The 71,082-nt window shown below is 48.4% G+C and overlaps 1 protein-coding gene across 2 annotated transcripts; it reads left to right on the top strand.

Moving 5' to 3' along the window:
- The first annotated feature begins 20,993 nt into the window (after positions 1–20,993).
- On the top strand, positions 20,994–47,426 carry DCTD (dCMP deaminase). Of its 2 annotated transcripts, XM_019422338.2 has the most exons (6): positions 20,995–21,112; positions 22,586–22,700; positions 23,084–23,219; positions 42,991–43,107; positions 44,389–44,485; positions 46,044–47,426. In XM_019422338.2, exons 2-6 carry the CDS (start codon positions 22,593–22,595, stop codon positions 46,120–46,122), a joined length of 537 nt encoding a protein of 178 aa, XP_019277883.1. In that variant the 5' UTR covers positions 20,995–21,112; positions 22,586–22,592; the 3' UTR covers positions 46,123–47,426. The 2 variants fall into 2 exon arrangements, with proteins under 2 accessions (XP_053756805.1, XP_019277883.1); XM_053900830.1 differs by lacking the exon at positions 44,389–44,485 and having other exon boundaries at positions 20,994–21,112.
- The last annotated feature ends 23,656 nt before the right edge of the window (positions 47,427–71,082 follow it).

The following is a 71,082-nucleotide window of genomic DNA, read 5'->3' as shown; positions in this document are numbered from 1 at the left end:
TGATGGTCTGGAGTGGCAACAATCCCCTGGGGCATAGGAGCTCAAGGTCAGCTCAAGGTTTCAGTGACAGGAAATGGGGTGAACCTTCAAGAAGAGGCTTATGATGGAAGGAGAGGTTGGCTTATTACAGGGTGGGGGTTCCAGAGAGCTCAATGCATCATACGCAAATAACACACTCATTGTATATTGTTAGTAATGTTTTCACCAATTAACATAAATTCTCATTAAAGAAAAATTTAAAAAAATACAAACGGATAACAAAGACAGTGAAAATCATCAATAATCTGACCCTTGCTGACAATCACTTTTAAATATTTTGTGTATATCCTTCCAGTCTTTTTTCTTTCCTACACGTGTGCACACATGTATGTGTGCACATGTCTCCATTACCCAAACGGACACTATATACTGTGTATGATTTTGTGTCCTAAAATCAATAGGCATAGTGGGCTATAAATACGTGGGCTTAAATACGTGGGCTCTGGAGTGAATCAATCTAAGTTCAAATGCAGGCTCTGCCATTTATTACCTGTGTGATCTTGGCCAAGATTCTTAAATCTCTGATCAGTTTCCATACTCTTAAAATAGAGATAATAGTAAAAATTAAATATGCCACCAGTGCAGATAACGATTAAGTGAGATCGTGTATGTATGTATATATATATATATAACAACTTACCACAATGTCAGACGCAGTGCGAGTGTTCAAGAAATTTTTCTATTTTCTTTAAGATATGATGAAAATTTCTCATTCTATTAAACATTCTTCAAATACATTATATTTATGTACTCTATGTCCATTCGTTTTTTTTGTTTGTTTGTTTGTTTTTTTTTTTTAATTTTTTTTTCAACGTTTTTTATTTATTTTTGGGACAGAGAGAGACAGAGCATGAACGGGGGAGGGGCAGAGAGAGAGGGAGACACAGAATCGGAAACAGGCTCCAGGCTCCGAGCCATCAGCCCAGAGCCTGATGCGGGGCTCGAACTCACGGACTGCGAGATCGTGACCTGGCTGAAGTCGGACGCTTAACCGACTGCGCCACCCAGGCGCCCCAATGTCCATTCGTTTTTGATCATAGCATAATGTAGAAACTAAGGCAACATAGCAAGATGGCAGGTTCCAGCATCAAAACGCCTGGGTCTAACTTCTGACTCCACTGCTTACTATCTATATGACTTGGGTTGAGTTACTGGGTTTCTATAACCTCAATTTCCCAACGGAAATGGGTAGATTTCTCCTGAGTTCTTATGATATTTAACTGATACAATACATGTGAAGTACTCAGAAAATCTTAGCGATGATGATGACGGTGCTGGTGGTGTGGTGGTGTTTCCAAATATTTAAGATGTTTCCAATGTATGTCAATTGCATAACTCATTTTATAATTTCTAGAGTTTAAGGTTAACTGAAAAGTGTAGAGCTTATGAGGGAGCTCCGGCTGGCCATTGGACAAAATATGTTTCAAGATTCTAAATGGTGCAAATAAAATAAAACTTGGGGTCTCCCGGGTGGTTCAGTCAGTTAAGCATCCAAATCTTTAATTTCAGCTCAGGTCATGATCTCACTGTTCGTGAGTTCAAGCCCCGCAAGGGGCTCCATGCTGACAGTGCAGAGCCTGCTTGGGATTCTCTTTCTCTCTCTCCTTCTCTTTTTGCCCCTCCCCTGCTCATGCTCTTTCTCTCTCTCTCTCTCTCTCTCAAAATAAATAAACTTAAAAAAAAAAAATAAAACTTGTATGGTAGCAACTAACGTGACAGATTTTTTTTTAGTAAGACAGTTGAATCAAAGACAAAGGTCGACCAATTCAAGAGGCTGTAATTCGATTATAAAGTAACAAGACAGACTCCACAACAATCAGTCAATTTTATTATTTTTGAGTCACACCTAGAGTGTCTCCCCTCTTCCGGAAATAGGGAGCTTTGGTGAGCCCAATGATTACGTCACTGAATGTCACTTTATGATGAATAAAAGTACACATACATCTATTAATGTCCTCTTTGCCTTCAAGCCTTGATACTAAAAATAGGACCCGGCATATGTCACCCTGGTTTTCATATGATCACTAAACTCATTATTTTCCCCGATATAATCTTCTATTTGAGGACTCCAGCACTAATGGATTCAACACAATATCTGTCATTGTCAGAGAAAAACCCTGGTAGAATCTCAGTTATTTTCTCCGTTGATGATGCAGGTCTGAATTCAAAGATGTAATGCAAATTCTTCTGAAGCTGTGTGAGATCTGTCCAACGCATGAAGCAATTAGCTTTGGTTATATTAATACCATTCTTTCCCATAGTAGTATATGCAAATTTTGGAAGAACTACTACTCCAACCTTTTCAAACAAACTTGTAAAAATATTAAAACCAGAGACCCGAGAGTATCAAACAGAGCAGAAGGCAGAATCTGGGCAAGACCAATATGACAGAGATATTTAAAATTGCTACTGTCGGTCAATTAATTAGTGCTCAGTTGGGTGCGGGGGGGGGGGGTACATTACGCTCTCTCTCGACGGAAAGGGTTTGCGCCCCTTGATGAAGGCTGTGTCTACACGAGGTGAGGAATTAGCATGGATTTTTCACATTATGTAGACCATGGTTTATAATAATCTAGACTAGTCAAGACATCAAAGACCCATTGCTTTAGCTGAAGTAAGAGGATGTTTCCAGGTGGAGGGGGCAGGAAACAAAGACAGGAAAGTAGACCGGAGACACACAGGGCAGAGCCCAAAGAGTTCAAAGTCCCCGGACCAGGGTTCCTGAGGGCGTGCTGACAGAGCTTTCTCTGCAGAACCCTGTGGCGAGTATAAAAATGCCCTCACGAAGGTGGTTACTGTGAATTTTGTTGACCTTCAGTTCTATGATTTTTATCTGTGAGGTTTTTTCCCTTCTCTCCCTTAAAAAAAAACAAACTCAATTGTCCCGTATTTTTTGGTTTCATCTATTTCTTGTATTGTCACATCTTGAGGCCACCCACCCCTGTCCATGGACTATGGATAGTGCCTTGTATTTGTATAACTATTTGACAACTGTTTGCACACAGAACCCGCATCACGTGTTGAGTAAATGTATGCGATGCTTACACTTTGCAAAACGCATAGGCTTTTCCACATCTTGTCTGAGCCTTGGAACAGCTCTGTGAAGAAAGCGGGACAAATATCAATGCTATTTTTCAAGAGAAGACATTGGAACAGAAATTAAGAAATGGGAACAGGTTCCTTCCTACAGTCGTTAGAAGTGGAACTAGAATTTGACCCTTGCTGACTTCTCTTTTGCCAGCTTCTCCACATTCCGAGGCATCCAAAACAGACCAGCAAAGAATTCGGGGTGGTGGGCTTTGAGTCTCTACCGCAGAAGTTCTTAACGGCGAGTCTATGGGTCCCTATGAGGCTCACAGCTGGGCTTCTGAGAACAATCCACCCTGTAGGCGAACTGTGCTTCCGCACCTATTTCCACAGCTGCCAGCAGATTCTCAAAGGGCCCATCAAATCACCCATCATCTGGGTCAATCTTATACCTAGATCTCCTGAAAGTTTCTAGACTTCCAGTCTTTTGGTCAGCAGAGGATGCAGGTTATTAGCGAAGTCCCATTATTTCAAATATATGAGATGTTTCTCTACACTGCAACATTATTAAAATAAATACACGAGAAACTCCTCGTCAACAGGAATTTGGAGATAAATAGAGTCAACGCTGGGCTTCATAGAGTTTTAGCAGGAGTTACTGGGTCTGATAGGAAGAGGCTCGGGTCAGCCAGGAATAGCACTCCTCCAACCTTGGCATGTGTGTGAGATGCTCCTAGGGAGCCCGAGCAAGCTTTGGATTCTGAGGGGCGTCCCAGACCTGCTGACTTAGAACCTCTGAGGTTCTGTCACCTGCATTTCAAATGTCGACCCCGTTTAATCCTGACTGCTGCCAGTGGTCCACACAAGGAGAAGAAAATGTCACAGAGGCTGTCACTTTCCCATTTCAGGAATCTCCTCTTACACTTAAAGAAGTTTAATTTAAAAAAAAAGAAAGGGGCACCTGGGTGGCTCAGTCGGTTGAGCGTCCGACTTCAGCTCAGGTCACGATCTCGCGGTCCGTGAGTTCGAGCCCCGCGTCGGGCTCTGTGTCGACAGTTCAGAGCCTGGAGCCTGCTTCCGTTTCTGTGTCTCCCTCTCTCTCTGCCCCTCTCCCGTTCATGCTCTGTCTCTCTCTGTCTCAAAAAATAAATAAATGTTAAAAAAAAAAAAAAAGTGTAAAAAAAAAAAATTGGGGGCGGGGCGCCTGGGTGGCTCTGTTGGTTAAGCATCCAACCCTTGATTTCTGCTCAGGTCGTGATCTCACAGTTCCTGAGTTCGAGCCGGAGTCTGGCTCTGCACTGACCGTGTGGAGCTTGCTTGGGCTTCTCTCTCCCTCCCCCTCTCTCCACCCCTCCCCTGCCCAAGCTCTTTCAATAAATAACTAAATAAACTTAAAAAATAAAAATAAGAAAATAATAGGAAAATGTTACTGAAGCAGAAGCCACACACAGAAAGGTACAAAACAGAAATTAATCAATCGCCCAGGGATTTACGAGGCAGGAACACACTCGTGTGAGCACCGTCCAGGTCAACAGACGCAACACTGCCCCCTACCCTGGAAACACCCCTCCTCCGGGCCCCGCCCTCCTGCCTCTACAAAGGTGCCTCTAGTTTTTGCCTGTTTTTGCACATTGAATCATAGACTATTATTTTGTGTTTGGTGGCGTCCGATTACAGAAACCACACCGGCTATATCAACAGGGGTAATTTCGTTTCATCTAAGATTTGCTGGCGTTGGGGGACTGAGAAGGCAAAAAGGCACCCCAGGATGGCAGGGAGGCGGCAACCTCGGGATGTGATTGCCACCTCTAGGACTAGGGGAGCAGAGAAAGCAAGTCGGAATTGATATCATTTGGCAGACCAAGAGGCGGGGTGCGGGGGACCGAAGCTCCCACGTCCGAGGCAATGCAGCGATGCTTCTTCTGCGACCATTTAAAACCAAAAAGTGGAAACACTTGACGCAGCAGCGGGGAGCAGGTCCATTTTCCTCTTTGAGCCTTGTGGCCTGCCTCTAGCGCCCCCTTGTGGCGGGACCTGGCTCGCTGAGCAGAGCTGTGCTTCTGGGTCCCAGCCCCAGCCCTGGAAACCCAGAGTGGAAGGAGGGGCTTGAAGCTGTTAGACAACCGCCAAACAACCTGCGGAGGCCCTCCAGCTCAACATGCTCTTCGCGTGATCCGTCCATGTGATGGGCATCAATGGCTCGTCCACGGCTCGGGGGTTTTTATTTGGCTGCGTGAATAGATCACACCATGTATTTACCATCTTCTTGTTGATGGATGTCTGGGTTCTATATTTTGACTACTACAAATGAGACTGAGAATGAACATTGTAGACCTGTTTCTTGGGGGCACATGTGTACCGGCTTCTGTGAGTGTATGCCTGCAAGTGGGATTGCCCGGTCGCAGCGGATGCATATATTGCGCTTTAGTGGATAAGTCTACACAGTCGTCTAAAGTGATTCTACCAGCAGACAGTCCCACCACCCAGTGGAGGAGAGCTGCCAGTTCCTGCACATTCAGGGCAACTCCCTATGTGGTCTAAATTTCCCTGATAACTGATGAGGTTGCCTACATTATGTACGGATTTACCAGCCATTTTGATATAACCTTCTGTGAAATGTCTGTTCAGTTGTCTCGTACATTTTTGTTTTGGACTATCTTTTTCTCGTAGATTCATAGGAATTCTTTTTATATACCGATTATAAGTCTTCTATCCACTATATACTTTGCTTTTCCTTGACTTTAATTTACCTTTCCCACTCTGTTAATGAAGACCAAAAGTCCTTCTTCTTCTTCTTCTTCTTCTTCTTCTTCTTCTTCTTCTTCTTCTCCTCCTCCTCCTCCTCCTCCTCCTCCTCCTCCTTCTTCTTCTTCTTCTTTACCATGGTAAAAACCACATACCATTAAATGTACCGTCATGGGCCACCTGAGTGGCTCAGTTGGTTTAGTGTCCAACTCTCAATTTCAGCTCAGGTCATTCATGATCTCACAGTTTGTGAGATCGAGCCCCGCATCAGGCTTTGCACTGACGGCATGGAGCCTGCTTAGGATTTTCTCTCTTCCTCTCTGCTCTCCCTCCTCAAAATAAATAAATAAACTTAAAAAAAATAAATTTACCATCTTCAGCATGTTTAAGTGTCCAGTTCATTATTATTAAGTATATTCACATTGTTATGCAATAGAATGCTTTCATCTTGTAACACTGAAACTCTATATCCACTAAATACTACCCCCCTCCCCTTTCCACCCAGCTCTTGGCAACCACCTTTCTCCTGTTTCTGTGGTTTTGAGACTTTAGATTCTTCATATGAATGGAATCATACAGTATGTGTCCTTTTGTGACTGACTCATCTCACTTAGCCAGACATCCCAGAAGTTCTTAATTTGAATTAAGTACAATGTATCATTTTCTCTTTATGGTTGGTACTCTTCATGTCTTATTTAAGACATTGTTTTTCCTAACACAGGGTTATGAAGTGGTATCTAGTTATCTTCTAGATCTCTGCTAATATAGCAGCCGCTGACCGTATATGACTATTTCATCAAATTAAATAAAAAATACAGTTTCTCAGTTGCACTAGTCACATTGCAAGTGTTCAACAGCCACGTGTGGCTAGTGGCTGATGTATTGCACAGTATAGAAAGTTCCATTGGACAGCACCGATCCAGAAATTGTATTGTTTCCTTTTCACATTTGGTTCTGCAATCCACCTGGAATTAATCTTTGTGTATGTGTTTGGTAGTGTTAAGTTTTAATTTTTTCCACATGGACCTCCAGTGAATCCAGCATTATTTATTTCCCCGCTGCTGCTCTGCGGTGGCTAACTTGGTAACTTATGAAGTCTCTATTTATCAGTGAGCCTGTTTACAGATTCTCTATTCTGTTCCGTTAGCCCATTTATCTACCCTGGTGCTGATCAGTACCACGTGATCTTAATTACCATACTTAAATATATCTTGACATCTGGTAAAGCAACTTCTCTCACCTTGTTCTTCTTCAGCAACGTCTTGGCTATTCCTGAACTTTTATATTTCCAGGCTTACTTTTATTTTATTATTTTTTTTTAATTTAAATTAATCTTGGGGCTCCTGGGGGGCTCAGTTGGTTGAGCATCCGACTTTTGATTTCAGCTCAGGTCAGGATCCCAGGGATGTGAGATGGAGCCCCATATTGGCTCCATGCTGACAGCGTGGAGCCTGCTTAGGATCCTCTCTCTGTCTCTCTCTGCCTCTCTCTAAATAAATAAACTTTAATCTCAAACTCATAGAATAGTTTCAAGCACAGAACAAAGAACTTTTATAAACCATTCGAGAGTAGGTCACCCCATCACCCCTGAACACTTCAGTGGCTTCCTACAAAGATATTCCTCTGCAAAATCAACCATCAAAATCAGGAAGTTAACACTGACACAGTATTACCATTTAAACTTTAGACTCCATTCTAGCTGTCCCAAAGATTTAGTCTAGAAGCACATACTGCATTCAGCATATGTGTCTTTAGTCGCTCTCAATTTAGGACAGTTCTCAGTCTTTCCTTGAAAGTTTTGCCCTTGACACTTTCTGAAGATTATAGGCCATTTACTTTGTAGAAAGTCCCCCGGTCCGCGTTTGTTCATGTTCGATCGCTTTTAGACCCAGGTCGTATGTCTTTGGCAGAACTATCACAGTGGTAATGCTGTGTTCTCCTTGAATCTTCTCAAGTGGTACATGAATTTGATTTGTGCCGTTATGGGTCATATTAACTTTGAACCCTTGATTAAGGTGGCATCTACCAGGCTTCTTCACTGTAAAGTTACATTTTTTTCCCTTGGATTAAATATTCTTGGAGAAGATACTTTGAAATTATATGAATACCTTCTATCTCTATAAGCTTTCAACGAACGAATGAATGAATTTGGATCAGTATGGACTGATAGTATTCTGTTGCACTCAATGGTCTGTACTATGTTACTATTGTTACTTATTTTGCTGGTCAAATTATCCCTGATTTGATTGGATGTAGAAATTAATATAGCATGTCTGTGTGTGTGTGTATTCTCAAGCTTTGTCATCTGGGAGGTTCTGGGAGCAGGGACACCTCAATAGCACAACCCTGGGCTCTATTTGTGCTAATCTCTATATCTGTATATTTAAAATGATATCTTTACTTAAAAGTAAAGTGATATCTTTACTTAAAAAATGATTTTTAGTGTTTATTTTTTTGAGAGACAGAGGGAGCGCGAGCAGGGGAGAGGCAGAGAGAGAGAGGGAGACACAGAATCAGAAGCAGGCTCTAGGCTGAGTTGTCAGCACAGAGCTCAACTCGGGGCTTGAACTCATGAACCGCAAGATCGTGACTTGAGCCGAAGTTGAACACGTAACCGACTGAGCCACCCAGGCGCCCCTCACAGTGGTATCTTTAATTGCTATTCAGTACCCTAGAGTTCATCCAGTTTCCCCTCTCATGTTTGTAATCCTTTGTCTCACGGTGAAAAACCAGGCTCCTAGTATTTCTAACATATTTACTTATTTGATCAGTCCTTCTGTAAAGAACAAGTCTCCTGGTGTCACTCTCAGTTCCCTTTCGCCTCCTCATGGGTGCATTCCTCACCGCACCTGGGTTTCAACACCTATGCTGGGCCATGCACACACCTCCCCTCCCCTGGGCTGACCCTCAACGCCAGGTGCCCCCTTCTCCACGGTGGTGGCTCTCCTTCCCTCTGACAACCTGCCCTGAGGCCGCCCTTCCTCTCGACCTGCACCCACCGCGCTTGCCACCCTCCTCAGCCTGCTTGGACTTTGGCACCTATGCTGGGCCCCTCCCTCGGAGTGGATGCCCTCCTCACCACACGCTTGTTACAAATTGCTCTTGGCAATATGTCCCATAATTTGTACATTCTTCCTTCCCTTATTTGCATCTTTCTACCTGCGAAGCATGTTGGTGAAGCCCTCCCTTTCCACTCAGCAACTCCCTCTGTGGGCACCTTACTCACCCGTCACCTTTTGGCTTGTTCAGAGCGGACCCATGCTTGTTCGGCGCCCGGAGGTTTCTACCGCTCCTACTGTGACAAGTGCAGAGTAGCGGCCCTGGGCAGCGTGGGGCAGGCGGAGAGTGCTCTTCTGGAATCTCCTCTCCATGTCTTGGTGGCATCTCAAAGGCCACACTCCCCGACGACCACCACTCTCATGCCTCAGCCAGTTTCCCTGTCTCAGAAGATGATGACTTCATCCCACCAAGTTGCCCCAGCCAGAAATCTGGGAGTCATTCTTAATTCCTCATCCTCCTAACCTCTGTACCCAGTTCTTTACTTTTCCCCACAAAGTCCAAGATCTGTCCCTTCACCTCCACATGCACCGCTGTCTAGCCCACGCCATCCTGTCACATCCTGTCGGACTCCAGTGATGGCCACCTGTCTGCTCCCCCTCTACCCTGTTCTCTGTGCAGCAGGGGAGTTCTCTTGTGCTCTTAGGTTTCCATTCTTTTGTTGGGTTCCCACCACATTCAGAATAATCAGATCCCACCGCAGCGATCTGAGTACTCCCCCTATTCTCCAATGTCACCGCCTTTATTGTATTTCTCCCCTGGTCACCCGGGCTTCGGCCGCGCTGGGCACCCTTTTGTTTCATTCCGAATATATATCAAGCTCTCTCCAGTCTCTGGGTTTTTAGAAGGCGTTTCCCCTGATGGATGGGGACACTCTCCCCACACTTCACAGTTCTTCTCTTGGGTCGTGGTGATGCATGAACTTACTTTCTTGTCCCATCATCTCCCACCCCCACTCCCACCAGGATGGATGTCCTTATGGGCAGAGACGGTCCTTTTTCCTAACCAGATGCTGAGTACATAATAGACGCTTAATAAGTACTTTTTAGATGGTGTGGTAGAACGGTACTGTGAAATGTTCCTTTGCGCCTCTTCTTGTAATTCCCTTCCCCCCCACCCAAACATACACCTTTTTAAAAAGTTACATTCCTCTTCCCCAGTTAAACGGAGACACTGAGCTTCAGATTGTCAGGGCAGGGCTCCTGGCAATGCAGAGAGGGGAAGAAAGGAAATTTAAAGCTTCCGGAGCTAAGATCTTGACCTTGACAATAGATAGGGAAGACTTCTGATGAGTGAATTGAAGTTATCCTGGGTGGGGGGGGGGGGCGGTGTGGATGCTGGGGGGGAGGTTACAAAGAGCTCCATGTTGAGCGCTGGAGGGGAAGTGAGTGACCCGGGTGCTGTGAGTCAGTCTCCTGCACCTTATGCCAGCTGTGTGCTTATGCGTAAGTTTGGGGGTCTGGGGACAGCGGGGTCTGTGCCTGTGTCCCGGTGCAGTGAAGGAAGGAGAGCGGGGTCCTGGGTCGTGCAGCACAGGGCCGGCACGGCGGCATGGCGGGGTTGGGCCGCAGGGAGGAAGGGGGGCTGCATGGCACGGCTGGGCAGGGAAGCCTGAGCAGTGCTGGCAGGGTGGGGGGCTGGTGGCCACCCAGGAAGAGCCTCTGCTCTGGCATAAAGAATTCACAGGGTTCCTGGAGGCCATCACCGTGGAGACCAGTGGGGATCTATGCCCACCACTGGAGACGGGAGGGGGCCACGGAACGCCCACCGAGGGCCACCCACCTTCCCTCTGAGGCTACAAAGGTTCCTTCCACCGAACACTTAGAGGGCAGTGTCGCCTCCTAGACAGGAGGAGAGGGTGCAGGAAATGCCGATCTGATTTTAAACCTGCAGTGACCAAGTCCGCATTTCTTTCACTAGACGGCGTTAGAGCTCAGGACAGAATTTACTCTAAATTCTGGAAAAATCAGAAAGTGTACCTTTTGGTTTTATTCACCTGGGTTTTGTGGCTTGAAATTGTTGTTCAGACTACAAATGAGTTAATGCCTGACACCTTTGTAAACAGGAGACCTGTGCTCCCCAAGGTCCCTCTCCTAGAAGCAACTCTTGATTTATTGATGGATTGATTTAATGTTTTATTTATTTTTGAGACAGAAAGTGACAGAGTGTGAACGGGGGAAGGGCAGAGAGAGAGGGAGACACAGAATCCGAAGCAGGCTCCAGGCTCTGAGCCATCAGCCCAGAGCCCGACACGGGGCTCGAACTCACGGACTGTGAGATCATGACCTGAGCTGAAGTCGGACGCTTAACCGACTGAGCCACCCAGGCGCCCCTAGAAACAACTCTTGTTACATGTCCTTGACCAGTAAAGGTGATTAGATATACACCTGCAAGTTTTTATTTATGTTCCCGTGAATTTCTTATGTGGTCCCTATATGCTATCAAGTCTTTTGAATTCGAGAACTGTGCCTTCTGTGTGAGTCAGAAATGTCCATAAAGTCTTATTTTTTTAGGTGTCTCCATTATTTCAATCTCGCTTTGTTAAGATTATGTCCATATGCAGGTTCTCATCTGAATCGACTTCACAGTGAGAGATTACACTCCCTGACTTCATCAGAGTTATTAAATTTATAAAGCGGTCTTCCTGAAAGGGCACTGTCCCTGTTTCTTAATGCCTAATCGGCTTCCCTTACTGGTTTTATTCGTCCTTTTTTTGTCTCTGTCTTGGCATTTCCTGGAGACGTTTTCTTTTGGTTCTTCTCTTTCTCAACACACACAGACACACACACACACACACACACATACACACACACACACAGTTTTACTCTGGTGTCGTTGGCAGGGAGAGGTCTGATACAGTAGAAATGGAGACACAACCGCTGATCCCCGGTTCAGCACAAGACCGCAGACAGGCTGGCTTGGCTGCTGATGCCGCCATTTACACACTTGTGGGTTGAGACTCAATTTCCCTATCGCAGGGCTCAGCATCTTCTGGCCGGTGCACAACGCAGCTCACTACCCGTTTTATCGTATGGCCGCCAGTTTTTACATTTTCAAACGGCTAAAACGAACCCCCCCCAACAAAAAGACACCCAATATTTTAAGACTTGTGAGAATGATATGAAATTCACATTTCAGTGCTCGTAAATACAGTTCTGCTGGAGCACGGCCACCCTCATTTGTCTGCATACTGTCCGTGACCGCTTCTGCGACAGCAGAGTTGTGCAGGGAACACAGATGGGATTTCCTCTCTGGCGCTTTATAAAAAAGTTTGTCCACCTCTGCCTCACCTGGGGGGGAAAAAAAGGATAATGATTCCTACATCAGAGGGTTATATTTGTGTGTGAGGATTACATGGGCACTAGAAATAAAAAAACGGGTCTGCGCCTGGAATACGCAGGTGCTTGAGAAGTAATTCCCTGCAACCAACCTGTTCCTTTAATCTCATCTCACCCCCCCGCCCCCAAAACAGTGACTCCTCCACTCAGGGTGGGTTTGAAGCCCGGTACAGAGCATTTGCAGAGCCAGACGCACGGACAGACAAAATGTACTTCGTATTCCGTGTAGAAATAAATACCTTTCATTAATGAAGCTCCCAGAAGCGCACAAGGGTTCATCCAAACCTAAAGGCTTCCCCATTAATTTGATCAGCCTCTAACACACGGTACACAAATGACACAGCGGAGTTTAATAATTTATAAGTGTTGTACGGGTGGCAACACAACAGTGGGAAAAGGCACGTTTGCTTGTAAAACGTTCCCACGGGTCCAGGAGATGCCATTTGCTCCGGAAGGGGTCTGCCTGGCCTTTCCAAGACAATCGTGTGCTTCTGAATCCTCTCCCAAAGTACCTCCTGTGCGCCGGGGGTTTTATGTCCCTCTGGCCACTAGAGAGCACTTTGAGACTAACAAACCTTGGTCTGGGCACCCAGGCCTCCCTTTGAACCCCAGGCTCCCCGCTGCGTTCAGTCACCGCGCCTTCTAGCTACAGCAGTGGCTTACAAATGGCTATCAAGGCTGATGGATGCATTTTGTGAAGCTTAGTGACCTGTGGTAGTGATAATGAAGTATTCTGAAGCCCAGCTAACATTTTATTCTGTCACTTTGGTTTTCTGCCTCTGGTGACATCACCTAATTTGTACTGCTTTGCCGCGTGTTTCTAAGGCGAGCATTTTAGCCAGGGTCCCGGTCTCCTTATTGTTCCGTCTCTTTTCTGTCAGATTGAATTTCTCTCAAAGAGAGAATATTGCTTGATATTGATTCCAGTGCACGAGATAATTTCAGGTTCTCCCTCTGCGGTTCATCCGACGCCCTGTTTAAAATCTCGAAGAGGTTTTCCAAGGCTGAGAGGCGCAGTTCAAAAGAACAGTTCTTAAATGTGTTTAAAAGACCCTTGGCTACATTTTCTGAGGTTTCATCAGCAGTTTGCACCGATACACTTTCCATTGTTATTACAACTGAACCATATCATAGGGAGTTATACCAGCAAGACCGTCAAGGTTTCTAAAAAGCTATAAAGCTTTGATGTTTTCTGGCCTATTTCTTACTGTGCTCTTAAAAACGCGTAGCTTCCGCTGAGCCAAATGTGTACCTCTAAAGGCATATGCAGTGAAAAACTCTTTAAGCATCTCAGTTACTACTGCAGTATCTGTCTCTACAGCAAAAGGAGGAGATTCTGTTTGGGGAAGCGAGGGCGGGGAGGGAGTACTTTGTGGTGCGCATTGTGAATGAATAATACAGACTTTTCGGCCTGTTGGCGCTGGGGTCTGGCCGCGGAGATAGAAGAATCTACCTTCCTGACCACTGCTTCTGAGCGTTTCGCAAAGCCATTTCATTCTGGTATTATTGTTTGCATCAAAGAGAAATCAAAGGCCTCGGTTCTAGCCCTGTTCCCTCAGCCCACGGAGGTGTTTATAAGGAGAGATTTGCGGGGGACTTCTTTGATGTTTTCAAAATTCCAAATAATGTCTCCCTCTTTTGAATGACACTTGACTTTCAAGTGATGAATATTTCTGCATGTGAAATGTCAGTTCTGTCTAATAATAACCTGCTTATAATGTGCCGCTGAAATCGCTAATAGAATTTGCCACCGTTTTTTTTTTTTTTTTTTTTTTTTTTTTACAAGAAGGGGTGCTTTGCTCCCCGATCCGGGTGCCTGGCTCATAGAATCTGGCTACAACTGTGGCAGGCTGTTACCAACAAATGGATGGCTTCGGAAGGAGATGGCCCCCTAAAATGTAAACATCCTATCTCACCCTTTGCCAATGCGTACCATTTGAATGGGCTATTAACAAAGACTTTCAAGAAATAGACTCCTGTGGGTTTCACGGGGAGCCATGAATATGAAAGGAGCCATGCAAATATAAAGGAGTGGAAGGCAAAGATAAGGAGTTTACATGGGGGTGTGAGCCTTATTGCGGAGATACTGTTGGCCTTCAGCAGCCAGACTTAGTGTTGAGCTATCAGTCTCTTCGCCAGGTCCGGGCGCCTCGCTCTGCAAATCCTAGAGGGTCTTCTTCCCGCACACACTTATTTATTTATTTCATGCGATGCTTTTTGTGTGGGTGGAAGATAGTAGAAGTCTATCTAAGAGGTAATGTTATCCCTGGGATGTCAACAAGGATTGAATTACATGGGACAAAGCAGAGAGAGCCCAGTCTTGCGTGTACGTATATATTTTCATTTGCCTGAAACTCCTTGGTTCTCGGGGGCTCTGATCACACTGGGGACGTATTACCATGGAATATTTAGTGAATGCAAAGAGAAGACGCTCGCTGTTCCTTCTGTGGGCCGAGCCACAGGTCTAGAAAGAAACCCACGCTTCTCCAGATGGGATCCTTTCCCTCGGTGGTGCGGGACTATAGTTAGGGCAAACGCTTCTGCTCAAGGGTGAGATGTGACCGCTTCTCTACGTCCACGCAGGCTCTCAACGGATCCTGCACTTCTGAAAAGGAGACTGGGCTCCACACAGGGTATCGTACGCAATGGAAGCCACGACGAAGGGAGCAGGGGTGCCCCAGGGTCCATCACCTATTTCTCCAGTGGGAAGAAGGGGCTTTTTCGAGGGAGAAGACGCACTCAACAAATCATGCTCTGCTTGGGGACAGCTCTTGGTCGATGTACGTCTCTCACTGCTGCTTGACCACTGAATGCTGCTTAACCTCTTACGTGGCTTTGCCTTCTCCCTGCCCACGTTGGTTGGGCTTTTTCTTAGGCTTCCTGAAGGCTTAGCAGAGTGCCTTCCACAGAGGCTGTTAGTAAACATTTGTGGTTTGATTCTGAGGCTCCAAGGCTGGGCCCAAACAGTGTGGCAGGGAGGAAACCTCAGCAGATCAACTGTGTGAATGAGAGCAGGCCACATCGCCTTCCTGGGCCATTATTTCTTTCCCCGTAAAAAGAAGGGGCTGGACTCCTGATTGCTGAGGTCACTTCCAGCTCTGTAAATTCCATGTGTTTAAAAAATAGAACATCTTCTTGCGTTTCCGGACAAAAGAGCCCAGGGTGTGTTTGTGTCTGACCTTCAGCCACATCCCGACTTTCTAGTTTAACGAATCTGGGTTTATTCTTCAGTGAAATGGCTCGGCTCCAGGAGTGCTTGGTGTGATTCTAACACAGTGTAGGTATTGATTTTTCGTGCAGGGTAGCAGTTACGGTAACCACCAAACTATTAAATCTCTCTCCCTCTCCGAAGGATGACTTCACGAGGGTCGTTCTACTCCCTTCGTTTGATATTTAACTCGGTCCAGGGCTAATTTGAAGATAGCATTGCCATCTAACTATCTCAAAAATGCTTCGTGGCTGGCAGCTCTCCACCCTTCCTTGCCTCCGGGTTGTCGATCAAATCCTGTCGCAGACGGGTTGAGAAAAAAATGAGACTTTTGGAAGCCTCTGACCTTGTTCCTGCCATGTTGCTCCCCATCACCTCCCGCGCCGAATCGTAAAATCTCTCACTGTGAACAGTGTCAATACTTATGCAGGTAAGATAGGCTTGCTTCTTTATTTTGTTTGTTCGTGCTCTGTAGAAGACAAACGTTTCACCTGACGGCATCGACTGGTGTCATGGCAGGACCACAGATGTTACCTTTCATACACACGTACACGGGGAACCACGTTGCTAAAATATCCATTTAATTCTTGCTTTCTCATTTTAGAAGTTTACCCCCTGTGAGCTCGCCAGGTAGCTTGAGGGAAGACACAACATGTCAAGCAGGTTATGATAGCCATCAACTTCTGAAAACAGTTTCACACGGGCTTTCATTTACAATGATTCTCGTAGTTCGAATACACATTGTGAAAGGAGCAGGGGCTTTGACGTCGATAAAGAATTCTATATCCAGGGCCCTAATGCCTTGCTGATTACCTTTCAGTAGATTCCGCGGTGACCCCCCCCCAGTAGAGGGACAACTTAATGAGGTCGTTAATATTTCTATAAAACCAGTAATCTGATAAATTCTCTTTTGGCAGGCACTTTTGCAGAACTAGCCTAAGTGACTGTTCCACACGAGGCATTATCTTTTCTTGTACAACACTGAAAGCTTACAGGCTGCTTGACAAATTTGAATTTTAAAAAGTAAGAATGATTGGCACTTGGTAACTTACACAGAAATATAAAGTGGTACAAGAAAATTGCCCATTTCTTTCAGATTTACATTTTCTGTTATTTTTTTTTTCTTTTCAGAAGTGATAAGACATGTAATTTCCATCAACTTCAACCAGTTATGTATGAAAGAGGCTACAAGTTCAGCTTTGTAGAGGAAAAGCAAGTCGTGGGGAGAACCGTCGGAACCGGGAAAAAGCCGACGGCCTTTCCGGGCCGCCTTTCGTTCTGATTCTAGAGATGGTTCTTTGCAGGCCAAGACCAAAATCCTAATCCTGAGATATGACGTGTCTTGGAAACAATTATGTTCACGCTTCGTTCCTGATCCCCCAGCCTCAAGGCTTCACTTATCCAATGTCTTTCCAGGTCCATTAAATGCAAGGAGAAAAAGGCAGCAGATAGAGAGGTATGAGTAGGGTTTACAGATGAAGACTTCTCCTTACGTGTTGGATGCTCTGAAATTTTTGGCATAAAGCAATTATTGTCTATTCCTTCATTTGGTCAGCTAACATTTACTGACCTACAATATAGCAAAGCACCCAGCTCTGGGCATAGGCCAAGTTAACATTTCCTCATTGATCTTCATTATAATTTTGAAGCTGTGTGATGATAAAGCTAATTGGGTGCATTAACTCATAACAAAAATCCTATTTGGGAATCCTGACTTTTTTTTATATTAATATTCTAGCAGTTTGCAGTCTGTGTCTTCCGTTGAACATGAACGACTGACCTCATGTTCTTTTTGGTTGTTTGTTTTTGAGAGAGTACAAGCAGGAGAAGGGCAGAGAGAGGGGACAGAGGATCCAAAGTGGGCTCTGTGCTGACAGCCACGAGCCCGATGTGGGGTCCAAACTCACGAACCGCGAGATCATGCCCTCAACCCGTGAGATCATGTCTGAACTGACTGAGCCACCCAGGTGCCCCTGACCTCATGTGCCAACACACATATAAAAATGTGTATATTGACAAGAACACACATTTAATTCTTTTCTAGAATTTTCATTGACTCCCTTTCTGGTTTAGCAGATATTCCAGTCATTCCCCTACATAAGGTTTAAACAGTTCTCTCTAGTTTGGACTGCTTCATGGAAATATAAACAATTATTCCTCTGAAAAACAGGAACCGTGGTACTTTGCATCTAAGCTGATGAGCTATGAAAAACAATTTTTGACCCTCAGGACTATTGGATTAAGAACCAAGATATCCCAAAGGAAACTTCCATGAGAACATTAAAAGAAATTTTTTTTAATGTTTATTTATTTTGGAGAGGGAGAGAGACACAACGTGAGTGGGAGAGGGGAAGAGACAGAGGGAGACACAGAATCCTAAGCAGACTCCAGGCGCTGAGCTGTCAGCCCAGAGCCCAACAGGGGGCTTGAACTCACAGACTGCGAGATCATGACCTGAGCCGAAGTCAGACGCTCAGCCGACTGAGCCACCCAGCTGCCCCTCATCAGAACACTTATTGTGTTAACTGAGCCAGCAACGACATTCTGAGACATTCTAAGCCCCGTGAGGGCAAGGACTGGCTGATCCGGCTTATTGTTGGTGTTCGCAACAACAATAAAATGTTGTTTTAGTAAAAAAAAAAAAAAAAAAAGATTGAATGATCGAATGTTACCGAATTTGCAGATGAGGAAAGAAAGACTCCGAGAACAGGAGTCCCTTCTGAAAGTCATTTGGGTAATAAGAAATGGAACTACAGTTCAGACTCTGGTCTGAGTCCAAGGCCTGTGCCCTTCTCCCATGATAACCCTGATGCACACACTGGCAGCTTTCCAGACTCTCTATTTCTGGGTTGCAAGCCACATCCTTTCTCGGGCAAGAAGAGGTGGGGGGGGCGGGGGGAAGTGGTAAGCAGTATCTTGATAGAGCAGACATTCATGAATGTCATCAAAGCCCCATCTGAGGCAGCCCCCCAAGAATCTCGCCTTTGCTTCTATCTTTTCTTCTTCCTTTTTTTTTTTTTTTTTTGAATGTTTACTTATTTTTGAGAGGGAAGGAGCATGAGCGGGGCAGGAAGCGAGAGAGAGGGGACAGAGGATCCGAAGCGGGCTCTGCGTTGACGGTGGTGAATCAGAACTCATGATTATTACAGTCTCTACTAATTATGGAGTGTTGACAATATCCTCGAGTCCTCAAACCCACGAATCATGAGATCATGACCTGAGCCGAAGTCGGGGACTCCACCAACCGAGCCACCCAGGTGCCCTGAATTCTATCTTTTTAATCTGGATCCCCCACCTTTGAGGTACTGAAATATATTCCAGCTTACACTATAGATCAGGCATAGATAACCCACAGTCCCGTAAACAGAGGAGCCACACCAAGCCTGAGACAGGAGTCCTTAACAAACGTCTGTGTTCACCCCTATGGGAAGCCCCCTCTCCTCGCTCTTGATGTGGCTGAAAACAGAGTGAGCCTCTGGGTCTGTGGTAGGTGGGGAAAGATCCTCAATTATAGACCAAAACACAAGGTATTAGCAAGAGAGATTTAACACTTACAGTCACGCTTGGAGTTACAAGGTGTTAATGAGCAAGATAAACCAAGGAATGCATTTTTCTTCCTCCTTGGCTGCCTGGGTTGGCTGTTGGTGCAGAATAATTGAAACTTCAAGTTCTGAGACTATGAATCAGGAGGGTTTCCTGTATTATGAATGATGTCATCTTGGAAGGCCAGAGACTTGCTGTGAAATGCAGGAACATTCACGGTAATGTGTTTGCAGCAAGCAGGATCCTGAATTTATTGCAGAGGGGAGTGTGTGAGCTGACCAAAATGGAGAATGATGAGAAGTAACTAAATTATGTATGACAGTCTTTACAGAGCAGAGGAAGGAAGAAAGCTTAATGATATTGTGGTTGAAGGCCCAGCAGCAATTGGTGATGTATTGGCTGGAGATTGCTAAGAAGAGAAATGAATCCACGAAGACTCGAAGACTATAGATGAGCCTGACAAAGACCAAGCAGTGGATTTGGGAGGGGGGAGGGGAACCAAGGGCTCCGTATAGAATGCATTTTAGTGGCAACAAGCCAGCCAAGTAAAGTTAACTTGACATTAAAAAGCATCATCTTAATCTGTGTAGCTGTTTCAAGCCTGACTCTTATCAAAGCAAAAAAAAAAAAAAAAAAAAAATCTATAGTTAACCATGAAGTATTTTTCTCTTTGCTTTCCCCGCATCCACCAAAACCCGTACATAATTTAATTATTGAATCTACAGGCTGGCCCATGATGATGAACGGTATGTCTGCGGGAGTGAGAAATTAGGTAGAACCAACTGTTTATTCTCATCATTCTTGCCCCGTTAGGGTAAATTAATAAAGTTAACAAGCTTTTTGTTTGGATTAGTGGCTCAGATCTGGGATGTGCCGATCAGAACTCATGATTATTACAGTCGCTATTATTTATGGAGTGCTGACAACATCCTCAGGTTCTGTGTGTAAAACAGAAAGGGTCCTTTTGTCATTCTCTGTGCTGGAACCCATGTTCCTCCAGGATTAGAGGCTACACGTTTGAATAGAATAATGAAGTTCAAGAAAATCAGATTTACTTCCTTGGGGCGTGGAGCTTCATAAATGCCACTGATCGTCTTTCCTGTTGACCCATGCTCTGTATCTCTGAACTTTTTTAACAGCTGTAACGCAGTGTGCACAGTTATACTGGGCCAACCCGGTGGGGGAAGGCGGAGATGTGCGTGCACCGCGGTGGGGCGGGAAGGGCTAACAGGCTTCAGCGCACTTGGCCCTTCCACACCGTTTGAGAGGAAACCCTAAGCTGGCCAAGCAAAGCACAAATGCAAATGTAACCTGGAGGCATTTGTGCCTCGAGGCATAGCGTCCCGCCCTACCCCTCCCGTAGGAAACTGTGAAGCTCTACCTTTTTTCCCCGGGACTCGGCGACACAGCAGGCCCACTCCAGAGACCAAAACCAGGTCTCCTTACTCCCTGCCCATTTCAGTTTCGTTGCACTTCCGTGCTCTTTCGGGGCGTCTTTGATTTACAAACAATATATAGTTACAGCGAGAGCTTTTAAGTTGACGGTAGAGCCCGGTGAGTAAAAACAAACTCACCATCGACAACGAAAACGACCCAACCCCGCAGCATCAGAGATCTGAAAAAATGCAGAGATTAGGCAGTCGGAGCCCCGGGAGCAGCCGGCACCTCGCGGGGCCCAAGCCGGGGCCCACGAACGCGGGCAGAGAGGCTCCGGGAGCACGGGGCGCGGGTCGGCGGGGCGACCCCGCGGGTCCCCCAGCCCAGCGGCCTCGGGGCGGCTTCTCGGGCATCCCGGAGCCGGCGCCAAGTCAGGGGCAAACCCCAAAGCATCCACTTCGACGAAGGGAGGCAGCCGGCCCCGGGAGGAGTGTTTAGGGCGCGGGGGTCCCGAAGGTCGCACGGCCAGACCGTGGGCCGGGACAGGGAAGCGGAGGCGATCCCGCCGTGGAGCACCCCGCCAGGTGCGCGCCCGCCAGGCCCCCTCCCCGGAGCGCGTGACCGCCCGGCCGCTGTCACCTTCCGGCCCCGCGGCGGCCCCGCCTCTTCTCCCGACTTCCTTTCCCGGGGCGCGCGGCTGGGCGGTGGCGGCGGCGGCGGCGGCGGTGGCCTGCGTTCGCGGACCCGGAGCGAAGGACCGGCGGGGGCAGCCCTGCGAGTACGCGGCCTGCGCGCCACGCGGCGCGGCCTGGGCGCGGGGGTGGGGGACTCGCGGCCGGGGCTCGGGGCGGGGAGCCCTGAGGTTATCCCGGCTCCCGGGTGAACCTCATGCGGGTGCGGGCCGGGAGGGCTCGACAGCTTTCTCCTTCCAGGAAACCGAGGGAGGGTGGTACTGGGAGGCCGAGACTGGCAGTCACTTCCTGCGCCCACATGGCGAGGGGGTGGGGGGCGCCTGCTTTCCGTCCGGGAACGGAATCTGGGAGTGGTGGTGCGCGGGGGAGCGGGAGTTCCTCCCGGCCCTGGAGTGGCGTCCCTCGTGTTTCCGCAGCTGGGTGCCGGGGCAACAGTGAGCGTCACAGCCGACCCGGGGCAAGCGCCCGGGGCTACTACGTCCCCGTCCCTCGCCTCTGCTGCCCCTCCCACCTCCTGTTAGGCTGGCACCGATCTGGTACCCACCCTGCAGCGATTATGGATGCTGACCCTTAAGGCCGGCGGTAAACCGGCGCGGTCCAGCATCGCTCGGTGTCGAGAGGGTTTACAGCCTTCTCGGAATTTGGGCGACATCATCGGGATAATCATGGTTCCCAGTCTTAGGCACTGCCGCGCCGCCCCGCCCCGCCCAGATACGGGGAAATTCCCCGCTTCCTTCAGCCCAGACGCCTAGGCTTGCTCGAGACTTCTCAGTTCTTGAGTTGCCCTCCTTCCTTGCCCTGTTTGGTCTCCCTTGAAAGCACCCACCCCTTACTGGAAGTTTTAGGCCCCCTGTTGGAGGCCTGTTGGAGAACAGCTTGTGCCTGGCCCGGATTGAGTAGAGCCCCTGTTACTAAAACTTTGCCTTAGTCATAGGGCTCGACACTTGTCAGTTTCTCCTCATTTGATTCGGTACTCAGGGTTGATAACTTCTGTTTCAGCTGGGGAAACCAAGGGGAAAGAAAAGGGACGAATTAATCCGGTTAATATCAGAGCTGGGATTTGACAGGCATGGAAAATAATCCTGTGTGATTTAGGATAAGTTCTCTTGTGTGTCTGTAACATGGGATGTTACTACCTTTGCTAGAATGAGGCGTGAGTAAGATGACGTGTCTGACTTTCACAGTGTTTGAAATATATTAGATGATCAATAAATGTTCTCCTTTCTCCCTCCCATTCTCTTGTGCTGGCTCTGTTTCATCGGGAGAGAGAACAAGTTGTGGGGCAGGCGTTTGTACTAAGTGGAAAACAATCCTATGAGAAAGCAGTGACTAGGTGTAATATTTGGGAATGTGAAACTAGGCGTGAATCCAAACTTCCCAAACAGTAACCTAATTTATTTTTTTCCTAAGGCCCGACACTGTCTGCGGTCCCATGATCCGTGATTTCTGATTGTAACTGAAACTGTCTAACTTTGCAGACCCAAAGTTTAAATGTGGTTGCGCTGAACTGGAAAGCAGATTTGCCAAAATGCTCTTCTCAACTGTTGTTTTCCGTGTAGATCCAGCATGAGTGAAGCTCCCTGCAGGAAACGTGATGACTACCTGGAATGGCCTGAGTATTTCATGGCAGTGGCCTTCTTATCGGCACAGAGAAGCAAAGATCCAAATTCGCAGGTAAGTGAGTGTTCTGGGAGAATGTTTGGACCCTCTCAGGCACAGAGATCCTGCAATCGAACACATTACGAAAGGAAAAGACTCCACGGATGCCTGTCGCCAGAAAGGCAGAGGAAGTCTGTCTTCTGTGCTGCCTCCCTGTGTGCGTTCATGTTTCACATTCCATCATTCACTGCCTCTTGCGCCCGCCCTGGGGTTAGGGGGTGCTTCCTTGGGCTTATGGGAGCTGCCAGGGAAAGCGAGCAAGGAGATAGAGAGAGCTCTTACCACACTGCCAGAAGCCGCATGCTTGCTTTGGAGCTCTGCAAGCTTGTGGTTTCATTTACTGCCCGTCCAGGGGCCGACGGGCCACTTGACCAGTGTTTGGACACGTTTCCCTGTAGGTCGGAGCCTGCATCGTGAACGCAGAGAACAAGATTGTCGGCATCGGGTATAATGGGATGCCAAATGGGTGCAGCGATGACGTGTTGCCTTGGAGAAGGACGGCAGAGAGAAAGCTGGATACCAAGTACCCTTACGGTAAGGCCTGCTTTGTGTTTCCTTCTGTTTGGTGCCATAGCCTTGGTGGTGCTCAGCTAAGATAGTTGGTCAGAAAGTATCATCTCTTTTCAGTCATCAGCAGCTGGACGGAAGAAGAATCCTGTTGAACCACCTCCGTTTCCTGCCCCCGACCCTTACGTTCCAAAGAGTCAGTGAATGGGGGCCTGTTAGTGGTCTGTACACGGCCTGGCCCTGAGGTCCGGGGATCTGTTGTCTGTGGCCGGCCTGGTATGTTTCGCCGGCAGCCCGCAAGGCTGGGCGACACCCGAGCGTGGATGGTGGGCTTCTGCAGAGGGCCACAGCCCCCGGGAGAGGTAGCTGAGGGATGTGCACGCTGGCCCTGCCCATGCTTTCCTGGCTGCTTGGAAGCAAAGCCACCTAACCAAGGTCTGGCGAGGGCTTTGCTCTGAGGAGAAGCAGGCTTCGTTCAGCCCCTCTGCCTGTGGAGGAAATCTCAAGTTCGTCTCTGGGAAGTAGGAAATGACTGTGACTGTGTTTCATCAGGAAATGGATGATGCCGTCTCTTCGTCCTGTTCTGGGGGCTTTGTATTCCCAGGGTGGACCACAAGCCAGACGTGTGGAACCACATGGCCTGGCCAGCTCTGGTTTTCATCTTTCAATTAGGGAAGGGTGCTTCTTGTAATTTGTTGCATATCTGAGCCCCAAGGAGAACCACTTTCGAGATTGGGGGGGCGGGGGCGGGAACAGGCCACAGCCTCACTTGCTTTTCCTTTCATTCCCCGGACACCCAATGCTGTAAGAGAGGCGAATCGGGCTGCGAACGCTGGTTGCTGATTTTTCGTAATATGAGGACCTGTGTTTATGTCTGGAAGGGAACCCACCACCTCGGTTGGGAGGAAAGTAGACTCAGGCCATTCAAATGGGAAAGCTCGTGCCTGTAGGAAACCCGCGTCAAGGAATAATGTAAGACCTTTCTGCTTTGTTGATTTGTCCATAGTAGGCTGTCCTCTGGGGTTTTCTCATGAAGAATTCTAAGTCTACATTAGCCTCATTTATATATTTTTACGAATATTCCTGGACCTTAATCACGTTAAATAAGCCCCCTGAGTTTCTTTTTAAATTGCTTCAGGGCAACTGTTCTGTTTTCCAAAGAAAAAGAAAGAATGTGACTGGAGGTGGGGAAGGGACAGAGGAATGAGGGTAGGGTGGGGGTGGGGGGCTGCAAAGCAGTCAGGGTTTTCCAGGAATGAAACACAGTTGAGTGATTCGGGGGATTTATAGTCAGTCTGTCCTTCTCACTCCAGCCCTGGAGGAGAGGAGGGTCCCGGACCCAGGAAGGTAGTAAACCTGTTTTCTCAGCCTTAGTTCTGTAGCTGAGTGGAGCTCTAGTGAAAAGATAAATGTGCTAACGTATTTGAGACACTTTTTGTTATTCTGATTTTGGTTCTGTAACCTTCGAGGGTAAGAGAGAAGGCAAGTGATCAGCTGTTTGTCGGTAACACGTGACGGTAATTTTTCAGAGTACGGTTCAACGTCCCACGTAAAAACCGCAAAACTGTGGGGCGCTGGGGTGGCTCAGTCGGTTAAGCGTCTGACTTCGGCTCAGGTCATGATCTCACAGTCTGTGGGTTCGAGCCCCGCGTCGGGTTCTGTGCTGACACCTCAGAGCCTGGAGCTGCTTTGGATGCTGTGTCTCCGTCTCTCTCTGCCCCTTCCCCGCTCACACTCTGTCTCTCATTCTCAAAAAAATGAATAAAGAAAAACATTTAAAAAAACTGCAAAAGTGAAAAAGGTCTGTGTTCAAGGTCTGCGCTGAAACATGACAAGCACAGTGACTATGTCACCCGGTCCACACAGTGAAGCCTCGGTCCTCCTGCCGGATGGGGGAATTCTTTTTTAAATTTTTTTTTTTTAACGTTTATTTATTTTTGAGACACAGAGAGACAGAGCATGAACGGGGGAGGGTCAGAGAGAGAGGGAGACACAGAATCCGAAGCAGGCTCCAGGCTCTGAGCGGTCATTACAGAGCCCGACGCGGGGCTCGAACCCACGGACCGCGAGATCATGACCTGAGCCGAAGTCGGACGCTTAACCGACTGAGCCACCCAGGCGCCCCAGAATGGGGGAATTCTTAGGTGTCAGTCTGTCGCAGGGAGGTGGCTTGTAGAAAGGTGGGTAGGCGTACGCGGGTCCTGCTTGGTTCCTGAGCAGCTGCTCTCCCTCAGGACCTGTGCCTTCTTGAGTCCCTGTGAGCCCCGGCAGATTTGTGGCAGTGACCCAGAAGCCCAAAGCTTTGCCTACGTTTGCAGCCCCTCACTTCCCAGTGGTCAGAAACCTCTCAAGTAGCCGATTGTATTTGTTCTTAGACGCTCGCTGCCTTTTGTCTAACTTGGAGACCGTACCTTTCAGAGCTCCTTTCTAGAAGGAATGAAAAAAAAAAATCTACATAGGGATTTGTCCAACTTCACTGATTTTTTTTTTTTTTAATTTTTATTGAATAGTTGCTGAATTTCAGGGCGGAGATCGTCTGTCTGTCTGCATTATTTTTTTTTACTACCCATATGATACCTCTAGGTTTTCAAAGCTCTTTGCCCTTGTTTCTCAATTATTCATTTGACACGTGGTTATGCGAGGATGTAGACAGTTTCCTTTCACAAGAGTAGGCTTGTAATTTGATGTACCATAAAAGTCGTAGAAGGTATTAAATGGTTTTTAAAAGGCATTTAGTGTTACTACCATCATAATACACGGAAAGATGGGCTTTAAGTCTAAATAGTGATGGCTGGCTATGAACTGTATGCTCAGACTTGTTTTTTTTTTTTCAAGAGGTTTCAGGCCTCAGAGAAATACATGTTTGGATAGCCTTGGATGTGACAGAAACGTTTGGTGATAATTGACCAAAACACAAGTTCTTTTGTTTTTCCTTCTGTTTTAAGACTTCAATTAATTTTGAAATTGACAATGTCTGGAATTAGTAGGCTTAACCCTTTCTTTCCTCACCACTATTAATAGTGGCTGACCTGCTCTCTGAGAAAGATAGATTATGTGCTAATCCCTGTAAAGGAGCTTTAGAGATCATCCAGAGTTCTAGACCAGTGATTTCCTAATTCTTTTCAATATATGAGGACCCTCTTTTACATGTCAACAGAACTTCCAGGACCCCTGTATAATGCTAGTTAAACTATCCCTATCTTTCTTTGTTACCGAGGCATATTTGACGCATAACGTTATAGTAGAGTTCAGGTGCACGATACAATGATTTGTTGATAATTGTGTGCACGGCTGAGCAATTCCCACAATAAGTCCCGTTAACATCCATCGCCTTACGTCGTTACAGAAAATTTGTGTGTGCGATGAGAACTTTTAAGATCTTTCTAGCAACCTTCAAATATGAAGCACACTGTTACTGTAGTCACCATGCTATACATTACATTCTCCAGGGCTTGCTTATTTTATAATTGGAAGTTTGTACCTTTTGACCACGCCCCCTTCACCTGTTTCATCCAGTCCTACCTTTGGCAACCACCAATCTGTTCTCTGCATCGGTGAGCTTTTTTTTTTTTTTTTTTTTTTTTTTAAGATTCCACACATAAGTGAGATCATTAACGTCTTTTGGGTAAGAAAATCCACGGATAACAAAAGCTACTCGATACCAGTAACGCTTTGCCTTACTCTGTACTTTATTAAACAGTGTTTGTGTTCGTTTGGAAAAAGCGTATGTGTGTGCTACGTGTGATGTTTCTGCTGTCTGTGGAACATACTTGGACCCTTTGCAGAAGCTGGGGGGTGCTTCGGACGCCTGTGCCCACAGAGTCCAAGCCTAATGTCTTGTGTGGATTGGAAAAGAAAGGCCCAGAAATGTAAATCACCTCTGTAATGCCACACAGACAGGGAGACATCCTGAGGTCAATGCTCTTTGCTGCCCAGCTGTCTCTTCTGTGGGGCCCAGGAATTCAGCTCTTCTGAAATGTTGCTTCGGTCAGAACACAGCGGATCACCCGTTCTCTCCTTTTCACTATGCACTTGAGTGCGCGGAGGCTTAGGCAAGTAACTCCGCGGAGGTCAGGAGCTCAGGTGGTGGCGGCCTGCGCTTAGCACGAGGCAGAAGGTACGTGGTTTGCTTTAACATTTCTCCGAAGGGGAGCTTGGGTTGACCGAGAACGTATACAACTTAATTGTCCTTATTAATTCTGGGAGTTTAGAAGCCGTTAGTCTCGATTGACCCTTTGTGGAAAGGAGGGAAGCGCAGAATGCTTGTAACAGAGAAGGACGGAGCGTTTTCCGGGCTGTGTCTCCGGAGAGGCATTTTTAAGGGGCGTTCTTGTTCTTCCAACCTCGGGATCAAAACGTCACGAAACTATTTGATTATAATGTAGTGTTAATATGGAAAATGAAGATTCCCCCTGCCACGGAAACTGCTTTTATCTCATTCTTTTCCTGAAAAATCCAAAAGGTAGTGTGATGTCAGTAACATTAAGCGGCAGGAAGAAGTCGGCGTGAAAAGTGACACCTTTTCGCACGAGTGACAATTAAAAAAACCGGGAAGCAGCAGATTTATCTAATTTAACCATATAAAAAAGCTTTGGAAGATTTTTATTTTTAGGAGGGGGTGGTTGCTAAACCTAGGATGAAGTATTCAGCTGACATTTTTAGTTCCTTTCTCTTTGTGAAATTCATTAGAACCAAGCACGTTTGATCAAAATACTAATTTTATAAAATGGAGGTAAAATGACCCATGGTAATGCAGATAGCACACTTTCCTTGGGATTTCATAGTGGATTTTGACGACAGTTTACAGACCAGAGAGGTGGAGTGGAATCAACATCTTTCATCCTTGAGAGCCGTTGTTAAAAACTTCCCGTTTGGGGGGCGCCCGGGTGGCTCAGTTGGTTGAGGGTCGACTCCTGGTCTCGGCTCAGGTCGTGCTTTCATGGTTCGTGAGATTGAGCCCCACATCGGGCTCTGTGTTGACGGTGCAGAGCCTACTTGGGATTCTCTGTCTCTCTCTCTCTCTGCCCCTTCCCCGCTTGCTCACTCTGGGTTTCTCTCTCTCAAAATAAATAAATAAACAGTTCAAAGAAAAACCAGGCTTCCCATTTTCAATAGTAGTTCCAGTGCTCATCCAGCTCGCCTGTGTTTTACTGTTATGTCGTTTCCTGTTGGTAAGGGATGTGCGGGTAAGATGGCCTCTCTGCCTGGCCGCCTCTTCTGTCCCAATCGATCGAGAAGCCAGGATCGCTCTGCCTGCCGCATCCCACTTGCTCATCATGGAGGCGACCATGGTTCCGATGTGCCCAGAGTGGGTGGTGGCCACACTCGAGATGCATCAGGCAGAAATGGAGACGTGGGGCTCCTTCCAGGGTCTGTTCATATTTCCGTAGGAAAACTCAGAAGAGGATATCGTGCTGGGGAGGAGTTAATTAAAGGCATTGTTCAGCACGGCAACTTTGATCGGTTTTGCCAGTGCATGGTGGAGCTTCTTTAAATTTTATATTTAAATTTAGTCTTTACTTTTCAGGTTTAGCATATTGTTAAGCATGCAGAGATGTCATTTCAGTGATTACTTAGCCATTTACCTTACCCCCTTGAACACTGACATTTTCCTGACTGCCACGCGTGTGATGTATTTCTTCGGCATCCAAAAGGTTAGTCCTGAGAAACTAATTTATCAAGAAGTTAGGCGGCTGATCCTTCTTAAGCTGTGACTTCCTCAAAACTTGTAAGAGCTTCTTCGTAATTAAGATCAAATTTGTTCCTTCAGCCGGCTGAAATTGAACGCCCTCCGGTTTTGTTAGGCAGATCCGTGGGTTTGATGAGTTGCTGTTTCTTTTCCTACAGAATTCTAATTTCACGTCGCGGCTTTCCACCGCCCCTCCCTTGCTCGGCCTTTTCGCAGCCGTGGCCCTGACCGTGGGCCCCGGGAGGACCTTTTGTACCAAATAACGAATAGTCAACGGGAAACCTTTGAGCGACTGTACCCCAGAAAGAAATAAAGTAGATTATTTTTATGAATCAAGGGGCCAACTCAGGTTTCATTGTGTGATGCTTGAGACAAATCGTAGAAATATAACGGCCTATGTCAGAGGCTCCCCCTGGAAATTAATCAGCTTGATGGAAGCGTATTTCACGTTCAGGTGTAGCTGTTTATAAATGGTCTTAAGAATAAATCATGATTTTGGGGGGTTAGTTTATTAGATTTTTATCTATGTATTTTATTTATTTATTTTTTAAAGTAATCTCTACGCCCAATGTGGGGCTCCCGCTCACGACTCCTAGATCGAGTTGTGTGGTCCACCAACTGAGCCAGCCGGGAGCCCATTTATCTGCGTGTTTTAATCTATAGATTCAGGGCTAATTGTTTTTGAAGAGCTAGAGATTACTATTTCACTAGGAATATCTACAAAGCATGTATAGATAGGAACAGGTTAAGTCCTGAGAAGCATATGCAAGAAAAGCTAAAATGCTCATCTCTGGGCATCCGACCTTCTCATAAAAATACACGGCATTTGTCTTTCGTTTTACAAAGAACCAGTTTACCTCATGGAAATTTGTATGCAAACCTTAAATAATCCAAGGGTAGTGATTTCCAAGTTAACGAACGGGAAGTGGGCTGAAGTTTGATCTTTGCACCATCTCTCAAAATAAACGGTTTGTCGGGAAATTTAACAGTACCAATAAAATTTCAGGGTCACCTTCAATCTGTTTTAGATTTTTACGTATGTGAGCACATTAATTGAGTGCAAGTGGATATTCCTGTTTTTTGCTGTTTTTAATTTTCTTTTAATGTTTATTTATTTTTGAGAGAGCAACGAGCACGAATGGCGGGGTGGGGGGAACCGAGAGAGAGGGAGACACAGAATCTGATGCTCAACCGACTGAGCCACCCAGGCGCCCCCCCACCCCCCCCGCCGTTATTCCTCGTGATAAATATAACTTTTTCAAATTTTTTAATTCCGATAAGTCTTTGTCTAGAACTTTGGGCCACCACGCAGTGGGGTTCCAGGGGGGACCTGACAATGATGAGCTGCCTTAGTCTTTATTCTCTTGATCTGTTCTTTATCTGTTTTGCTGATTTGGGCTGATCTTCTCTGAAATCGGTCTGAATTACTAAGGTTTTATTTTATTTTGAATTTTTTTCATCAAGAATCTCTCCTTCCTACACCCTGTTGATACTGGTACCAAAATGGAATATGTGTATATTGTTTGTCCTGGAAATATGCGGTGAAACCTGGTTCCTAGAGATTTTTTGCGGATATTTGTATCGCTTTTTACATTTACTTCATAGGACTTTTGTTTTATATTTAGATGAGATTATATATGTCTTTACAATTTTTTTTTAATGTTTATTTTTGAGAGAGAGAGACAGCGGGGGAGGGGCAGAGAGAGAGGGAGGCACAGAATCCGAAGCAGGCTCCAGGCTCCGAGCTGCCAGCACAGGGCCCGACGCGGGGCTCAAACCCATGAATGGTGAGATCCTGACCTGAGCTGAAGTTGGATGCTTAACCGACTGAGCCACCCAGGCGTCCCAATTATATTTGTCTTTAATATACATGTTAGCTGAGAAAGTCCCCACAGTGCTTAAAGCAGCGGTTGTCACATTCAAGGGGAAGGATCCTGGACAGGGCTTCTGGAACTTACGTTCTAGGTGTGGTATGTTTATACCCAGTGATTGTGGGGATGTTACTATATTACTTGCTGTTTATTTCTCAGTATCTTTATGAAACAAGTGATCACTGAGGACCCCTTCAGTGCTAGAATTCTGAGGAAAAATTCAACAATACAGCTTGGATCACATTGGATTAGAGTGCCATTTCTCTGCTCACGGGGTCCCAGGGGGTTCTGAAGCCATACTGGGGGAAACCTGCAGATTTGTAAAACGCTGCTGGTGGCCATGACATGGAGAGAGTATACATCATGTGTGGGGACAAATCAATAAGGAGAGAAACAGGTTTTATTCACTCTCTCCCTCCAGCGATTGGAAATCTGCTGCAGTCCTAAGATGAATCGACATGGGACAAGACAGGACGCACAAGCAGGAGGGGGCAGTCGAAGAGTATAGGTTACCCCACAAACCTGGAGATTCAAAGACATTGGACGAAGAAAGGTTGGAAGATAAGCACTGAAGAAAAGGACCCCACATCGAAGTGCAGGAAAATAGATGAGGAGAGGAGGCAGGTACAGAACTGTATGAGAGAAGAGGTTAGTCTTAGACCAGATGGAAGGGAAGGACTTCAGAAGTCCTTCTGTGAGTCTGTGCGACCACGTTTACTGAAACGTGGGTGCTTGCCTGGCATCGGGAAAGCCCGTGATAAATGCAGAGTCTTGGTGAGAGCAAGGCAGTGGAGACGGGAGGGCGCACACACTCTCCCCTCAGCTCGCGCTCTGGAGGGTCGTCCCGGCCACTTAGCGGAGGTGTGAATTTTGTCTCTGTGCTTCTTCCAAATGATAGATGCCACAGTAAATTTAAAATATTGAATATGATAACTGAGCATGAATTTTTTAATTCTGCAATTAAAAGACTTTGTTCAGAATGCCATTAATTTTGGGTTTAGGTGGAAAAGGGAAGCAGAATCTCTCACTGTCCTTCTTCCTTATGCGAGCGAGTTACAACTTTCTAGCAACTGAAATAAATACTAAGGAATCATCCATTCTTCTATTGGTTTGAGTTGTCTGTTGGTGACGGGGGAGTTCTCAAGTCACTTGTTTCCGTCTTAAAAATCATGACTATATTTTATTTATTTTTCTAAACATCTATTTTTGATAGAGAGTGCACGAGCAGGGAAGGGGCAGAAAGAGAGGGGGACAGAGGATCTGTGCTGACAGCAGCGAGCTCCATGTGGGGCTCGAACCCACAAACCGTGAGATCATGAACCTGAGACGAAGTCGGACGCTCAGTCGACCGAGCCACCCAGGCGCCCAAAAGTCACGACTATATTTTATATCACAGTACATTTTTCGGAGGACGTTGACCCGTGGCCCGGCATCCTCTCCGCACATGCCATGCCAGCACCCCGCGCTAGCAAATAAAAACGTTACCAGGTCTGTTTTCAAGGACTTGGCAGACTAACAGTGATGGAGGTAGACGTTAATGAAATAAACAGATGCTGTTGTTTATTCCTTTCTGAGGAAGTGACCTTTAGGCTGAGAGCTGAAGGATTCGATGGGTTCCCGGAGGTCAGGGTTGGCTGGTCAGTGTTTGGGGCTGGGAAGGACATTCGCTGCGAGAGGGCAGGAGGGCGCTTGGAACTTTCTGTGGGAGGGAAAGAATTTGGGCCACACGGAGTACAGAGGCGAGGTTGGGGGCCGGCAGGGGGCGGAAGTAAGGAGTTTGGACTTACAAGATGAAGCTGGTGTGGGGGGGACCTGTGGGTGGTCCGGGGGATAGGAGACGGAGAGGAATGGAGGCAGCATGGAGAGGGCTGGGTGACACGGGGCTCAGAGAGGGAGTCTGACTCCCCCGGGCAGTCCTAGCCTGAGTGCCTAGGTTTGGGGGAAGCTTTGGTCCCTGAAGTTTGAGGTGTCTGTGAGACCTCCCAGTAGAAGTGTCAGTTGGGGGTGTGAGTGGGGACAGAGGTCTCGGTCTGAGACGTCAGTGTGGGCATGTGTGGCATTCGGGTGACACTGTGCCATGGAAATGCGCGAGCGCACGTAGGGAGCATGTGCAGAGGCAGGACCCGGGGCTGGTCTCAGAACTGCAACACTAAGAGGGTGGGTGGAGGAGGGGGGGAAGGAGCCTGCTCGCAGGGATCGCTCGGAGCCCCCGCTAAGGAGGAGGGAGCTGTGCCTTGAAGACTAACAAACGTCCTCAGGGGTCAGCGACACACAGGTCTTATTGGAGAGAGCAGTGCTGACGGAGTGGTGGGGATGGGAGGTGACAGCCCGTTGAAGGAAGAAAAGCAGGCAAGGAAAGCAGGTATGGAGAGGGGGTTGGGATGGTTGTTAAGAAAGCAGGCTGTTTGGGACGCCTGCGTGGCTCAGTGGTCAGTTAAGCATCCGACTCTTGGTTTCAGCTCAGGTCATGATCTCACGGTTCGTGGGATCGAGCCCCGTGTCGGGCTCCGCTCTGTCAGTGCAGGATTCTCTCTCTCCATCTCTCTCTGCCCCTCCTTGCCTCTCTCTCTCTCACAATAAATAAATAAGAACATAAAAAAAAGACGTTAGAGTGGCAGCCGCATGAGAGATGGGGCCAAGAGAAGGGTTTCTACGAGGGGAGGGCCTGGGTCTTGTTAGTTCTTGCAGCACGGACGTGGGCTGGTTCAGCAGAGAGAGATTGCGGGCACACTGATGAGCGATAGAAGAGGGACACCGAGCGGGGCAGCTGACAGAGGTCCGTGGGTGGCAGGTGACAGTGTGATCAGCCCCAGCTCCGTGAAGGATGCGGCAAGGTTATCAGCCGCAAGGAGGGAGGAGAGGGGTGAGCGGGTTCGGGCTTGGACGCTGCGGGGAGAGGGAAAAGAATGCGGTGCGGAGCGCAGAGTAGGGAAAGTAGGGCAGGGTCTCCAGCTCGCGTCTCATCTCAGAAGCCTGAGTCAGGTCGGCTAAGCCCCATTTTCTGCACGCCGAAACAGCATCAGTGAGTTGCCTGAGGCGGGCCTTGTAGAGCTGGAATTAATTAGAACACACGCATCCTGACTCCTATTCCAGTGCTCATTGCTCAGTCCCAGTTTACCCTTTGAAAGCCATTAATGCAAGAGGGAGGCTTTGGATCTTTGTGGCGCATATTTGCATTACAAAGCTGTCAAGCAGCGATTAGCGTTCTGTTCCTATTCATGTTTCTTCAGTAGCTTTTAGGCCTCAAACATGTATTTCGCGTGAACGGCAGGAAGGGAGCTGGCCTGGCTTACCCATCGATGGACTGCAGCATTTCCACACCCTCCTCCCTCTGACCCGATTGTGTGCCCTTAGCACATGGGGAAGCGATGTAATTAGAGTTCTGGGGGCTTTATTGTCAATAATGGAAACACCACAGTCAGAACTCTCTTTAGCCCTAAGCACTACCATTGGGGCTAAGTGGCTCCCCTGGGTGCCATGAGTTGCTGCCAGCAGCCTTGGCGAGAGGCAGCGAGGACGGAGGCAGGGGATGGGGATCAGAGTAGGAGAGACCGGGAGGGAGGAACGTCCGTTCTCCGTCTCCGAGCTGAGCAGCCCGGGGACGGAGAGGTTCTGTGCTGTGCTCTTCACGGACGTTCGTCCTTGTGATGCCGGGTCTTTTGCTGTCCATTTCACAGGCCGGCAGGCTGAGGCTCCACAAGAGGTGTAGGGACCTAGAACGAGCAGGTGGGGGAGGCAGCGTGTGAGGAGTGGCCGAGGGGACGTGCAGGGAGGAGGCAAGGGGACGGCAGAGGCGGGCCCTCTGCCGATGGCTCCAAGAACCGGGTGCCTCGGGTCCAGCCCCAGGACGTGTGCCGGCGGGGATGGGTGTGAACGCGGCTCTAGGACCGGGACGCCGGACGCCCAAGGACTTGGCCGCCTTCTAAGTGAGTGACTGACGTCCGTCTTCCCAGACCTGGCCAGAATTCCTTTCCTCTGGCCGAGACCTCCTCTGGGCACGGGCCTAGCAGAACAGACTCAGGACGTTTTCCAGGCTCGCGGTTGTCGCTGTTACCTGCCCTTTTCCCACCCTCAGACTTCACGCTGGAATAATGAACGTCTCTCTGCTCGAATCGTGTGTCCCTCAAAGCCAGAAGGTTGTGAGGCCCCGTTCCACTGCGCGGCGGGGGAGGGGGGTGCAGGGGGCAGTGGTGTTTGCGTCTAAGCACACGGAGTGGAACGGCTGGGGCGTGGTCAGGTGAGGCACGCGGGCTGTCACCTGTCACCCATCACCTGTCACCTCCGCTCCGGAAGACCCTCCTCCGGGCACCTGACGTCCACGCATCTTCATCACTGGGGACCAGCCAGGGTTGAGGCCGTCCGTCCTCAGGAAACAAGCCCAGTTCTGCCTCTGGGGCACATGGCTTCACTTGCAGCGCTCTTTTTAGTTCCCAAAGCTTTTCCCTGCCGCTCTCCTCACGTGGGTCTTGTTGTAACCCTGGGAGACAGGGAGGAGGCCACTGTTCCTCCTGTTTGTCCTTGAGCGACGCCGGGACTGGAACACCCGTGTAGGCCAGTCCCAGGGTTTAGACCCACTCTGTTCTGAAATGCCATTCGTAACCCAGCTACTTTTCCCCACGGAAGCACCGTTCCCCGCAGATTCAGTTCCCCGTCTAGCGACCAGCCCGCAGGTTTAACCCCTCGTTTCCCGGCCGTTCCCACCACTTGACCTCTTCGGTGCGCCTTCCCTGGCGCCTGCAGCCTTTTGCTGGGTGCTCGGGTATGTGTCTTGGGTGTCCCCCGCCGGGCAGGGCCTGAGCTCCGCCGGGGCCGGGGCCGGGTGCCCTGCCCTGTGGGTGCCCTGCCCGCGACCAGAACTCATCGCGACACGCATACACCACATGGCTTCAGTTTAAAACTGTTTCCTCCCGGTACAAAGGGAGGCTCCGTCGGCTGGGGTGGCCGCGCTCTGGCTGAGAGGCTGAAGAGCGAGCTGGGCTTCGGAACTCGCCAGAAAGTGGCAGATGGAAGGCTGTGGGCCAGCGGTGGGTGGGCCTGGGTGGTTGGGGCTGGCTTCAGGCACTGATGAACTGGCTTCTAACTCGCTTCTCCCTCTTCCTCACCCCACCTCTGCCCCCAGTCCGTCGGACACTCTCGTACTGAGTCCGGTCGCTACTTTTCAGGTGTGGAAACTTGACGGAGGGGAGATAAGGTAGAGAGTTGACCTTGCCTGGGCACGAAATTCTCGGGATGCTCGCTTTGGATCTCGGGGTAGCCGTAATAGTGAGCATTTGATAACGTTCGGGGGCGATATTGTAGGGGTGGTGGTGGGTTGGGGGGGTGCTTAAATGTAGAGGCTACTCTGTTGTTAAATTATTGATGTGAAGGATGGGTCCTTTGGAGGCTGGCAGTGATGTATGAGGCCCTGTCAGGGTATCTTTCAATAATTAAGAAATAAGTAGTTGAAATTCCATTTTAGCTCCAGAAGCCCCAGTTCCCTAAATGGATCTGTTAGAGGAGGATGTACATGCCACACCCCTCGGTGGACTTTTCAAAGCTGTGGGGCTTCAAGCACAGGGAAGAGGGCGCCTGAGCCCCGACAGAGAGATGTGCCGGGGTTCAGTGACTCTGATAGCTATAGGACCCCTGAAATAAAAACACTTAGACCGTCATTTCAAGAAAGGATTTAAAGAAAATTTTTTTTTAATGTTTACTCATTCCTGAGAGAGAGACAGAGCATGAATCGGGGAGGCGCAGAGAGAGAGGGAGACACAGAATCCGAAGCAGGCTCCAGGCTCCGAGCTGTCCACATAGAGCCCGACGCGGGGCTCGAACCCACAAACGGTGAAATGACCGAAGTCGGACGCTTAACCGACCGGGCCACCTGGGTGCCCCAAGAAATAACGACAGCTTCATCATCAGGATGGAAATGGAATGTCTTGTAAAAATTAACATTGAGTTATTTTTTAAAACGCATAGGTCAGCTTTGAACTCGGGTGCCCCATTTCATGTCAATGATTTTTTTTTTGATGTTTATTATTTAATTTTGAGAGCATGCTAGCGGGGGAGGTGCAGAGAACGGGGGACAGAGGATCCAAAGCGGGCCCTGTGCTGACAGCAGCGAGCCCGATGTGGGGCTCAAACTCACGAACTGCAAGATCATGACCTGAGCCAAGGTCGGACGCTCAGCCCCAGTGCCCCTATGTCAATTATTAATTGCAGGGTGAAGCCTGCCACCTTTTCAGCCTGGAAGGCCACGTGCAGATGCGTCTTGGCACTTGAGTCCTGACCCTGTGTCCTGGCAGTGAGCGAACTGCCCCATGCTCGTCGTGTGGGTGGCCGCCTCGCCCGAGCGCCCTCCCAGTCGGGTGGGAGGCGGACCCGCCCCCCACCCCGCTCCCCAGAGACTTTCTGAGGCTCGTGCAGTGCATGCTGGAGAGCGTCAGCGGAAGGCACCGCGGGGACCTGCCGAGGGGCAGCAGGTGTTCCCGGTGTGAACCTCCGACCCGCCCCTACTGGACCCCACGTTCTAGGTCAGCCTTGCCCTCATGCCAGCCTGCCCCACGTTCTAGGTCAGCCTTGGCCGCACGCCAACCTGCCCCACGTTCTAGGTCAGCCTTGCCAGAGTGCCCCTCAGGCCCGACCAAGTCATCTGCTTCAGCCTGGACCACTGACAACGAGGAGTTTTAACCAACCTGGAGACTTTTTTCAGCAGGAAGAGAACCTTGGTTTTCCCGACTCCCACCTCTGTCCAGCCCAGCCTTTCCCCTCTCACCCTGGTAGCACACGGAGAGCAGCTGAGGCCAGGGCCACGCTAGTGCTGCTAAACTGTTTGTGCAGCAGTTAGCCTTTGGTTAGTGTTATTTGTGGGTTTTTTTTTTTAAACTTATTTAAGTAACCTTAATAATACTGCCATCTAAAACAGATATTGTCTTAGTCTCACATGAGATGAAAGTCAAGTCTATAAAATGGTGAGTCTCTCACATCGAGCCAGGATAGAATATATCCTGTTAATTTGTCAAACTTCTAGAGAACCGCCTACATGAGACAGTGAGGATTAATCAAGCCCTAGGAAGAGGGAATTTGAAAAATACAGTTTTCTAATTATACAATCTCTTCTCAGTGGTCCAAGGTTAATGCAGTTCTGAATTCTGACAGTTAGTAATAGAAAAGAAAAAAAAAAAAAAAAGACCACAGCATATGAATTGTCTTATAATTACCTGAAATAGAGGTTCTCTTTCTGGCAATCAAGAACTTTATAAGCATTAATCTGATATTTTCCAGCAGTTGATTCTTTTCCTTTTCAACAATGTTGAGAATAATTGAAAGGTTGTGTGTCATCCTCTGTGCTTATGAAATATACTTGTACTTGGAGATTTCTTCTGCTTATAACTGAGTCAGAGATGAGTAATTCTAGGTAGATAGTTGGAAAATTTGTCCTTTTTTTTTTTTTTTTTTTTTTTTTGGACAATTGAGCTATAATACCTCCTAGGGCCTGTGTATGTTTGGGATACTTGGTCCTATTCCTGCTATAAGTATAAAAACTATGTTCATCTCAAGGTCACGAACAGAACATCTCCCGGTTGGTTGGTTTTTGCTCTTACCTCTCTGCAGCTCTTGACGTAGTTATTCCCGGGCAACACAATAAAAATGCTGGCACTGGGAAAAGATCGATTTATTCTTTCATTTATTGCTGTCAGATATCTGTGGAGTGTTTTATCATAGTGAGAAGAGTTACGGAGAAGCCTCAGAACACCTGAGGCAAAGGCCCGAGAGAAGGTGGGTTGGAAATGCAGATTCTAGGGTATTACCGATAGATCCGCCCTCTGAGAATCTATAAATGCATGGATTCTTAGTGACCACAGGAAAAAAAAATCCAAGAGCAGGACCGGACCTTGGGAAAGGCCCCAAAAGACAAGAGAAAAAAAAGGACCCACAGAAACATAAGAGACTCCACAGGGCCTGGTGCCCGAGAGGGTTTCGAGTGGAGAGCTGGCCGTAAGCATGGGCCTGGCGAGCAGGCCCATCCGGAGATGGCAACCGGAGGGAGACTGCATTTTGGTGAAGATAAGGCCGTCCAGGGGCGTATGTGGGAGCTGGCTCTTCCCCAGCTCATCTGAGCGCTCTATCTTCCCAACTGTCTGTCTGTCGGGAGCTTGAAATTGGCCACGTGGGAGTATTCACACCCCCAAAATCAGCAGATTCTATAAATCAGGGCCTTTCCCCCTCCCACCTCCCCCCCCCCCCCCCGCCAATGATTGTAAATGTTACTAACATATTACAGAGGTCAACAGGTTTCCATAGTTACATACTTTTTACATGGCAACCCAGCACACATAGCTCACACCTGAAATACACACACACACACACACACACACACACACACACACACCTGAAACAGTTTTTGGGAACAGCACTTAACCTCTGTCATGTGGACACATTCAGATCTCTTCTGCTTTCAAACATTTCACTAAAAAGAGGGATGAAAAAGCTGTTTGTAACTCAGTAAACTTATTTCTTGACCTACAGTTTGAAAAGGATTGACTTAGTGAAAACTCGAGCTTATGTTCATTACTGGGTGAAGAGATGATTATTTTATTTATTATTATTTATTTTGAAAGAGAGAGTGCACACGAGAGCAGGGGAAGGGCAGAGAAGGGGGGGAACAGGGGATCCAAAGCGGGCTCTGTGCTGATAGCAGAGAGCACGATGTGGGTCTTGAACTCACAAACCGCGAGATCATGACCTGAGCCGCAGTCGGATGCCTGACCGACTGAGCCACCCAGCCACCCCAAGAGATGATAATTTTAAAAATGAATTAGCCTAGCGCTTGTAGACAGGACAGTTTCATCTCGAAAGGCAAATGCTGAGAAGATGGCTCGGTCAGAGTGGAGACCGAGGCCACGGTTGTAACGGAGAGACGCGGCGTGGGGACGAGGCCGTTGGGCCTCAGGAGCGGGGCCTCGTGATTTGCCATCGAGAGCCTGTCTTGGAGAAGAACCAGCTGTTCTAGTGGATGGAAGGAGGAAACTGGACACGAGCAAACGGCTAAAAATTAGATTACCTGGTGTTGCAAAACTCGCTTTTATTTAGTTCCTCGGCAGTTCACTTTCTCAGCGTCGCTTCCTCCTGCCAGCCAAAGGCACGCCCATGCCTCGGTGAGGGTCACACAGCTTCAAGGGGCAGCTGGGCCTTGACCCTGGTGCTGACTGCAAAGCTCCCGCTTCCTCCAGCCCTGCCTGGGAGGTGGAGAGTAGAGGGAAGGTTCTCAGCCTGCAGTCGGGCTGGCCAGAGCCCTGGGGCCAGCCCTTCACAGGCCAGCCTGCTCTTTGTGGCCCGAGGCAGATTTGGGGGTCGCCTGGCATTTGGTGGTGAAAGGAGTCCTCAGACCCCACTCTGACCGGCCCACCGTAAACGAATCCGATGGACAGTCACGTGAGTCTGCCCGTTCCTCAGTGAGGACGCGGTGGGGGCCCGAGGCCTGACCAGATGGTGCCTTGTCGATGGGTCGGTCTTGCAGGGAAACGCAGGGCGCTTTTGGACGGGAGGCCAAGCGTCAGAGCCGCAGAGGTCGTGTGGAGCGCGGACCTCAGAGGCCAGTGCCAGGTCAGAAACGTCTCAGACCTCAGGATCAGACAGACAGACAGAGAGACAGACGTGAGGAGTTTGCAAATCCCCGGGCAGGGTTGGGCTGGGGTTTCCCTCCTCAGCCTGGGAACTGGTGTTCATCAGATAGGTTTGGCGGGCCAGGGGTTCTGGGGGGAAGGCTGGAGGGGGCATTTGTCAGGACCGAAGTTGAGGGGGCACAGGGATGAGCGAGAGAAGTCAAGTGTGGATGGAACACTGGAGCTTTGCGTTCGTCTCGTCCAGTTTTGGATCCGCGGGTTTGGGGACTTGGAGTGGTCCCTTTTGGAGGGCCTCCTGAGTGTCGTAGTGCCCAGTACACCTCACATCTCTCCAACAAACAAGATTTTGTAGCTGAGAGAAAGGAAGTCTGTTTGTGACCCCGTGTATTCTTTCTGTAGACCACCCTTTATACGGGGATGTCGGATGCCGCCCCCGAGAACCTGTTTCTATGGTAATTTTCATTAATGAGTCCAGACCACACGATGTTAAATTTTGTCCCCAAACTGCCTCAGATGAATTAGGGGAAGACAGTTGGAGTCACTGTGACCATTTTTAGAGATTCCAACGAAAGCAATAGAATAGTGTTTCCTAACAGACTCGGAAACTCTGTAGTTCTGAATATTAATACCAGCACCATCAAAAAATATTTATTAGATGGGAAAGCATAGTTTTGATATTTGAATTTAAGAGGACCTCCTGCATTTCCCAATGTCACCGTCAATAATTGGAATCTGCATTTCCTCCTTTATTCACTCAATAAATATTTAACACCCATTATGTTCATGGCACCGCATTGGACTCTGGGGGAGTTGCAAAGAACCTAGAAGACTGGTCTCTGCCCTCGAGGGGGAAATAAAAGAAACAATTACATCTAATTGTTTTTTACAGGGAGCCGTTGTTAATCCCAGCCTGGGAACAACCCCGTCACACCAGGGATGTAAATGGGGGCCAAAAGGGGCCTCTCTGAGGCCAGTGTCCTCACAGCCACTGAGCCTGGGAGCCTTTCTTTTCTCTCTCGTGGCATCTCGGGGATGGTGGCCCAGGTCCCTCTGTGGCCGGCGGGAATTATTCTCCAGTGGGCTGTGATCTGATTAAGCGCAGTTTATTTATTTATTTTTTTTTAGAATTTCTTACAATGCCCGGCAACTGTTCATTTCCACACATATGACCAAGACCCCCTCAGTCGTGGCATTCAGAGACTAAAAGGAGCCCTCCCAACGCTTCCTGAGAGGGCCCCAGGACAGGGGCACAGGCGGGCATCGCAATTCTACCGGTACCTGAAAAGCGGGCGGCCCCGGGGCGGAAGGTGGGCCAGGGGCTTTACCCTGGCTGAGCCAGAATAATTAATATGGCTGAGCCATATTAATACCGATTCAGGGACCGAGTGTGTCACAGCTAATATGGACAAGAGCCACGAGCTTAGGCTGCTCTTCATTTAAAGCTTCAGTACTCCCAGAAGAGGGTGTTAAATGTAGAAGGTTGGTGGGTTGGAGAAGGTGGGGGGCCCCCCATATTTATAATTCTGGCAGTTTTGTATGATTTGGACCATGGCCAGATTGTCGTTAATTTGTTCAACAGACACTTATTTTACCGCTTGTGTGCTTAGTGTGTGTTAAGTCCCTTTGGAGTTACCAGAGGATTCTGCAACGCAGTGTTTCTGAAGCGTGTCTGCACATGAGAATCATGCGGGCGATTCTCTTAGAAATCCACATCCCAGGCAGGCCACACCCCAGACAAGTGCAGACGAGTTTGCAGATTACGATACAGTTTGAGCGACGCACCCAGAAATTTGAATAACGGCAGAAGAGGACAAAGCGGCCACCTCACTGAGCGGGCAGGGGATTCTAAACAGAATCAGGGCTGGGAGTAGTGCTCCCTTGAGGAGAGGGCACCTTGAAGCTTAGGAGGTGGGAGCACCCGGCCAACGGCTGGGGAAGATGGGTGGGCTTCCAGGTGTGGGAGAGGAGAGGCGGTGCTCCTTTCACCCTTGAACTCAGGCCCATGTGGGGATCGCTGTGTGGGGATCGCTGCCGGAACGGGCCAGTGTGGCAAGAACTTGACGTTTCATTAAGTGGATGCATGTTTCCTTCTAAACGAAAAGCCGCTGGTTGTCTGCCGGCATTTTTCTTGTGTGTATGTGGGCCGAGATCCATGGGGTGAAGCGGATCCCTCGGGATAGAAATACTCGGCTTCACTTCCTGGCTCTCTTGCTCTTAAAATCGCACCCTGCCCTCGTAACGGCCACCGCGAATATCCTTGCATGTGAGTAGCAACGCACAAATGAGCCGTTTTATGCGCGCAGTTCCACACCCCAGGGTCTTGTGGAGCCATGAGCTGTTGCCGTGCTTAGGGCGGGTGGAGATACTTGACCTTGGCCCCTCCTGGCCGCGCCAGGTGCTTACAGACCCAGGGCTGCAGCCCCCCCTGAACGGTTTTACTGCTAAAAGCCAACCTGTTAGACCACGCGGCCCTCATCTGGTATTCTCAGTACTTTCCGTTTCTAATGACTTTTTTAAAAATCGAGTCTGTTCCATGCGTCTTCTTCAGAGGGGCGAGTGGAATGCTCCGGCAGCGTTGGTACGTTCCTCGTGAGTTATGCTGTTTTTCTTTTCTTTCTCTTTCGAACCCGCAGTGTGCCACGCCGAGCTGAATGCCATCATGAACAAAAACTCGGCCGACGTGAAAGGCTGTACTATGTACGTTGCCTTGTTTCCCTGTAATGAATGTGCTAAGCTCATCATCCAGGCAGGTAGGAGCTGGGCCGGTTCCATTTGTCACATTTGCATTGCTGCCCGCTCATCGGCGGCTCATTGCGAAAGTGCTTGGTCTTAAATTGTTATTGTTTGGATCGAAATTAATTGCACTATCAACTTTGCAAGGTATTTCCTGTGTTTTGGTTTTGAACGGTGCCAGGTCTTCTAAGACTAATTGTATCCTCTGCGATTCTTAGCATGTTTTTAATTTAGTTTGCAACTTGAACTGCAAGCTGCTAACAAACCACACCGGCGTTGCATATAATTACCGTCAATTTACTGTTCTCTGACATATTGTGCATAGATTAGGGGGAGGGAGAGGAATGAACTTCTGTCAGAAGCAAGGTCAGCTGGGAGGCTGCATATGCAATTTTAATTTGTATTAATATATGGTAGATGTTTTAGGACCTAAACGTATCTTCGCATATAAATGTCATAAGACTCGAACGGTACTACTTGAAGTTTTCCTTACGCTACAGTTACCATAAATCTACACCATTGTATTCTGAATAGTTCACCTTTTTCATACTGTCACATCTAAGATTCAGCCACACTTTATCTCCATAAAGCTCTCAGCTTGAGATTTAAAGACTTATCATGTTAGCCAGATGTGTGGTTTAAAGGGGCTGTTCATCATGAGCCCGGGGGTCTCTGAGGAGAAGAGGTCTGGTGATATCAGACTCAGAGGCCGGCTCCTGTTAAAGAACGTCGTGGAGTTTTCCTCCGCCAGCGTGTACCCAGCTTCCTGTGGTCCCTTCAGGGGCTGGAGGAGGAGCGGGGTGGTTGTATCAGGTGCCCTCCCGTTAGCCCTGCCCTGCGGGACAGGAAAAGAAAACAAATCTGCTGTCCATGGAGCTGGCTGGAATTGGTCTGCAGAACCATTCTGGGAACCACGATGGCACTTGCCTCTGATTTTCGCCAACATGTCCACTCCCCTGCATCAGCCTCTTGAGCCGACGGAAGTTGTCTTGCGACTAAAGAGTATTTGCCCGCAGTAAAGAAACTTTGTTAATTGGATCAAGGCTCAACTACCTGACATGTTTTTACTTTGCATGTGTTAAAAAAAAAAAATCTATAAAGACTGGAGGGCAGGTTAAAGGTAACATCGTCTGCCGTATTGGAAAGTGGGCGATACGTATTTCAGTAACTGGACACTGTGTATAAGCACACTGGGAAAAGGTGATTAATGACAGACACGACAGGGCTCGGTATATGTCTGCGTTCTGTTGCCGTATCTATTTGTGCATATACTAATGGGGCTTCTTTCGGTGTCAAAGGTATCAAAGAAGTTATTTTCATATCTGATAAGTACCACGATAGCGATGAGACCACAGCCGCGAGGCTCCTGTTTGATATGGCTGGGGTGGCCTTCAGGTAAGCAGAAGGGCTTGGGGTAAAGGTCGTCGAAGGCCTACTGAAGAAACATTTGACCTCGTTGATGTTTCATTTCTACTTGTGATGCCTGACTTCCACACTTGGAAGCCTCGTTTTACGTGTGATGGGCCAAGGATCTCAACGTTATTTTAGGGGTAGATTTTTTTTTTTTTAATTTTTTTTTTTTTATGTTTATTTATTTTTGAGACAGAGAGAGACAGAGCATGAACGGGGGAGGGGCAGAGAGAGAGGGAGACACAGAATCGGAAGCAGGCTCCAGGCTCTGAGCCATCAGCCCAGAGCCTGACGCAGGGCTCGAACTCATGGACTGCGAGATCATGACCTGAGCTGAAGTCGGATGCCCAACCGACTGAGCCGCCCAGGCGCCCCTAGGGGTAGATTTTTAAGAGCAGTGACAGAAGTATCTGAAGATGATCTGAGGAATGATCTTGCCCTTAAATATTAGTAGCTTTCTGGGGTTTGGACTAAAATTATTCTAGTAGGGAGAAAATTTAAACTCCACAAGTTTTACCATATTAACGTTAAACTTCTATAAAGTTTGCAAATGTAACAACTCCGGCATTGAAAATTTAGGATGCAAGTAACCCGCTAGGTTGAAACACCATGTAAAAATGCTTTTTACAACAACATTTTAAATGGAGATTTGAAGTTATTTCGACCTTTATGCTTATCTTTGCTAGGCAAAGATTGGGAGGTATGTTTACTTGCAGGGAAGTTCTACCACCTTCGATTCATGGTAAGAAACTTCGTTTGAGACTGAAAGCTCTCAAAGCAATTCCTTTGCAGTATTTGTGGTCAGCAGTGGGGTGCTGTAATTAGTAACATATTTCTGTTCATCACTAGGGATAGAGGTTAGATGTGACAGATCTCTTGAGTTGCTTTGCCTTATGAGACTTTACATGCAGATTGTTTGCATAATATTGATAATTAGATATTCACTGTTTACTGGTTTTTAAAAGAATACAGTCAGTCCGCAAATATTGTCCTGTTAACTGTTTTAAGAAGGTACATCAATGAGTAAAAATATATAGCGGGTTTATTTTACTTCTGCATCTTTAAAATGTGACTTTAAAAATTACTCCACACTAAAGCTGGCTGGGTTTTTTGCTGTGTACAAGAGGCAAAGGAAAATTTGCTTTTTTTTTTTTTTTTTTTTTGCTTTTGAGCGATTCCAGGTTGGCTGCAGAAATTTCCTAGGAAGGAAGATAAATCTGGTGGGAAAACTAGTGATCGTGTGTCATGTTGTGCAGCTAACTTGTTAGAAATCCTTTGACTCCCTGATAATTCATGAACTCAGCTGGCTGGAGAACACACAGACCGAGCCACCCCATGTGTTCCTTTTTTTGTCTTAGTCTTTTCTGGTTCGTGTCCCTCTCAGTAGGGTGCACTATAATTGGCTCCTATAGAGATAAGATATCAAGTGAATCCCGGGAAATTTTTTCCTCCCCACAGAAAATGTAGGTTAAGCCAAAGTAAACAAATTGCTTTAAACTACTCACTGGATAATATCTCTATATATTTTGTTTCTTATGTTTAGGAAATTCACACCAAAGTGCAGCAAGATTGTCATTGACTTTGATTCAATTAACAGCAGACCGAGCCAGAAGCTTCAGTGAGTTACATCTCATTAAATCTCCAAAAGATTGGGATTATCCTCTCCTAAGAAGCTGCTAATGCCTTTCATCCTGAAGTTACACATAACTTTTTAATGGTCAGTACAGCAAAAGTAGACATCTAAAGAATATAAAGCCTCAAATCTTCCTGTCTCTCTTGTCACGTGGAATCTGCATCTGTTTAAACTATTGATTTAGGGTTTAAAGTAAAGAAGCCTGTAGATGGCCTGTCGCATAGGGCAGGAGTGGCCTCCCACTCCGTGTCCTGGTTTGCTTAGGACGCTGGTGGCTCCCCTGCATTTCACAGCTGGTCCTCGCTGCTACAGGTGCCGGAAGGACAAATAAATAATTGTTGTCGTGTTCCTGGCAGGATGATCAGACACACTGACTTGAACATCTGGCCCCAATGAAGCAGAACATGTAGTGCCCTTGGAAAAAAAAAAGACAAAAATAGGACCCACATGACGGTAGCTAATGAGGAAGATTTGCTTCAGGGAGTTGAAACCCCCTCCACCCACCCAAAAACCCTAGGCAGGATAGCATATCTGTCCTGAGAAATGATGAGCACTCCTGAGCGGGGGACACTTCCTCCGCTTCTGCTGTCCTGCAGCCCACAGTGTAATGGCACATTCTTCTTGGGGGAGGTGGGGACCCCTGTTCTTGGTTCTTAATTTCAGTGTGCTCATCATGCAGAGCTCTTACATTAGCTTCTCTGAACAATGAGTTGTTTCTGGAGGAGACAGCCTGTCTCCCCTCTTCGCCCCCGAGTCCGCGCCTGCTGGGGCATCAGGGTTGCGGGGACCGAGGTGGTGCGCACACCAGCTTCCTCCATCGTGTGGGAAGAGTCGCTGAGCCTCCACGTGCCAACACGGTTCATGGCCAAGGCTGCTCTCCAACCGGGGAATAAATGAATTCCCACCCTGTAAGTGAGATGGGAGGAAATCCAGCCTGCCTCCAGTCGGTTTATAGTCCAGATCTGCTGGTAACGGGAGCTCCTCTGTGCTCCTGGCTCCTGGCCGCCGAGCCTCCAGCAGCACACCTCCCCAGTGTCTTCCCAGACTCGGGGGCGTGGCTGGCCTTGGGGGCGTGGCTGTGCGCCTTGTCTTTACGCTCCTTTAGATTTTATTAAACACACTTGGTAGCTTTGTTGAGAAAAATGGGTTCTTTATCCTGGAGATTATTACCGTTTTCAAGCGCTCTTGTGTTCTCATGAGTTTTTGTTGTCTCTGAGGTTTTGTACTCTGTATTCCAGGACGTCTTTGTAACTTGGCTCCTTACCAATATTATTAAAATCTTATTAAAATCCACCACACTGAAGTATGTTCGTTTTTATAGTGTAATAGTGTCTTTAGCTCTCCGTTTCTGTCATTTCTGTGTTGTCTGTGAAACACACGGCATATGTTTTCATGCTCAGAGAGCAGTTGGAGGTAAGGGTGCTGTCCCCAGGGTGGATGGGCGACCCTTCCTTATGGACCAAGTTGAAGGTGTTAAGAAAGGCTCACTTGTCTATCTCTGTGCCCTTGTCTCACGCAGGCCATCCGATGGGCCCCAGGCTTCCCCCTCCCGTGACACCTCTGTTTCCCACTCTCCTTCTCCTGCTGTCTTCTTCACCTTATTCTCTAAATCTCTCTTCTTTTCTCTCCTCCATTTTTTTCTCTTATCTCTCCCAAACCACTTGCCTTCTGCTCCAAAATGCATGAAACAAAAGGTATGTAGAAGAAAGAAATCAGTGAAGACACTTAAAGATAGAAAATGTATTAGATTTGTAGGTGGCTGTACATTATGAGTTGTGAGCCCTGTTAGCAAAAAGTGTAAGTTTTATGTCATGTCCGTAAATATGTCGGCAGACTAATAAGCCAGTAGTGCATCTAATTTATTTCGTTTCGATACTGTATCTTGTCCCCATTGGTTACATTGAATTTTAGCAGGGGAAAAAAATAATTTTTTTCCCCTGTTGGGACAGGTTTAACAAGGAAAGATCCTTGCTAAGAAGGAAGTACGTCTATCCAGTGTGGTTGGGTGGTTTATGTGGTGGTGATCCTCTCCGTGTGGGTATGTAAGGCTTCACATATAGACTGGTTGCTGACCTTGATTTTCTGGCGACTGGAGTGTAAGTATGTCTTCGTGTCTGGTATCACTATAGGAGTAGTGGGATCTTCCTGTCCAGAGAATTCTGCAGATGTCGGTGTTCCAGTTAATAGAGGTTTGCTTTGAACTGTTGCCTTTGGGAAAAGCATTCCAGAAGGAAGGAGGGTTGAGCAGTCTTCTGCCTTGCGGGCATTACTAGATAATTGTGGCAAAGGGAGACTATATCTGAGAGCAGTGTTGCTACCTGTCACGGCTAATAAATGACAATAAGGAAACCATCTTTCACTGGACTGTCGGCAGGAGAACTACATTTAAAAGGCAAAATTTGTGAGTGAAATTATAGGAACTCCATTTCCCTGACACATTTTATGCTTTTCTTCTTTTTTTTTTTTTTTAACGAGTCTGTCCTTAAAGACTTCCGAAGCCCAACAAGACCCAGCAACGAAAGTGATATAATGTATTAGCCATCTTTTCCTAAATTGCAAATGAGGAACAAGCGTATAAAGGAAAATTGAGAGGAGCTTGAATAAAAACGTAGGCTTCTACCACCAGTGATCTAAACTTCCGGTGTGCCGGCCATAATTTCTGATCTGCCGATGTCCTCACCCACCTGAGGGTCAAAAATATTTCGGTCGAAGGATAGATTGTTGCAGGAGGGCCCAAGGATGCAGAGAAGGTAGGTCTATTTGCAACACTGGTAAGAAGCTTTAATAGTCATGACTCGGTTTTTGTTTTTTAACGTAAGGCCACTGAAAAAATGGGCAGTTTTAGCAAGTTCTTAGCCAGGAGGCCTTGCCGAAGACTCAGTGGGCAGAGCCGAGCTCAAGGGCCCAGCGCCCCCTGATGGCTGGCGCCCCCCGATGGTTGGCGGAGGCAGGGCAGAATAACCCTGAGCCCAGGACTTTTGGGATCCAGGATCACATTGAGAGGAAAAAGCTTAACACGTTCCTACCCATTGAGGGGTGCCCAAGAATTCTGAAAAGACCTAAAGCTAGCCCTAGTTTTCCCTTGTAACTGCTGCAGGGGTCCAAAGCCATTTCGCCGTGAGAGTATATGCATCTCTAAGAAATTAGAGATTTCTAACCCACCTGCCAGCAGGTGGATTCTCTGGTGGCTCCTATTTACAGTTAGACATGGCCTAGATGGCTGGGTAGGACAAGAATAGAATTGCTCGCTTGATGAAGCCCAACTTCGCCAACGTTTTTTTTTTTTTTTTTCCTGGTACTAGGATTCATTGTTTACTTTCTCACTTACCAAAGTGGCTCCTCTAGAAGAAATGCTCATTTGTATTTTGAATAATAAAGTAGTTCTACACCCTGATCCACTAAAGACTATTTTGATTAGAAATTAAAAGTTGGAGGACGCCTGGGTGGCTCAGTCCGTTAAGCCTTCGACTTCCACTCAGGTCATGATCTCCAGTCCGTGGGTTCAAACCCCACGTCAGGCTCTGTGCTGACAGCTCAGAGCCTGGAGCCGGCTTCCAATTCTGTGTCTTCCTCTCTCTCTGCCCCTCCCCTGCTTGCACTCTGTCTCTTTCTCTCTCAAAAATAAATAAATGTTTTTAAACAATTTTTAAAAATTTAAAAGTTGGAGCACCTGGGTGGTTCAGTAGGTTAATCGTCCGACTCACGATTTTGGCTGAGGTCGTGATCTCAGGGTCACAAGATCGAATCCCGAGTTGGGCTCGGTGCTGAGCATGGAGACCGCTTAAGACGCTCTCTCTGTCTCTTCCCTTTACCCGCGCACGTGCGTTCCCTTTCAAAAAAATTTTTTTCCAAGTTGATATAGGAGTAAATTCCTAAGCAGTGATTTAAAGAATTTATCTCCTTAACAAGTTTTCTTACCACTGTGTCCTTAATTTCCACGGACTCTGTTACCAGATGGTAACTTCCACACCGAAATGCATCCAATAATGAGCCTCAGAGTGGACGTTTTCTACACCCCGTCACGGGACAGACAATCTGAAGAGAACAAAAATGTTTTTATTTTTTCGTGTAAAATGGTGGCCTACCTTCACATACAACCTTTCCCTGTCGTTGAACTCAACAGACTGGTGGATCCAACGGGACCGCTAATAATCACTGTATGGAGAACAGTTGGTACTTGCAAAGTTTATTCCAGCCCATTTCTTTCACGCTCTAAAACTTTTTTCAGTAGGTTGTTGGATGGGATGGAGCGACAAGGAGATGCAGGGACCCAAGGTCGGCCCACCTTTCCGCCAGCCGGGTTTGTCACGCGGTGGCTCTCAAGCACAGAACTTTGCCCTCCCTGAGGAGCCCCTCGGGGGCTGGCGGGCCAGCGCCTGAACGGGTGCGACAGTGTGGATGGCGACGTCCTGCTGGGTTGGCTCTGCCGACCTCTTTGCTAAGCCGGATAAAACGCTACCCAAATACTAAGAAAAAAAGGGGGGGGTGGGCACCTGGCAGGCTCAATCAGAAGAGTGTGTGACTCTTGACCGCGGGGTCGTGAGTTCCAGTCCCATGCTGGAGGTAGAGGTTACTTAAGTAAGTGAGTATTTAAAACAAAGAACCAAAAATGCTGTCAACGTGCCTGTGACCTGCACGTTCTCTGGGGTCGAGTTGTCTACTTTTAGGGTCCACATCCTGTGAGTAAGGCCAGTGGGGAACGGGCAGGGGGCAGAAGTGAATGCCTGCAGGTGTCTGGTTCTTACCCCCTCTCCAAGGTCAAAGCTTTAAAAAGATTTTAAAGGTCCTTAATTAAATTGAGTTCGGTGTTTCCAAAGAAAATTGGGAGAAGGGTTTTCTCTACCACCTGTTCCCCACTCAGTAGTGGAATTAGTGGGTGGGACCCAGGGCTGTCACAGCCCTTATTGCCCTTGTCCTCCAAATCTCTTCCCTCCAGCCCCATTCTCCTTGATCCCCAGAACCTACTAACACTCACCTGCTGCTACTCTCTCTCTGTATGTATGTATTAGAGAGAGAGAGAGAGAGAGAGAGAGAGAGCGTGTGCTCACGCGCGTGCAGGAGAAGGGGAGGGGCAGAGGGAGAGACAATCTTTAAAAAAATTTTTTTTTTAGTTTTTATTTTTGAGAGGGAGAGAGAGCATGAGCAGGGGAGGAGCAGAGAGAGAAGGAGACACAATTCGAAGCAGGCTCCAGGCTCTGAGCTGTCAGCATAGAGCCCGACGCGGGGCTCGAACTCACGGACCGTGAGATCGTGAGCTGAGCGGAAGTCTGATGCCCAGCTGACTGAGCCACTCAGGCACCCCGGAGAGAGAGAAAATCTTAAACAGGCGCCACGCTGAGTGTGGAGCCTGATGCAGGGCTCGATCCCACGACCCTGGGATCGTGACCCGAGCCCAAATCAAGAGTCAGACGCTCAACCAACTGAGCCACCCAAGCACCCCAACTCTCTCTCCACTTTTATTTATTTATTTATTTATTTATTTATTTATTTTAATGTTTATTTATTTTTGAGACAGAGACAGAGCATGAATGGGGGAGGGTCAGAGAGAGAGAGGGAGACACAGAATCCGAAACAGGCTCCAGGCTCTGAGCGGTCAGCACAGAGCCCGACGCGGGGCTCGAACCCACGGACCGTGAGATCATGACCTGAGCGAAGTCGGACGCTTAACCGACTGAGCCACCCAGGCGCCCCCCATCTTTGCCATTTTAAAGTGGATCGTTCAGTGGTATTAAGTACATTCGTATCGTGCAACCATTACGAGGATCTATCCCCAGAATTCTTTCCAGCTTGCAGCACTGAAGTTCTGTCCCCATTAAATAACGAAGTCTCCCTTCCCCTTTCCTCTCAGCCCCTGGCCACCCCCCCTTCTACTTTGTGTCTCTGTGAATCCGATTACTTAGGTATGTCATGTAAGTGGAATCGTACGGAATTTTCTTTGTGACTGGCCCCTTTCACTCAGCCAATAACGCCTTCAAGGTTTATCTGTCTTGTAGCATGCGTCAGAACTTCCTTCCTTTTGAAGGCTGAATACTATTCCATTGTGTGCCATGTTCTGTTTCTCCATTCATTTGTTGGTGGACGCTTGGGTTGTTTCCAGCCTTTGGCCGCATTTTCTTTTGAACGTCTTAATGTTTCTTTACAACTTGGCATCACCTGCCTGAGTCCCTGGGCGCGTCCCTTCCTACACTAGTCACCCAAACATCCTGAAGGAGCTCAGAGAGAGAGAGAATGAGAGAGAGAGAGAGAGAGAGAGAGAGAGAGAGAGAGAGAGATTTAAAAACAGCCTCTCTGAGAGGCCCTTAGTAATACACTTCCTTTGCCCACCCACAGACTCCTATACATCTTTCAGATTGAGCTGGGATCCTGCCTGCTCTAAAGTCTCCCCAGGCCTTTCTCGGCTCAAAATGACCTTTTTCTTCTCCGAAATCCTATAGCAGTTACTGTCAGCAACAATCTTTTTGGCAATGAATCGTGCACTGTTTTATGACATCTCTTCTACTGTCTAGAACTGTTATTGAAACACTTCATTTCACTTTTCATGTTGCTCTCTTCCTGCCCTAACTAGATGATTAACTCCACAAGAGCAGGTGTTTTGCCTTGTGTACCTTTGTGCCCATTGCCTCCCAACCCACGCACGTGTTTGCTCGGTAGGTACCTTACACAGAGGGCTATAATATCCACGTTTACTATTTATTTATTTTTTAGTGTTTATTTTTTGAGAGAGAGAGCGAGAGGCAGAGCACAAGAGGCGGAGGGGCAGAGAGAGAAGGAGACACAGAATCCGAAGCAGGCTCCAGGCTCCGAGCTGTCAGCACACAGCAGGACCCAGGGCTCAGACTTGTGAACTGGGAGATCATGGCCTGAGCCCAAGTCGGACACTGAACCAACTGAACTGCCCAGGGGCCCCATGTTTAATATCTCTGTTTAAAAGTTATGAACCTGATTGCACTTTAATCCAGTGAAGTCGCTGCTCAGGAGCCCACTTTCTAAATTATTTTTTCTGTACTGACTTCCTCTTGAGTGTCTTAGGGAAAAAAATGGTCAAAGAGAATGTAAGAAATCTTCCTGTTAGCATGCAGGGTTAATGGGCACATTTATCTTTTGAGAGAGAAGGGAGATTGCTATTTAAATGTCGTATTTTTAACTTCAGTGTTTCAGATTAAGCATTCTTACATACGGTTTTGAATTAGGAATCTGGCAATAATATACACTCTTGTCAGAACACCCACAGATGTTGTTTCCATTTAAACCCATCTGATTAGGGGCTGTCTTGACCTTTCCAGGTCTTAAATCACCAGAGAATGCTTACTGTTGAGCAGGGGTTCTGGATTTTAACTTTCGCGCATGAAAACTGTTACGTCTCTGGTATTGTTAAAAATGCCCCTTGGTCCACGTTTTTGGTGGGTGTTTTGTTACGGGGCTGCTTCCTCTAGACAGTCGTGCATGGCGTATACAGCCCTTCCCTTTGTATTCCCCGATCTCTTCCCCATTTTCTCCCGAACAGGCAGGCATCAGGAGTCTACGCGGCTGTACCTAACAGACACCTGACTCTCTGGCTTCCACACCTAGCACACGGTTCCTGCAAGGAGCAGGAAATACAAGGCACGCGTTTGGTAGAGCGGGTCAGCAGAGATCTGGGCTTTTTCTTTTCACTTGGGTATCTCTGACATTGCGTCCTCCGGTTTGGGGGGGTCAAGCACCGAGGGTCCTCACTAAGAGCAAGAACGAAGGGACGGGAGGTGGGGTGGGCACGTTCCTTCCACCGGGAAAGCAGCTTTCCCAGAAGCCTCAGCACGCATGCGCTTCTGTCTCGTTGGTCACACGCGCATCACGTGATGGCCCTGGGCTGCAAGGGAGGCTGCCCCCTTGCGGGCACTTGCGTCCCAGGGTCTGCAGTGGAGGCTGCGAGGGGGACGGGCGTTAGCGGTGGCTGTCAGTAACCACGTGGGCCACGTCGTATGCCTTGCTTGGGAAGTTGCCTAATTACGCAATTTACGCAGCTGGTTTTCACGTATCGGGGGTTAAAATGTTTGTTGAGTTGGGCGGTGATATCTGCTCCCTGGGAATTTTGTGGACCTTTGAGCCGGCTTTCAAAGTGTGTAAAAAATATCTTCATTTCTCAGCTGGGGCAGAACTATAAAAATGAAATACACACGAGCACATGTACATGTGTGTGCGCGCGTGTGCGCGCGCGCGCACACACACACACACACACACGCCCCGTTTGAAGGTAAGTTATATCATCCCCTAACTGCTGTGTGTCTTTCCCGAGGACAGGGATATCTTCATCTATAACCACAGCATATTTATCGACGTCAGTACATTTAGCACCGTTACGATACTTTACCATTCCTACTCCACTTTCGTTAGTTGTCTTCATAATTTTCTTTACGGTATGAAAGCACAGGATGCAATCTAGGGGTTGGAGTTGCATTTAGTGGTGGTGTCTCATTAGCTCCTTTGATCTGGAACATTCCCGCGCAGTGGCACTGCTTATTTTAAGAGAGCGCCTTTCTCCTGTTGCCTTCCACTAGATTCCTTAGAAGCCGCAGTTTTCAAACTTTATGGTCTCAGGGTCCCTCTTCACTCTTAAAAATTATTGAGCAAGATAAAGAAGTAGGAGGGCTCTAATGGGCAGCGCGGTGACTAGGGAGTGCTGCTTATGATATACAGGAAAGTTGCTAAGAGACTAAATCCTAAGAGTTCTCATCGGAAGGGAAGAAAATTAACATATTCCTCCTTAAAAAAGATATTGATCCTAAAACACTTTCGTTTATGTGGGTTAAAGCTACTGATATATACCATGTTAGAGATTAAAACAAATTTTAAAAATGTTTTCATTCATTTCAAATAACAATAATAAACCCTTTACATGTTAACACACTTCTATGAAAAAATAACTATTTTCCAGAACAATAAAAGCTACTTAGTGAAAGGAGTAGCACTGGCTTCCATTGCCTTTTTTAAATGAGTTTTAATAGAAAACAGATTCTCGTTTCTGTGAGTGCTTGCTGTCCGTGGCAATATTTTAGTTGTAGTATCTGAGGAAAATCCCGCTACATGCAGATACGTGGCTGGAAAAGGGAGGAGCATTTTACTAGCCTTTTCAGAAAACTGTAAAACACAACTTGATAACGAACTATAGAAATGATCCCCGAAAGTATAGTCTTCACATCGCAACTTGATCAATGGTACTTTCTTTAAGATGAGTTGCTATGTGGGGGCGCCTGGGTGGCTCATTCGGTTAACTGTCCGACTTCAGCTCAGGTCATGATCTCACAATTCATGGGTTCAAGCCCCGCATTGGGCTCTGTGCTGACAGCTTAGAACCTGGAGCCTGCTTCAGATTCTGTGTCTTCCTCTCTCTTCCCTCCCCCCACTCACATTCTGTCTCTCTCTCTCTCTCTCTCTCTCAAAAATAAAGAACCATTAAGAAAAAAATGACCTGCTACGTAAAATCTGAAATGATATCAGTGAACATTTCCTAGTACCTTACATTAAAATCCATTGGTCTGTCTAGTACATCGAATTGATGTTTTACCCATACATGACATTAACATTGGTCATTTGGAAAATGCTGGTTCACTTAGTTAGACAGATCTTCCGTATGTTGACTCATTTCATTCTACAGTATCCCCAAATCACTTCTTTATAAATATCACAGCTGATCTCATTAGAAAAGTCTTTTAAGTATTGGGAAACTATCAAGCTCAGGGCCAGATATCAAGTTCTCCAAAACTCTAATTTAATTTTATCTCGAAAGCTTGAGTTTTGTCATTTCATTTTCCTTGAAGTGATAGGCTCACTTTGTTCATTTTCAAGAAAACGTTTGCCATATACCCACAGCTGATTAACCACAGTCTGTCCGTCTGTCTTTCCAGTAAACATGTTCCGTGAGCCGAGAGGTTAGGTTGGTTTGCAACTCAAGCCACCTAGCAACCGAATGAGCACTTTTACTGGAGACGATCGAGGCTCTTTGGTATGCAGGGAGTGATGGAGAGACTCAAGGGCAAGGATTTAGTACAAGTAATACCTTTCCCAGGCTTCATCAAGGACATTCTTAAGCAAAACGGGCCTTTTCTCTCCTTTCTTTCCTCTTTCCTTCCCCCAGCGTGTAGCGTAACGGTACTTGCCCAAGTTGGTGCCGTTGCCTTGATTCATTCGCCAGCACTTTACCCACCACTGCTTTTGCCTCATCCGTGCAAATAGCAACACAGTGAAAAGGGCAAACGTCAGTAATGTAACGGAAATAGTTTTGGGGCGCCTGGGTGGCTCAGTCGGTTGTGTCTGACTTCGGCTGAAGTCATGATCTCGCAGTTCATGCGTTCGAGCCCCACATCGGGCTCTGTGCTGACGGCTCGGAGCCTGGAGCCCGCTTCGGATTCTGTGTCTCCCTCTCTCTCTGCCCCTCCGACTCTCACACTTTGTTTCTCTCTCTCTCTCAAAAATAAATGAACACTAAAACATTTTTTTTTTTTTTAAAGACAAGAAAATAGTTTTGACAGTGCGAAACCCCGGAAAAGACTGCAGGACCATGCTTTGAGAACCAACCGCTCTGATGACGTGTGGCACCAGCCTGATGGATACTTGGATGTCTGTCCGCTCTTGGCTTTGCCCCTTTCTCTTTATGCATTTCTCCGCCTGGGTGACCTCGCCTGAGGTTTTTTTGTATTAAAGACTCGATCATTTCCCCCTCCCCTGTAATTTTGTCTCCTCTCGTATTACAGCGAGCACGCAAGGTCTGATTAATACCTTCACTTTAAGAGAAGAAAAAATAGACCCAACCTTGATAGATACCAGGCTCGCATGGTATGCTGCAGCTGAACACATGAAGCCGTCCGTAATGGTTTGCAAATTAGAACATCACCGACTCTCTTCTTATGTAATGCCCCTGTGTCCAAATGTTAATAAAAGACAGTGAATTGAATCAGGCAGCAGCCTTGTATTTCAAGAGGAAGCCGTGTTCGGCTCTAGTCTATCAGCCACCCAGGCGGGCTGCTGGAAAGGTAGACTCTGAGTTCTAAGGAAAACTGTCCCCGTACTGGGCCCTTCCTCTTTCCCGCTTCTTTTTCGTGGAGTGGGGACCATAGTTCTTCTAACTCCAGACGAGGCTGATGGGCCATCCTTGTGGTAGAATTAGAGCTTTTAATTACCCGCGGCAGGTGGAGAAGAGGCGATAAGCAACACAGCCATCAGCACTTGAACAACACATGTCGGCGCTGATTAGCGCGGCTGCTTAGAGCGAGGACTAATGAGGCCAAGGTCACGGACGCGGCCCCGCAGCCCAGGTAGCCCGGCCACCCTCCAAACGGCACCCTCCGCCCAGGCAGCTGCCTCGCAGATGCTCCTGGCCTTCTGGAAGGGGGCCGGGGAGGCCCGAGCCAGCAGTCAGCACGGGCTCCTTTTGTTTAAATCCAAACAAAATAAAAAAACAGGTTCTCTAATGGACCACCCCCTGTGATCCCTCTCTAGGAATATCAGACTTAATTATTCAAATTTAATTTGTTAGCCATTTGGTGGTTAATTTTTAAAAAACCTAATGATTTATTAGCATTTTTATAACGAGCAACATTTAATATCTATTAATGAGAGTTCAAATGGACCAACTATTTAATTTCTTAATGAAATGAATCAGAAAAGTATTGCTTAGAAGAAACTCCATACTGTGAGCCTGTTCTCCGCGTGTTTTGTGACCTTGATTCCTTCGTGCTATGGAGGAGTCAGGAATGGAGGGGAGCAGGGAGCTGGTCCAGTGCCCGCCCCGCCTTAGCCCTGGCTTCTGAGAGGGAAGCAGGGGTTTGGGGAGGGGGCACAGTGCAGCCCTCCCTTCGCCCACCGATTTCACCGACCGACACCGACCGCGTCGCGGGTTCTGCTCACCTCCCTTCAGCACGTGGCTGGGATGCTGCCCCGAGGCAGGCCGGCCCCACCTCACACCCAGGGCCTTTGGGAGGAAGGTGCAGGCTGCCTCATGAAAAGTGCCTGCTGAAAAGACACACGCACACAAATCCGGCCCTTCGCTGCCCAGTATGAGCGTCTGTCCTCCCTGGAAACGCACTTCCGGCTTGTGCAATACAGGAAAGAAGTACCCAGCGGCACTGTGACACGTGTGTCCCCTGGCACCCCGAGACGGGGTTCTCAAAGGGCACCAGCACCCTGATTTCAAAGCACGGGGCACATTCTTCCCCAGTGATGGGCGTGTGGCTGCAGAAAGGACTCAGTGTGGAGCATGCCTCCCGGGCTGAGGCCTGTCTGCCGGGGTGTGGGAGGGAGGTGGGGGGGGGGGGGGGTGCAGAGTGCTCAGGCCAGGCGGGTGCAGAGGCCTGGGCGTGAGCCCCAGGCTCCCGGGGTTTGCAGCCTGGATGTGGGTCTCAAGGCCAGAGCAGATGAGAAGAGTCAGTCCCAGGACCCTCTGGGGAGGGCAGCGTGCCGCCTCGGAAGCCCCGTTTCATTGAGCTGCTTCGGCCCGGTGGCCCGGCCGGTGCACTCGTGCATCCGAAGCTCGGGGCGCTCTGGCCCCGTTAGGAAGTCAGCTGGAACCGCCGCGCGGGCCGCCGCGTTACCTGCGGTCTGACGCTTGGCCAGCTTGCTTTCAGTGCGATCACTCCGCTGACCCGGGATGATGTTTCAATTTAGAGCCCTGCTCCGTCAGGACGCTGAAGAGGCTCATTGTCTGGGAGTGGGCTTCCTGCCTGTTTGCTCTCTCCTCCCGCCTGTCCTCCCTTGGACGCGGCGGTGACATCGCTCGGCGGCCAAGTGAGCTGTTAGCGGCCCTGGGCTGCGCCTGGCAGGTTCCCGCTCTCCCGGGAGCGGCGCAGGGTTTGCGCGCGGAGGATCCCAGGCCCGCCTGGCGCCTTGACCCTCGGAGTCCTGATGCTCCCGCCAGTCCGCCGTGGTGGGTGAGCAGCGGGGCACCGTTGTCATCGGAGAACCGGAGCGTTCACACTCGTGTGGGCCGGCGCTCCCTCTTTGTGGAGAAGGGGCGCGCAGGGAAGGGCCCAGCCAGGCTCCCGCAGCTGGAGACGTGGCCCCGGGATGAGGACACAGGCTGCCCAGCGCTGAGGCCTGGCCGCGATCGCGGGCTAAGTGACCCGGGGTGAAGCCGGGTCCGCGGCCCCACGCGGGCAGGAGGGCACCCACGCTCGCTGGCTTTCCACCGTGGCTGGGTTTCCGGCCTTCTGCCCGCCCTCCTCTTCTCCGTGCTCTGGCCTTGCCGGCGTCTGTTTTGTTTCTTGAACGCCCGGTCCGAGGCAAGGCTGCCGCACTGGCTATTTATTTCTCCTTCCTGGACTGGAGCTGCCCCGCCCCCGCCCCAGAACGTCCCATGTGCGCCCTCGCTGAGGCCTTACTCCTCAGAGAGGCCTCCCCTGACCACCTGCCCTCCCAGCAGCCCCATCCCCCAGCTTCTACAGCACCCGACTTACTTCCATCGTCCTTATTTCGTCCGCTTTTTGTGTTGTTTTCTACTTGTCCTCCCCCCAAGACAGCAGAGGCCACGTGTGTCTTATTACCTGTTGACTCCCCAGTGCCTAGAGCAGGGCCTGGGTGGGGAGCAGTTCTGAAAAAAATAGGTCTGAAATGACTGACCGAGTGAGCAGATGAACTTCTCTCTGGGAGTCTTGGTCAGAAATGCTCTCTGTAATTCAGGCAGGTCTCTTTCCCGCCTCTGAGGTCGGAGGACAGACGTTGCAGAGGGAGGGGTGATGTAAATGGATTCTGTTTCTCATTCGCAATGTGCTCCCCAGAGAGGCATTTATGACGCTACCCTCGCCACATTGTCCTAGGGCTGATGGTGGTCAGGCCAGTTACAGGAGAGGCAGACTGAGGTTCTGGACCCTGGCCTCAGATCCTTTCCTGGAGCGGGGCAGCTGGGGGGACAGGTCAGCTACAGCTTTGGAGACAGGGCCAGCCCCAGAGTCAGAATCAAGTGCTGGGTGTGGACTTCCAGGAATTGGGTCCAGTGACGATAGATGGGAAGGAGAGCCATCGATGGTCCAAGAGGGAGTGGGCGCTCGAGGGGACGAGCCCGGAGTGAGGATGGCTGCAGGCCGAGAGGAGCCAGTGAGGGTGTCCAGGAGTGGGACGTCTGAATGGGCAGTGGGGGCAGGTTCGTCAGCAGCTGATGGGGACCCAGCCCCTAGGGCAGGACCTGGAGAGGGGACCTGCCAGAGTGAGGCAGGGCCACCTCAGGGGCTGGGTTATCAGGCAGGTCGGCACGAGTGCCGGGACTGGGAACGGGCAGGGTGTGACCCAAACTTGTTGGGGCCCAGAGCTGGGACTGGTCCTAAGACTGCAGGGTAGAGAAACCTGCCAGCATGTCAGGGGAAGGAAACCAGAAGGGCTTGGACTCAGGACCCAGGCCCAGGAAGGCATCACAACTGAGAACTGTATGGAGGCGGAAAAAAATCTGATCGTCTAAGAAATTACATACAACCACTTTCCACTTCATGAACATTTATGTCATTACACTGTTTGGGATGGTGTGTCAGAAGAATACATACCGCCTTTCTCTTCTCTCTCTCTCCCTTTCTCCCTCTCTCTCTCAATTAACAATTTTTACGCAGTGCCACGGAAGAAAGGATTTGTAAGTCAGCTTTCTGCTCCGGTCTCCTGGTGTGTGGCCTCTCGGGCAAGAACCCTGGCAGAAATGGAGCTCACTCCGTCCTATCAACGCTCCCTCCCTTCCTTTGGATTTGAGCAAGGACGCATGAGGCCAGACGTACCAGAGACGATCAGTAGCAAGTCTCATGAAAATTGCTCCAAAGTGATTTTAAATATGGCTGGTGCCAGGGGCTCAAGGGGAGGGAAGGGATGAATAGAGGGAAAACGGGATTTTTAGGGCAGCGAAACTATTTCGTGTGATAATGTGGGATACATGTCATCATATATATATATATATATATATATACACACACATATATATATACACACATATATATATATACACATATATATGTATACACATATATATATACATATATATATACACATATATATATATATACACACATATATATATACACACATATATATATACACATATATATATATGTATGTATCGAAACCCACGGAATGTACAACACAGAGTGAAGCCCCAACTATAGGCTTCCATTCATAATAATGTATCAATATTGTATCATCAGTTATACCAAATGTGCCACCCTAAACCAAGATGTTAATAATGGGAGAATCTCTGGGGGGGTGTGGGGTAGAGAACTGAGGGGATAATATGGGAAGTTTCTATACTTTTTGTAAACCTAAAACTGCCCCCCAGAATAGAGTCTGTTCATTTTTTTTTTAAAAAAGAAAAAAAAAAAAAGTGGCTGGTGCCACAATGAGCAATCCGAGCGAGACGCATCTCAGAAAAGTTCAAAGGGGCCGGAAAGAGACCACAGGCACTTCATTGTTTCGGGGTTTTTTTTTTTTTTTTTTTGCTACTTTTCAGTGTGAGGGAGGACACACTGTTGGGACGAACTTTGCTCAGGTGACAAAGACTTCACGGTTTTGCAGGATGGCAGTCGTGAATTAGGAGCTCTCCAAGGGGGACGGGTGTACACGTGTCTGAACCAAAAACCGAAACTCATCAAAATAAATACGGATCGCCAGAAATTCTATCGTCTTTTTGCCTGTACGTATACCTAAGGCTACCTTTCTTTCTTTTTTTTTTTTTTAACATTTATTTATTTTTGAGACAGAGAGAGACAGAGCATGAATGGGGGAGAGTCAGAGAGAGGGAGACACAGAATCTGAAACAGGCTCCAGGCTCTGAGCTGTCAGCACAGAGCCTGACCCGGGGCTTGAACTCACGGATCGTGAGATCATGACCTGAGCCGAAGTCGGGCACTTAACCAACTGAGCCACCCAGGCGCCCCATAAGGCTACCTTTCTAGTGTGTTTAGGACAAGATTTTGCAGTTGAGAACACTTGAAGAAAAATTTGGAAGAGGAAAGGCCAGGACTTGGTGAAGTTCAGCAGAAGGGCTTGGAAGTGAAACAAGCTAAGAATGGTGAGTAGTTTTAAGGCTGAGGAGGAAATGGGGGGGAAAAAAACCGATAGTTATTCATGAAGGCCAGAAACGGGGAAATGGAGACATTTGGAGGGATGGGAGCCTCAGAAAGAAAGAAGCCAGACAACACTGATCGGGGTGTAGGGAACTTGGTGTCGAGGGCGGGAAATCTTAGGGGAAGAGAGTGGCCAGACTTTTTCAGGAGGAGCCAGGTGGGTCAGGTCGACGGACCCCCCGTGTGCCGTTGTGATGACTGACGTATCGTCTATAAAGGAGACCCATGCGCTAGTCCCAATAGTCAAGAAACGGAAGCGACCCCAGAGTCCGTCCACGAATAAACAAAATGTAGAATAGATACACAATGGAATATTATTCAGCCCTAAAAGGGAAGGAAATCCTGATACGTGTTACAATGCGGACGTATTTTGCTAAGCGAAGTGAGCCAGTCCCTAAGAGACAAATACTGTATCATGGCCCTTGGACAAAGTATCTGGAGTAGTGAAAATTCACACGGGCAGAAAGCGGACGGGGCGGAGGGGGAGAAAGAGGAGTTGTTAAGTGGACACAGGTTCGGTCTCACAAGATGAGAAAGTGTTACAGACTGGGTTCACTGATGTGAATGTACTACTGAATTGTATACTCAGAAATGATTAGGAGGTTAAGTTCGTGTTATGGGTGTTTTAACACAACAAAGAACAAAACTAAAACCAGCTGCCCCCCCTCCCCCGCCTGCCACGTGTGGTCACCAGGGGGTGACAGGGATGGTGAATTGTCTCCTGAGTTTGGGTGAAGTTCCGAACTGCCCCCTTGACTTTACCCCCCCACCCCACCCCCGCCCTGCTCTGTCTTTCTCTATAATCGCTCCCTCCCCAGCATCCTTGCCCCCGAGTCGAGAATTCCGCGAAGCACACATTCAGCATCCTGCTCTATGCCTCGGTTCCCCCAGATGCCACGGCCCTGCCTGAGTGCCTTGGACTGTGTCAGGGGCACCTTTCCCGTCTCACCCAGCTTCCTTAGGACCCTGCCGCGCAGACACCTGCTGTGAGCGTTCCCCCTGGGCCTTCCACCCAGGGCTTGGCCAGATGTCTTGCTCTCGTGGCATAAATATAATTGCAGTGTGGCTGTGCATGGAACCCGGGTCGGCCCTGGACCCCATGCTCTAGAGAATTCGAGGCAGAACAGCATTTCTATTATCACTTAGTAATTGGAGTTTTGCGGGCTTGGAATTACTGCTAATGGAAAGCAAATGGGCGAAGAATCAAGAAATAAGCACTTGAACAGCCAGCCCCGCTCCGTAAAGCGAAGAGGCTATTATGCTACTTTATGCGGATAGAGATCATCATTTGTAGAAAGAGTTGCAAAAACCTCGCCAGCCCACAGAGACGGCGCCCCACGAGGCTTTCTCGTGGCCCCCCTCCCGGCCCGGAGCGGCTGAGTGGCCGTGGGAACCTCATCTGCAGCCTGATTTTGCCCGAGGTCCAGGCAACTCGTCCGCCGCAAGAGACAGATGGGGAATTTGCCTTTTGCTTTCTCTCCGGTACCCGAACCGCAGAGAAGCTCTCGGAACCCAAAACATTTCCCGACGCTTCCCCCTTAGACCTCCTCAGCCCTGTCGCCAGCCATGGGGCCGGGAGGACAAGGCAGTGACAGGCCTGGGGCGGGGCTGCTGGGGGCGAGAAGCCCAGGACAGCGGCTCTTGACTCCAGGAGGGCCAAGCGGCCGTAAAGAGTGACGTTTCCCAGGGGGGTGCTGACCCCCGGGGCTCCAAGCCGATCTGGCCCTTTCTCCTCCGTGGGGTGGTGTCAGCCGTCATCCATTTACATGAGGGGCCTTTTTCTCCACAGATCAAGCCACCCCCTTCCCGGCGGCTAAAAGGCAATTTAATATGCACAAGTTCTGCTAGAACAGCGTTAGGTCATGACACGAGGAAATGGAAAAAAAAGCCCAAGCCCAATCTCTGCCCTTCAGGTGTCCTCCTGAGAGAGAGCCGAGGACGGAGGGGTGGGTGCAAACCGCAGGAAAACGGAACCAACTTGGCCGTCTGCAAAAGCCTGTCAAGACTTCGCGTGGGTTCTCACGGTCAAGTTGGTCTGAGGGCTCGAGGCGCTCGGGTTTTCCACTCCCTGGGGCCGGGGGATGCTTGGGACACGTCCAGACGGCCCGTGGGTGGGGAGAGAGGAGGGAACCCTGACTCTGCGGCTTCGCCCCTCAGAAAGGGGCCTCCCCTCACCGGCGGCCCCCTCACTTAGCCATTAAATGTCACTGCAGCCCGTTGGCACGGGGGAGAGGATCTACACCGAGCAGGAAAAAAGGTGCTGAAACGGAAGAAGTTGTGAAATGACATTTTTTTTTTTTTCCAGTGGGTTTGTCGTATCTCCTGCATGGAGGAAAATTGCTTTCTGTAAATCTTGGTCCAACAGAACAAAACACTTATTTCTTTCCAGTTGGGGAGACAGCCATTCTCATCGGCATAATGAAGGTATTGTAAGCTGTGACTTTTACAAAGTCTGAGGGAAACCAATCTGCAATCTCGACAGATATGATCTTTTCCGGGATGCGCTGTTCGTTTACGGCGGCGAGAGACCTCAATTAATTTATGAGCGAGGACAGCAGGATGTGACCCCTTGTGTGTAGTCTAGGTGGAGCCGTCCCTGTCTGAATTTATGTTCTGGTAATTTAAAAAGATTTATATTAAGCTTTTCTTTCATTTTGAGAGTAGATTAAAATTCTAATGGAAACCATTTGTATGCATTTGCGGAATTGAATAGTATTTATGGCTGTGTTAAAAAAATGCTGCAAAATTCTGCCGATAATAAAGTCAGTGAAGCAAGAATAAGTGTAAAAACAGGAAGGAAAGACTCAATAGAAACCATACTGTATTATACAAGCGTAATGAGAGAGAGAAGCCAAGCAGAACGGGGCAGGAATAAGGCCCCCGAACGGGATAGTTTTCCTTATTTAGTGTAAGGTTTTATAGTCCTTTTATGACTTAAAACCAAATTTAAATTTTGAAATAAGCCACATTGGTCCTCGCGGACCCCGTGGCCATTTGCCCTTTCCTATCGTTCTTGAACTCTGGCCAGTGTCCAATATACACAGGCGGGAAAGCAAATCTAAGCAGTATCTCAGAAAAGACGCCGATTCCAAGCAAAGAAGACGCATCACACGGGAGGCCAGAGGGCAGCGGGTTAGACACAGATCTGAGCTCAGGTGGGTCGGGCAGCTGGAAAGGTATCCCCAGGGCGTTCTGGGCAAGACCAAGGGATGTCCTAGTGCGTGGCTTTGTCAGTGTGTCCCAGCACCCACCTTCACTGCCACGGCCGCTTGACCAGTGCCGGGACTGGAGAGCCGCTGGGGTCCCCTCTGCAGTGAACTGCAAGGTGCTTTGCCAGTGGTCTTTCATCAGCCTCCTGGGGCAGGAGGGCCAATGACACAATGATCTTGGAACACGACTACCCAGGAGGACAGCACCCACGCAAAGGCAGCCAGAGAGAGCTCGCTCTACCTTTCCCAAGGGAGGGAGGCAGGAGGCACCCTGGAGCTCCCTACCTTGTTGGAAGGGCAGAGAAACTTGGCTTCTGTCAGCATCCACGTCAGAGCCGAGAGAGAGCTGTGCGGGGAAGCACGGATTCTCTCAGAATCCGTTGTGGACTCAGGGAACACCCCGCAGGATGGTTCACGGCGCTAAGTGAGGAGCAAATGGAAATTTCCCGAGAGCCCGTGCTGCTCTGTTCCTGGCTCGTTGTTTATTCTCCCGGTTGTGAGCATGTTCTTTCACAGGGCTGTACGGATGTCATAAAATGCCTTACGATGCATTAGAACTTCTGTTCTAATTGTGCATTAGCAAGTAACATCGGGACACGGCCCCGTGAGTCCAATCGGCCTCGGAGGCCGGCTCTTCTATTCCGTGGAGTGTGTGTCCTGTTTGTGAGGCCAGGAAATGGGTTTCTCCGGTCAGTTGTGTACCCTTGGCATCTATCACAGTTCCTGGCACACAGGAGGCGCTCAGAACACTCTTGCTGAGCTAAGCAAATATGTCCTAGGCCCCATGGGAGACACAGCATGAGACAAGGTCCCCGCAGGTAACAGGCTAGAGGCCTGAGCCAGAGAGGGAAGTATCTGCCTGAGCTCAGCTTGGATCCTCAGCTGAAGTTCAAGGGACTGGTCACAAGTTTTCACAACTTACTTTTCTATTAACTGCTCTTCACCTCCGATATTACAGCACAGCTCTGTGTCATTCAATGGAACTCCCTCAAGCCAGTTGCTACAAGTTTCACATACTTCGGCCTCGTGGGATCGACGGATTAATCCTAGAAAGCAGGTGTCTCTATTACCATCTCATCCAGAGACGAGAAGGGAGCCTCGGGGAAGTGTCACAACCTGCCCATTGTCATGTGATCGCTCAGTTGGAGAGGGGGAATTGGGGTTCACGTTCGATCCTAAGCCCGGTTCTCTCTCATTTCTTCACCTGCTTCCTGACTGTTCACTGGATGTCTGTGCCTGGCATCGTGCTGAATGGAGGGAGGGGGTGTACAGTACATTGGCCCTGCCCTAAAGAAGCCCGTAAACCATTAGGGAAAGCCCATTCGTACACAAAAATTATCACCCAGGACGCCAGGCGATATGAGAGTGGGCTATACGGAAGCACCCTTGGCCACACTAACCCACAAAGCCGGTGGTAGATGGAGGGAGGGTTTCCAGAGGAGGGGATACTTGAACCCGTTCTTGGAAAATGAATGCTTTTTGCCGGGACAGCCACAGGAATCGCAAGAGGGGAGGGTCTGCCCTCCTACAGGACCTTATCAGTGTCCCAGAACCCCCTCCCGCCGTAAAGATCAAACTCACTACCCCTGTCCACAGTGCTTTCAGCCTCTTTTATTTTTTTGTTTTCCGCAGTATTCAACACATACGACATACCACACGCGATAGGCTGGTCCCCCCAGACGTCCACGTTCTAATGCTTGGAGGCCACGCACATGTGAGCTCCTCTGGCAAAACAGACTTTGCGGATGGCGTTAAGGATCTTGAGATGGGGGGATGATCCCGGATTATCTGGGTGTGCCTGATGCGCCCAGAAAAGCCCTTGCAAGATGGATGCAGATCCACAGATGTTCAAAGAGAAGAGAAGGTGCTTGCTTCAAAGCTGGCTTTGGAAATGGCGGAAGCCACTGGAACACGAGAGGCCGTCAGTCACCACTGGAGGCTGAAAAAGGCAAGGAAACGGGCTCCCGCCTGGAGCCTCCAGAAGGAACCGGTTCTGTCTGCTTCCACTGGGAGATGAACTCCACGAGGGCGGGATTTTGTCTACTGTCTTCACCATTGTGTTTCTAGCGCCTAGGACTGAGTGTTTGTTGAATGATCAAAGACGCAGAGGCGGTGCAGGAAGAGGGACCACTGTGGGGCGGGGGGGCGCTGAGGTGTCGAATGGTGCTCTGCAATGGCGGGTGTGCTGAAATGGGACAGGTGGGGGGCTCGGAGATGTTGGAGGAGCGAATTCTGCAGCATTTACTCCTCAAGGGAAGAAACGGTGATTGGTTTTATATGGAATGAGAGCACGATCGTATTTGCTTATTGCTTTTTAAGTAATTTTTTTTTTTTAATTTTTTTTTTTCAACGTCTTTTATTTATTTTTGGGACAGAGAGAGACAGAGCATGAACGGGGGAGGGGCAGAGAGAGAGGGAGACACAGAATCGGAAACAGGCTCCAGGCTCCGAGCCATCAGCCCAGAGCCTGACGCGGGGCTCGAACTCACGGACCGCGAGATCGTGACCTGGCTGAAGTCGGACGCTTAACCGACTGCGCCACCCAGGCGCCCCTTAAGTAATTTTTGAAGTAATCTTCCCTGTTTATTGTTAATAATTGGAGACACATAGAAACATGGACCAGAAAATAAAAATCACCCATAATCTCATTTCCTAGAGACAACAATGGTTAACCTCTGAATTTTTTTTTAATGTTTATTTATTTCTGAGAGAGAGACACAGTGAGAGTGGAGGAGGGGCAGAGAGAGAGGGGGAGACACAGAATCCGAAGCAGGCTCCAGGCTCTGAGCTCTCAGCACAGAGCCCCACGCGGGGCTCGAACCCACAAACTGGGAGATCATGGCCTGAGCCGAAGTCGTGCGCTTAACCGACTGAGCCACCCAGGTGCCCCTATTTCCCCAACAATTTGTTATTAAAAGCAATAGTAGTCGTGCCTGGCATATGGGGGCATGAAATATTTGTTGAATAAATGGATGGATGAATGATTCACAGGACACTTTCGTGCATAAATCTGTATATATCTCTGTTTCCTTAGGAAAAAGATTCTTACAACTGAGTGTTGGATCAAAGCATGTATTATTTTTTTAAAATGGCTTCCAAAATGGCCAGATGGCCTTTCAAAAAGGTTACAGAAATCACAACCCCACTAGTAATGTTTGAGTGCATAATTTCACTGCACTGATGGTGGTATTGTAAATTTTTTAGGCCCTTACTTGCATGTTAGAAAAGTTACCACGGGACAGGAAGGCAGTAGTTAAGGGGTCTTGTGAAGCTCAGGCAAACAGTGGTAAGAACGTCAACGGTAGCCACGGAGGTTATAGGAGCAAGGGGACAGAGCTGAGCACTGTGTAGGACGGGGAATCAAAAGGACTGGAATGCAGAAGGTTGAAAGGATGTTAAAACGATCCTCAGGTTTCTGCCCCGGCTGGAGTATCGGTTGGGATTCTGTGTGCCTGTGACAAGAAACAACTCGGTCTATCCTGTGGCCAGAGGCAGAGGGCCCCCTTCACGGAGAGCCTACCAGAAGAGAGAGGGGTCTATGGTGTTACCAGCAGCAGACCATTTGAAGAAATGCCCAGCACGTAAGCATCCACGCTGGCCTCTCCGTATGGGGGTGCCTTTGTGGCAGCTAGACAGAACCAACCAGAACTCTGCTTCCTATGCTTACCAACTCCTGCTCGTGTTTCAGTGTCTCATTGAACACAGGGATAACTCTCCTAAGAAGATGATCAGCTGGGAAGAGAGCGAGAAAGACAGACAGAGAGGAGAGGGGAGAGAGAGAGAGAGAGAGAGAGAGAGAAATGCTCCTTCTTGACCTCGTTGAGATCCTGGCTCAAAATCTTTTGCCCTGTGCCCTTTGGCTGCCAACTAATGGCGTTTACTGAACCTCCGTTTGGCAGTCTGTCAGCTGATCACCGGTACTTCCAGGCTCCCTCTGTCACGCTACAGAGCTGCTTTGGAGAAGGAGATGCCCACCCTCAGACATTTCTCCCGGCCCCGCTTGAATCGGGGTGCGGCTATGTGCTATGGAGCAGCGTCGTTAAAGAAGATCTGCCTTCTCCACTCCCCCCACCCCTTTTCTTTAGCTCGAAGCAGAGGGGATGTTTGAGCCACATGATACAAGGAGCCCGGGACACGGGAAGGCTGGCTGCCGAACGGGAGTGTCACGTGAGTGAGAAGGAAAGGTTGAGAATGTTACACCGTTGAAACGTTGGGGTTTGTTTCTTACTACTGCTAATTAACAACCTCATAAACACCTCTGGATACTTGTTTCATAAAGGGCTGAGAAGAATTAAATGAGCGTGGCTCTTTTTATTTTTTTTTATTTTTTTTTTAAGTTTATTTACTCTTGAGGCGGGGGTGGGGAAGGGCAGAGAGAGAAAGAGACACAGAATCCGAAGCAGGGTCCAGGCTCTGAGCTGTCAGCACAGAGCCTGACGCGAGGCTCGAACTCACGGACCGAGAGTTCCCGACCCGAGTGAAGTCAGACGCTTAACCGACTGAGCCACCCAGGAGCCCCAAGAATAGCATGATTCTTAAACACACTGGAAATAATCCAGCAATTCTACTTCTAGGCAAGCACCCCAGAGAAACAAAAACATATATTCACACAAAAATTCGGGTCCGTAGGGTCACAGGATGCTGCTGTGAACCTACAGACCCGAATTTTTGTGTGAATATGTTATTACTATTACATAATAGCCCCAAAGTGGAAACAACCCGGTGCCCGTCAACTGATGAATGGATAAATAAAATGTGGCCTCTCCATATAATACTGTTCAGCAATAAAAAGAAATTAAGTATTGATCCATGCTATAGTATGCATAAACCTTGAAAACACTATGCTGAGTGAGAGAAGCCAGTTACAGAAGACCACATATTGGACGAGTCCGTTTATAGGAATGTCCAAAAATAGACAAATCTACAGACAGAAATGGATCAGCGGTTGCCGGGGGTGGAGGGCGGGGGGCGGGGGGTTAGGTGGGGAGGAAATGGGGGAGCGACCGCTAATGGGTGTGGAGCTCTTTTTGGAGTAATGAGACCGTGATGAAAATGTTCCAAAACTGATGGCGGTGAGGTTTGCCCCTCTCTGTGAATAGTCATACTGAATTGCACGCTTTAAATAGGCGGGTTGCACGGCAGGTGACTCCTTCTCACTGAAGCTCTTATTTTTGCAAAAAGAGGGAAACCTAGGGAATTAACCACACAAGGAGGCCATGATGAAACCAAACGTTGGCTCGAAGAAGTGTATAACTGGGTTAGGGACAGTTGAGCCGCGGGCAGGTCAGACGCCCGTCAGAGGCTCTGGACGCAAAACCATTCTGAAAAGCATAAAGTGCTCTCCGATGTGAGCTGTCACCGGGAGGTGTGAAAATTATTGTCATGTGAATGGAAAGAGAGAAATAAACAAAGAAAAGGAAGCAGAAGGCTTTTCAAGTATTTGACCTGGAATTTGTACTTTGAACGGAAAGGCAGAAAACGGAATCCGTAATGACCGATTAGAAACATAACATTGTTTGCCAGCAGAGATCAAAACCTGGCAAAACTGTGGTGCTTCAGACCCTGTGGAGCAGGGTCTGGGGGGGACCCTGCTCGCCCCGGTCCACAAAGCAGGGACTCGTAAGCCCTCCACTCTCAGGCACGCTTGGAGCCCTGAGCCTCGGCCTCCCTCCTGGACAG

The sequence above is a fragment of the Panthera pardus genome, unplaced genomic scaffold, assembly GCF_024362965.1.
Source record: "Panthera pardus isolate Hobbes unplaced genomic scaffold, ASM2436296v1 HiC_scaffold_13, whole genome shotgun sequence".
In the NCBI taxonomy this organism is placed as follows: Eukaryota; Metazoa; Chordata; class Mammalia; order Carnivora; family Felidae; genus Panthera; species Panthera pardus.
The sequence above is the reverse complement of the archived record's forward strand: the minus strand, read 5'-3'. Positions and strand labels throughout refer to the sequence as shown.

Coding starts and splice junctions, on each gene's coding strand:
- DCTD (XM_019422338.2), top strand. CDS start 22,593: ATGAGTGAAGCTCCCTGCAGGAAACGTGATGACTACCTGGAATGGCCT. Junction 43,108..44,388: donor TAAGCTCATCATCCAGGCAG/GTAGGAGCTGGG, acceptor TCGGTGTCAAAG/GTATCAAAGAAGTTATTTTC. Junction 44,486..46,043: donor ATGGCTGGGGTGGCCTTCAG/GTAAGCAGAAGG, acceptor TCTTATGTTTAG/GAAATTCACACCAAAGTGCA.